Below are 72,089 nucleotides of genomic sequence, written 5' to 3'. Positions count from 1 at the left end.
GCAGGACTAAAACCAGGTCCTCCTGAAAAAACAAGTCCACCCTGATGGGCTGTAAGTATAAATAAGATATGTAACAAAAGAAAGACATTGATATCTAAGAACAAGAGGGAACTCACTGAACAGAGGAAAATACACTCCACAGCTTGGACAAGTGAATCAAATATCTTGCTAGGTCCTCTATGGCTAGTTACAATACTAAATTAGGATCCCTAGCTAAAGGCAACCATAAGACATTCTTTAGCTATGTCCAAAACCTAAAAGGGAATGCCCAGCTGTGTGACGAACTTATAGTGGATGTACTCACACTGAACCTGAGGAAACTGCCAACCTATTAGCAGACAGATTTGGCAATAACTTCACTCCCCTATCCCTACCAGCCATACCCCAAAGCATTCCTGACTCCAGTTCTCTACTGAGTATCTCCAAAAAACAGGTCATACAAGCACTCTCCAAGGCCAAAAACACAGCCTCTATGGGACCATATAGCATCCCAGGTTGCATACTAAACAATATAAAACAAGACCTGGTGGAACCACTTGTCACTCTCTTTAACCATAACCATAACCTGATCAGTGGCTTGTTCCGGCAGAGTGGAGAACAACAGCAAAATCCCATTGCAGAAAGGGGGTCTACCAACTGACCCAGGAAACTATCAGCCCATAATCCTAACCAGCCTTATCTGCAAGGGCATGGAAAGAATCATCATGGACCTTATCATCAAGGACACAGGTGACCTTCAAACTCTTGACACTACCCAGTTTGATTTTGTCAAGCATAGATATTGCTTATTAAACCTAGTGGACTTCTTTGAGAATGTCACCAAAGCCCTGGATGATTGCAAAGCAGTACATACCACTTATCTTGATTTAGCCAAGGCTTTTGACACACTCACCCACTCAGGGATCATTGAGAAACTGTCCCAGCTGGGAAATAACCCATACATCATTAGATGGTTAGCCAACTGGCTCAGTGCCAAAACACACACTGTAACAGTTGGGGAGTCCACCTCCACCATTAGAACAGTTACCAGTGGGGTACCACAAGTATCTGTGCTGGTCCCTCTACTGTTTGGATACCAGTGGGGTACCACCACACAGATCTGTGCTGGTCTCTCTACTGTTTGTAATCAATTTCCCTGAGGCTCAGGTGAAAGTAGATGTCTTGTGTGGCCCACATAGTTTGCAGATGACTGCAAACTGGATGCAGTCATTGAGTTCCCCAGTGATGTAAAGATATTACATAAAGGGCTGATGCAGACAAATGATTGGTGCCAAAGTCACATACTAAAACTAAAAGCAAAAAATGACTCATTATTCCCTTTGGCAAATAAATAGCCCCTGCTAATTACAATAAAGATAGCAGCCCCCTCTAAGCTTAAACCCAGTGGTACATGACTTGGGAACACAGATTGATAGCAATCTAAACTTTGATCACCATATGTCCATAGTGGTAAGGCAAGCCTTATACATTGCATATCTCATAAATAAGGACATCACATCCAAGACTAAGCAGGTTATAAATCCACAGTCCTAAACCCTTATCAGACCACTAATTCAGTACAATGCTCCCTTCTGTATGTATCTCACCAGATACCTGCAGCAACTATAGAGACCACAGAGGTTTCTAACCAAGGGAGTCCAGGGCCTCCAAAATGTGACTTGCATGAAAAGACTGAAAGCCCTGTCACTGTACTCTGTATCATACAGGCTGCTGAGAGACGATCGGTGCCTGGACTACAGAGCAGTCTCTGACTCTGCCCTAATGGAAATGCTGCACATCTGAAAACCAAATGGGACAAGAGTCACATAATCCAGGGATATCAACCTACCCTGTGACATTAATAAAACATGTTGAGGGGACAGATATATCTCCCAGAGATTTCAACTTCTCTGGAATAAGCTCCAAAGTCACGTGAAGCAGAGCTCCTCAATGACCCTATTTAAGTGTAACCTTAATGATTGGATGGGTGACAGTAAATTCCTCCTAGAGGGTGGCACCTATGTCGCCTCATGGACAGGGGTAGTTGGTGCTGATCATAGAATCACTCTGCTAACAATGACCATCTAACTATAGTTAATTAAGGTTCATGGGTTTCTTATATGAATAGGCTTGTAAAGGCCCTAGGACTATAAGCCTTGTAACCGACAATTAACCTATGAACTTTTATTAATAACTTAATAACCCTAAGTCAGATATCTTTGATTCTGGCCCAGTGAAGAGCAGAGATCTTTGGAATATATTTTTAGACTTATTACAATGGAGTTATCTATTATCAAAATTTAATTTTGCATGCAAACACTATGACAGTTTTCACTTAGTCCAGATATAGAATTATTTTGTTCCATATTCCCTATATTATAGGTTCATAGGTATGTACTAGGCTATTGGCCCAAGGGCCTAAGTAAGCCTAGCCAACAAGGTTCCATGTCTTATGTCACCCAAGAAAGTTATTTTCCTGTGCCCCTGTTGAGCAGAGCCACAGAATTGATCCCTGGGGTGTATTTCCTATTTCCCATCAACTCATCAAGATTTTTCTTGAAGAGTGCTAATGAGGAACTTTGCTTGACATAGATGGGTAGCTTGTTTAGAGTATGGGAAGTCTCTGAGACAGGAATCTATCCCTCCAGCATGTCCTGTTTATTGTGGTGACAAGGTTTAGGTCCCTAGAGCGTGTAGCGCAAAAGGGAATCGGATTTCTTTAGGTATAGCATGTCCAACAGCTCTGGGTTTGACATAGCTTTATATGTTAGGCAGAGATAATCTCAGAGTAGGTGATAGGCTATGGATTAAAGCTGGAGTGTTTTGAGACGGTCAGTGTAGGGCATCTACTTGAGGCCAGTAATCTTCTTTGTGAGGTACTTCTGTGGCTTTCCAGCCGCTGCAGATGTCTTGTAAGGTACATTCCAAAAGGAGCATTGTGTTAAGTACAGGGGAACAATGACCTCATTTATCCTGGATGAGAAGCCTTTTGTGATGAGGTGTGCCACGTAGAAGGATTTCCTGACTACTGCGGCGATGTGATTATCAAAGGAGAGACTACTGTTCACCTGGGTCCCAAGGTCTCTTATCACACATTTGGCGTTAAGTAGACAGCCGCCTATGTTGTAGTTCATGGGTGCAACGTGTTTACCAAAGGGGATGACAATGCACTTTTTGGCATTGAGCTTGAGGCCATGGCTCTGACACCAGGCATCTGTCTCAGTGAGGCCCTTCTATAGGATGTCCACATCATTTGGGGACTCAACTATGGCTCCTAGTTTGCAGTCATCTGTGATCTTCATTAACCAAAGGCCTTCTGTGTTAACCTGTACTTCAGAGAAGTAGATACCAAACAGGAGAGGTCCCAGGACTGAACCCTGCGGTATTCCACTTGTCACTGGTTTGAAGTCAGATTTGGAGTCTGCAACTTTTACAGTGTGGGTTCTGTCAGTTAGCCAGCTGGCAACCCATCTTATGACGTAGGGATTTATACCTAGTTTTACTGAGTTTAGCTATAATTCTAGAATGGGGGATGGTTTTGAAAGGTCAATATAGGCCATGTGAACCACCTTACCCTCGTCTACGGCTTTGGTAACTGCCTCAAAGAAGTCAGTCAGGTTCAAGAGGCATGATCTGCCTTTCACAAACCTGAACTGGGTGGGGTCCAGAGTTTGGAGATTACCAATGTCTTTGTTTATGATTTCCATGATGATACATTCCATGGCCTGATAGACCAGGCTCATCAGGCTAATAGGGCGATAGTTCCCGGGTTTATTGGTGGCTCCCACTTTGTGGACTGGGATAACTGTTGCTGTGCACCATTCAGCGGGCACAAACCTGATGTGAGGTTATGATTGAACATGGTGCTTAGGTGGGGAGCCAGTTCGTTCTGAAGTTCATGTAAAATGCAGCTTGGGATGTTGTCCAGTCCCACAGATGCTGTGTTTTTGGTTTTAGAGAGTGCAACTTTTACCTGGGTAGTTGTGATTACAGGGACTCTGCATTCTTCCTGTATAGCTATGGGCACTTTGGGGGGGGGGGGTAAAATTAGCACTGAACCTATCTGCCAGCTTGTTGGCAATATCAGTTGGTTCTGTAATTTTTGTGCTGTTGTGCTGTAACTCAGAACACATCTGAGTGCTGCCATTGAGATTCTTGACATAGCTATAGAATGCTTTGTGGTTGTCCCTAGAATCAGTGGCAATTTTGTTTTCATAGCTAGCTTTGGAAGATCTTATAAGGGATATCAGCTTCTTACTGAGGCTGACCAGGGAGCTCCTTCACTTATAGGATTTTACTCTCTTTTGCAACAGTTTCTTCCTTCTGTTGTAGAGTTTATTTATGGCAGGGGACCACCAGATTGGCTTCCTTTTTTTGAAGGATAGCACCTTTGTTCTGTTTGGGATAGCACAATCCATGCACTCATGTAAGTGCTTATAGAGTGCATTTGTGTAGGATTCAGCAGTCATAACTGTATTGTCCATCTGCATGGGTGTCATGAAGTTCATCACTTCTGTCTTAAGAAGCATGAAGTTGGCTTTGGAGAATTATTTTACCATGGTTTCCTTAATGGGGGGTGGGGGTGGGATGTGGATATCTAGAGTGATTAGCTTATGGTCGGATCTGACCAATGAGGAGTTGACTTCAGGTGTGGAACACTGATCACTCATGTTGGTAATGACTAGGTCCAGGATATTGTTGCCCCTGATGGGGGCATGGATAAATTGATCCAGGGCATTGGAATTTATGAATTCCAGGAAGTGTTGAGTGAAGGAGTTTGTACATGAGTAGTTTTCCCAGTTAATGGTGGGATAGTTGAAATCACCCCTTATTAGGGAATTTGGTTGAACCCTAATATTTTCCAGTATATCAAGAAAATAGGAGTGGGAATTCTGGGGCATGGTGTGGGATCTATATCAAGCTACAATTTGGATTGCAGTTTTGCCCAGAGTTAGTTGCACTTGGATTACCTCGGATGCATTATGCTGAGCAACTAGCCTGGAGGTATGGATATCCTTAATGAATATGGGCACACCTCTGCCTTTGGTGTTCCGGTCCAGGTTAGGTGGCCGAAAAGTGTGGTATGAGTTATAGCCTGGTAATGCAGGGGTGTTCTCTTGAGCCTTGAACCAGGTCTCAGTCACTGCACAGATATCGATGTCCTCCATTTTAAGGAGTGCCGCAAGGGAGTGCATTTTGAGATTTAGACTTCTAGCATTACCCTCAGTTTTTGCTTGCCTGTTCCTGTTACAGTGCTGAATTTTGAAACCAACTTGTTACTTGTTTTTTGATCAAATACAGTGCTGAATTTGTCATTTGAACCTTGCCTAAAAAAGGCACTATATGGGGCGGCAGGAGCCTTAGCCAGTATCTGGAATCCCAGGGGTGACAGGCGCAGGCCACCTCTGGCAAAGCATCATGGTCTGTCAACCATGTCATTCCAGGCAGACAGATACTGGATCCCCTTAGAGTGACACCAGAAGCTTAGCCAATTGTTGAAGTCAATCATTTTGTCCTTGTACTCCGGTATCATTCTGGGCGATGGCAGGATGCTACTCCGGGCTAGGGTCATACCTGCCTGGGCTACAAGATCGGAGAGCTCTTCCATGTCTCTTTTCATGTAGTCCAGGAAGGCAAGTGTCAGGTCATTCACACCAACATTGGCAATGGCAGAGTCATATTTATACTTGTTGTGGAGTGACCTGAGTGTGTGGGTTATGTGGTGGATCCTGGCACCCAGCAGGCAGCTGTCAGTAACTTTCTCCTTGTTTAGCCTGGTGAGTGGAACATCAGTGTGCCTGACTATAGAGTCACCTATGACTAGAGTGTTGGGTACGTTGTCATGCCTTGTGGGCTGTGGTTGAGTAGCATACTGAGTCTGTGGGCTATGTTGGGGGGGTGGAGGTTGCTTGCGTTTCTGCTTTGGAGGTTTCTGTTTCTTGAGCAGATTATTATTGAGAGCTTCTGCAAATGTTTTTGTGTTTCTATGTGTGGATTTTGGTGGTGTAGTATTAGTGAGACTATGTGATGAGTGTGGTGTGGTGCAAGTGTTTACCTTCTCTTGACTTTCAAGTTCAGTCTTGGTTGGAGAGAGCTTTATCTCCAGTTTGGCTAGATAAGTGCATCTCTCACTGCTTGTAGTGTTGGGTGGTAGGAAGAGAGGTTTGTCTCTGTACATGAGGCAATTGCTACATTGCCCCAAGATGCCCAGATTCATGCGACAGACAGGAGAGAACACTGGGAGTTGACCCTTATACATGCCTGAATAAAAAAATATTTTCCTCTAGACCAGTGAGGAAAGCGAGTACAAGAGCTGTTTTTCTCTAAGCAAGTGAGGAAAGTAAGTACAAAAACTGTTTTCCTCTAGGTAATGAGGAAGGCTGTGTGTTGTAGCAATTTGTAGCTTATTTCGTGCTTACAAGTGCTGAACAAGTGCTGAGCATGAATAAGCAAATTCAAGTGCTAAATATTATTTGGTAAATGTTTCCATGTCAAGTTGTTATTTCCACTGTATCCTATGTCTTAATATGTTCAGTGACAATGATGGAAGTTAAATCATTTAAGTCATTGCCAACACTTATTTTTCCAACAATAGCCCTACTCCACTTTTTTTTTTGATATTACCATTTCATATGGCAGAGGGAACCTATCCACAAGTTGATCATCCCTTTCAAAATATTTTATCTATTTTGTTGTCACTATCACCTCTCTCTGTTTTTGACCTCTGCTTAACCATAATTTTACCATCTCGAACAAAACGAAGTGTCTTTTCTCAAGCACTACCACTTCTCTTGTTAATTTTTGCCCAGTCCTCAATCACAGCCATACCTCTTTCTGGAGATTAATAACATCCTTTGTTTGTCCCATCTCTTCAATCTGTGTTCCTTTGTCAGGGGCCTTAAGCTGCACCCTAATAACTTGCCACTTATTTAAATATTTGCACTTAATGAATGTCCAAATAGTTCCATTATTTACTCTATCCTTAACTCAATACATATTTCAAGGCTTAGAAGTACATAACAAAAAAAAAAAAAAAACTTTCCACCGAATCCGCCAGACAAAATATAACAAACTACTCCATTCGGTTTAAATATCAAAATAAGGGGCAGTGGCAATATCACTGCGAAACAGTAACAGAAAAAAATTCTTGCACTAATTCTGGCTAATCTTGCTTGTTATATGAGTCATGCAGCTATGTGCAATGTTTGTCTTTGTACTTCGCAGTTACAAGACAATGTGCAACCACTCTTACATTGCTGCCACTCACTCCTAGTTCATTTAAAGGAGTAGAGAGAGGGTAAGCAATTCCCCAACTACACTGAAAATGCTGCAGACAGCAAGCGGCTTCTACAGCATTTAAACAAAGACACTAAATAAACTCCTATACTTTGCATGAAAACACACATGCCCCTGCCCCAAAAAATTGTAAATAAATATGTACATAAGAAATAGTAAATAAATAAATAAATACATATATGCATGTATACATGCATACATACATAAACACAGTAAAACATTTAGATTTGAAATTTATCAGAGTATGGCACAGATTGAATGTGGGTGTCACACACTGTATTTGAAACACTGATGCATCTTTCTTGATCATTTATAATGAGCTGAGAGATCATAAGCAATTCCTCCAATGTAGAGAAAATGCTGCAGACAGCAATAGCCTACTGTAGCAGTTCAAGGGCGACATTAAATAAACTCCTGCCTATTGCTAGACCCCCCCTCTATAAATCAAAAATGAAATATGCACAAACTTTTACATTTGAAATTAATCAGTGTCACACAGACTGAATGAGGGCTTCAAGTATAGTATTTTAAAAGATGCCACTTGAACATGAGTTAATTTTCCATGCAAAAAACACATACACCAATACCATGAAATAAAAATAAACAAATAGGTACACTAACATTTCTTAAATCTGAAATTAATAACATTGTGGCACAGACTGAAAGAGGGTTTCACATGATGTATTTTTAATCATGCCCCTTATCCTTAGTTTGTTTATAAGGAATAGAGGGAGTGTAAACAATTTCCCAACTTCTGAGAAAATCCTGCAGACAGCAACAGCCTTCTAGAGTAGGTCAAGGAGTTCACCAAATGAACTCCTGTCCCTTACAAGGACTCCTCCCCCCAGGAAAAAATTATTTGAAATTGACCATATCGTGTCACAAACTGAATGAAGGCTTCACATACAACATTTTAAATGCTGCTACTAATTCCTAATTTATTTTAAGGGGTAGAGGGCGATTAAGCAATTCTCCATTTTGCAGAAAAAATTCTGCAGGCAGTATCAGCCTGTTATTGCAGGTCAAGGAAGACCTAAATGCAATCCCAACCTTTGCAAGAAAGCACACCCCCCCCAGAAACAAATAACAATACATAAATAAATAGATTAATCATTTTAAATTTGAAATTAATCACAGTATGACAGACATTAAATGATGGCTTTATACACAGCATTTTAAATGCTGCTACTCTCTCTTAGCTCATTTAGAAGGAGCAGAAAAAGTATAAGCAATTTCCCAGCTGCAGAGAAAATGCTGCAAACAGCAACAGTTTGCTATATCGGACAGGGGAAAACACTAAATAAACTCCCGTGCCTTGTAAAAAAACATACAGGCTCCTCAGACATAATAAAAAATAAGTACATTCACTTAAACTTTTAAATTTGAAATTTATTTCAATATGGCACTGATTGAATGGGGCTTCATTCACAATATTTTAAGTATTGTTCACTTAAACTTTTAAATTTGAAATTTATTTCAATATGGCACTGATTGAATGGGGCTTCATTCACAATATTTTAAGTATTGTCAGTCACACCTAGTACTTTAATAAAGAGTAGAGGTAGAATACGCAGTTCCTCCACTGCAGAAAAAAAAATTCATACAGCAACTGCTTGCTGTAGCTGGTAAAATGACACTAAATAAGCTCCTGCCCCTTTAAAGAAAACATAAATACACACATACACACACATTTACACACACACACACACACACACACACACACACACACACACACACACACACACACACACACACACATATGAATCAGTATTCTAAAACTTATACATTTGAAATTAATCACAGTGTGAAACAAACTGGATTAGGATTTCATGAACACTTATTCCTAATTCACTGATAAGTAGTGTAGGCAGAGTAAACTATTCCTCAACAAAAGAGAAAATACCGCAAACATGAAAATACCTGCTATAGGTTCATAGATTAGTACTAAGCTAACTGCCCTTGTGGGCCTAGCCAATTATCCTTTCGTGAGACTAAAACCCTGCACCTTGTGTTTATAAAGCAAACATCTTAACCATTAGACCACCCTCCCAACCCAACCCTGCAGGTCAGGAAGACATTCTAGGTCCATTGATAACTACTAGGTAAACTGCCCTCATGGGCTATTTTATGCCTAGCCATTTTCAATTTTGAAAGAGAAAATCAAACCGTATATCTTCTATCTGTAAGGTAAACACCTTAAATATTATACCAACTCCAGCCCGAAAATAGACCCCTCTCCCTTGCAAGAAACAAACACACACAAACACAAACACACTCAAAAAAAAATACAATAAAGCTTAGACCTTTGACATTTGAAATTAACCACAGGGTAACACAGATTCATAGGGTTCATCTGAGATCCTCCAAAACAGGAAAAAATATATGTATATATACAGTATGTATACACACACACACACACACACACACACACACACACACACACACACACACACACACACACACACACACACACACACACACACACACACACGCGCGCACACACGCACGCACACACACACACACACACACACACACACACTCACACACACACACATATATATATAGCAATCCAACAATAATGAAATGAAACAACCACTGAAGATCCACACTGTAGAAAAAACAATATCAAAACTTGAAAAATCAGTATGATCACCACAGAATCAGACATAAGCATCCATTTGTACTAAAAAAAAAAAAAAAAAAAACATAAAAGCACAAATAAAATGAAAGATGAGTGCTTCTGGGTTCTAAGAACCTTCTTCAGATCTACTGTTAAGATATCGCAACCATAAATTTAAAAAAACTTAGCGTGCAATAAAGAACTTCCATTTCAGTGCCAAAAACAAAGCCAATCATCACATATAAAAATCAAATTATTTAAAAAAAAACACCATTTAAAAACTTTCATGGGATCAAGCCACTCTAAAACAATACCAATACCATCATCACTATCACCTTCCATTGATTTTCGAGCAGTCAAACTTCTAGCCAATGAAAAACTTGAATATTTAATATATCGGGAAGTTGACATTCAGAATATCATTGGAACTGAGGCATACCATCAACCAAGAACAGCACTGCTAGCAACTACCAATTGTCAGCAAGCTGCTGCATATTTCAACAAATCAAAATCCCAAATCTCTTAGCGAATAAAAAGACAGTATGCTAATAGTGGGAAGAAACCAGCACTCAAGAAATCACTGGGGCCGAAATATTTCATCAGCCAATAATATAATTTCATCTATCTGCCAGTCATCAGCAGGCCATTGCATATTCCAACATTTCAGAGTACCAAACCTCTCAGCCAGTAGAACGCAATCATCATTACCCAATGCTATCAACTCCCAATCATCTTCAAGCCAACTTAAAATATGAATATTTAATGAATCAGGAAATTGACATTCAAATACTCAGACATGCTGTCAACTAATTACCACACTACTTCTAACTACCAATCATCAGCAAGCTGCTGTATGTTTCAACAAGTCAAATATCACAGATCTCTCAGCAAATAAAAAAGCAATATGGTTAGAGTGCCGAGAAACTGCATTCAAAAAATCATTGTGCTGAAAAATTTATTGGCTACTAACAGCATTTTTCCAGCTATTAATCTTCAACAAACTGTTAAATATGCCAACATATTAAAATCCCAGACCTCTCAGCAAATAAGCAGTAATGAAACAAGTAGCTTATTATTTCATTACATAAAAATATCCAATCACTTTGGCATCAAATGGCAAACAATATCATTCTATTAGACAAAAAAACAAAATATCAAATACTGATTAATAAATATACATATCAAATAACTTTTAGCAATCCACATAATGCATATCCTTAAAATGTTAAATAAAAGTCCATGGTAAATACAAAAGCCCATAATATCTCTCACGGATGCATTCTTCAACAACATTATTCAATGACAATTGGTCTAAAGTTATCTAGCCTCATCTTATGAGATTGCTGATTGAAACATCCAATCAAAGCACACAATAACCAATACCAACCAATAAGAAACCTGTTGTAAATGGAATATGCATCCCTTCATGAGCAAAAAACAATATATAATAATCAATATATACATACATCCTTTATGATTATTTTTGTAATCTGCACCCTTTTAGTGCCGGTTTAACAGACACATTTCTATTCAGACCAGGAGATTTCTCTGCCTGAGGTTCAAAACTCCATTTCATTTCCTTTCATTCCATCCTGGCAGAGACATCATCACCTCAGATGTTAACTTGAACCACTTGAATCACAACAAAACAAAAGTTATGACCATTATTCAGATTAATGTCTCTTGTTAGAGGGCTCTTAGCATCATTAAGATGGATATCACTCATATGCTTAGATATCCGTTCTTTCAGTTGTCTGTCAGTCTTCCCAACATAAAAACAATCACATCAAATACAGCAAGCAATATATACCGCATGTTTATTTTTACAATATGCATATGTTATAGCAAAGTATCTTCTGACAGAAACTGGATGTAGAAAGAAGTTCTTAATGGAAATATATTTACACGATGAACATGACCAACATGGAAAAGTACCTATCCTCATAGCTTTAAGTTTCTCATTTAATTCTGTCTTGTAGCATAAATGTTGCTTGATGTTACAATTACTCCGAAATGTGAAGCCAGGTATATCTCCCACTATATTTTTAAGATCAGCGTCTGTCTTCAAGATTTTCCAATTTTCTTTAATCGCATCACAGATATAACAAATTTTACTGGCATAAGTGAGAGTGATCCCATTCTTATTATTCAAATGCTGTTCAGCTCTTGCAGTTACAGTTCATTCAAAGAGAATTGGTCTACCTGCATCAGCTCTGGCCACCTCTAAATCAAACTTCATTCTCTCAACTTCTAATCTATATCCTCTATGTTCAAAATTATGTATAATTTTAAACAAAGCATTCTTATATTGTGCATCATCAGTATGTGGCCTGGATGCATGAATAATCTGATTTTTAACAACATTCGTAAACATGTGTAGGGGATCTGTGTAGGAGGTTGTTCCTCCAACAATCTTTCTTATAAAGATATGTATTATTCTTCCCTTTTGAATCAATAAATAATTTCACATCTAAGAACTCAATGGAAAATTCTGAGTGGTGCACAGTAAATCTCAAAAACTTTGTAGTTGTTTCTAAATATTCAACAAATAATAGGTTCATAGGTTGGTACTAGGCTATCAGCCCTAGGGCCTATACAAGCCTAGCCATAACAATTCCCTGGCTATTTCTTCTCACACTATTTACTTCCCTGGACCCCTGTCTGGCAGGGCGACTGAATTGATCCCCGGGGTGAATTTCCTTTCTCCCATCCAATCATCAAGGTTCCTTTTGAAGAGGGCCAAAGAGGCACTCTGCTTGACATGTATCGGCAATCTATTCCACAGTCTGGGGAGTCTCTGGGTCAGGAACCTATCCCTCCAGCATGTTTTGTTTATTGTGATGACAAGGTTTAGATCCCTGGAGCGTGTGGCTCTGAGGGATTGGGATTTCTTTAAGTGTAGCATGTCCAACAGCTCTGGGTTTGACATGGCCTTGTATGTTAAGCAGAGATCGCCTCTGAGTAGACGATATGTGACAGAGTATAGCTGGAGTTTTTTAAGGTGGTCAGCGTAGGGCATCTGCTTTAGGCCTGTAACTCAAGCTGCTCTTTCATATCACCCCATAAAAACATTTCTTCAAGAAATCTTCTATAAAACTTTAAGGCTGAAGTTATTATTCTCATGTATATATATATATATATATATATACATATATATATATATATATATATATATATATATATATATATATATATATATATATATATATGTATATATACCTTGATTCTCAATGGCCCAAAACAATATTTGCATAGCTGTTTGTGCAGGGGGTTTCCATGGCTACCCCCCCCACTTCTGCCAATATATATGTTTGTCAAAGATGAAAATATTATTCTCCATGTCTAATTTCAGTAAAATACTTACAAGATATATCTTGTTGATATCAAAATTGCTATTTTCTTCCAGGAAGCTTTTAATTGCTGTTATACCATAACTATTGGGAATGACTGTAAACAAGCTCTGAATCTAATGTAACCATTATAAATTATTCCATTTCCATTTCAGCATTCAGATATTCTGACAACATATATAAAAAGTCCCTTGTATCTTTTATCACAGAAGGTGCCTTAGTTAAAACTTGCTTAAGTTGATGTTTGATATGTATAGACAAGGGTTCAGTCATCCACCCATTGCCTGATACAATGGGGCACATCAGTCAATTGTCCATGGGCTTATGTATTTTTGGAAGTTTATTCAAACTAAATTCAATGATAAAGTCAATAAAGAAATAATTAAAAAAATATTGAGTGGTCTTATCCAAACTTAAAAACTTGAAAATTTTTAATATCTTTCAAAAGAAATTTATTTGTCCTCGTGTAGGTATTGTCATCAGTCAATAATAATCCCATTTTCTCAAGATAATAATCATGATTCGTAAGGATGATAACACCCCTTTATCTGCTAGTCTGATAATGATATTTTTATCAGTTTTAAGTTGTAAAGCAGCCCAGCCATCTCATCCTTATTTAAATTATGAAAACAATGTTTAACTTCATTCATCTTCTTCACAATCTCTGCTTCACAAACTTGAAGAAATGTCTCTAAAGTTGCATTATTCTGTAAAACAAAAGAGCTAAGATTATTAAATATATTGGAGTCAATGCATTTATTACTGTTGAGCATCGAAGTCAACATTACATTTTAACCAAAAAGTCCCAAATTTATATTACATCACTTAAATTTGATATCATTGCTGGAGCCTTCCTGTGTCCTGACAGAGTGCTCTTCAAACTATCTGGAGATATACAGAGCTAGGTATATTTTTCTGACACTTCAGAGTTGTGTACTGTTAATTGCTGCTTGACTAATCTTATATCATTGCTGGCTGACTTCAGAGTTGTGCACTGTTACTTTTGCTTCACTGTACAGTTTTTCAGATCTCTGCTAAAGGTGTTGTTTTTCCCCTACCCACCCTCCATATTCCTGTCTTGTTGTTTAAATTCGGAGGCTTTTGCAGTTGCCCGTCCCACTGTAGATTTGATCTGGGACACTCCCCCCATCCCATCTCTTTACCTCATTCTACCTAATAGACTCCTTCTGCACTTGTTTTTAATCATTTTTAATTTAATTGCATTTTTTTAACTGTTTGGTCTAACATTGCTACATACTCAAGTGTGCTAGCTTGCACTGCCTTTGAATTGTTTTACTGCTGTTTTAGCTACTTTTCTGTATATAAACAAAATCTAAGCCCGTTTCCTACCTTTCCTGTAACTAGTGTAGCCTGGATTCAGATTTGCTGTATCCAGGACTGTATGTAAGCTTCTGAGCCCCCCCTCCAAGCTTTCTGTGTTGGAGGGGAGCCTTCTAGCTTATCAGTGGGAGGGGTAAGCACTAGGTAACCTATCTACCACAAAGGGAGTGGTTCTGGCCCAGAAATTGTAGTTATTGGCCTTTTGGGCAGTTTTTCCATCTCTCTCAACTTTCTGATTTAAAAACCCACATTTGCACTTGTTTCCCCCTTTCCTGTAACTAGTTTAGTCCAGATACAGATTCTTAGTTTTAGCACTAGAATTTGTTTATTCGTGATCAGTACTTGTTCAGAACTTGCTGTAAGCACTAAATAAGCTACTAATTGCTACAACACTCAACCTTCCTCATTACCTAGAGGAAAACAGTTTTGGTACTTTCTTTCCTCACTTGCTTACAGAAAACCAGCTCTTGTACTCAATTTCCTCACTTATCTAGAGGAAAATAGTTTTTTATTCAGTCATGTCCAAGGGTCAGCTCCCAGTATTCTCTCCTGTCTATTTGATGAATCTGGGCATCTTGGGGCAATGTATAAATTGCCTCATGTACACAGACAACCCTCTCCTCCTACCACCGAACACTACAACCTGTGAGAGATGCAGTTATCTAGCCAAACTGGAGGTAAAGCTCTCTACAACCAAGACTGAACTTGACAGTCAAGAGGAGAAGGTAAACACTTGCACCACACCACACGTATCACTTAGTCTCACTAAATCTACACCATGAAAATCCACACATAGAAACACAAAAACATTTATGGAGGCTCTCAATAATAACCTGCTCAAGCAACAGAGACCTCCAAAGCAGAAATGCAAGCAAGCTCCACCCCCCAACGCAACCCAAATGACACATAGCCCGCAGACTCAGTGTGCCACTCGACCACAGCCAATAAGGTAAAACAATGTACCCAACACACTAGTCATAGGTGACTCTATAGTCAGGCACACTGATGTCCCACTCACCAGGCCAGGTGCCAGGATCCGCCACATAACCCATGCAATCAGGTCACTCCACAACAAGTACAGATATGACTCTGTCATTGTCCATGTTGATGTGAACAACCTGAGATGTACCTCCCTGAACTACATGAAAAGAGACATGGAAAAGCTCTCCGATCTTGTAGCGCCGGCAGGTATGACCCTAGCCCTGAGTAGCATTCTGCCATCACCAAGAATGATACCGCAGTACAAGGACAAAACTATTGACTTCAACAATTGGCTAAGCTTCTGGTGTCATTCTAAAGGGATTCAGTATCTGTATGCCTGGGATGACATGGTCGACAGACCACATTGCTTTGCCAGAGATGGCCTGCACCTGTCACCCCTGGGATTCCGGATACTGGTTAAGCTTCTTGCCGCCCCTATAGTGCCTTTTTTAGGCAAGGTTCAAATGACATATTCACCACTGTAACAGGAACAGGCAAGCAAAAACTGAGGGTAATGCTACTCAATGCTAGAAGTCTAAATCTCAAAATGCACTCACTCGAGGCACTCCTTAAAATGGAGAACATCGTTATCTGTGCAGTAACTGAGACCTGGTTCAAGGCTCCAGAGAGTTCCCCTGCACTACCAGGCTATAACTCATACCACACTTTTTGGCCATGTAACCTGAACCGAAACACTAAAGGCTAGTTGCTCAGCATAATGCATCTGAGGTTATCCAAGTGCAACTAACTCTGGGCAAAACTGTAATCCAAATTGTAGCTTGCTACAGATCCCCCACCATGCCCCATGATTCCCACTCCTCTTGTCTTTATGTACTGGAAAATATCAGGGTTCAACCAAACACCCTAATAATGGGCGATTTCAACTACCCCACCATTAACTGGGAAAACTACTCATGTACCAACTCCTTCGCTCAATGCTTTCTGGAATTCATAAACTCTAGTGCCCTGGATCAGCTTATCCACACCCCCACCAGGGGCAACAATATCCTAGATCTAGTCATTACCAACATGAGTGACTGGTGTTTTACACCTGAAGTCAACGCCTCATTGGCCAGATCCGACCATAAGCTAATCACCCTAGATATCCACATTCTGCCCTCACCCCCCATTAAGGAAACCACGGTAAAAAAATTTCTCCAAAGCCAACTTCATGCTTCTTAAGACAGAAGTGCTGAACTTCATGATACCCATGCAGATGGACAATACAGTTACGACTACTGAATCCTACACAATTACACTTTATAAGCACTTACACGAGTGCATGGATCGTGCTATCCCAAACAGAACCAAGACACTATCCTCCAAAAAAAGGAAGCCAATCTGGTGGTTCCCCTGCCATAAACAAACTGTACAACAGAAGAAAAAAACTGTTGCAAAAGAGAGTAAAATCCCATAAGTGGCGGAGCTCCCTGGTCAGCCTCAGTAAGAAGCTGCGATCCCTGATAAAATCCTCCAAAGCTAGTTATGAAAACAAAATCACCACTGATTCTAAAGGCAACCAAAAAGTATTCTATAGCTATGTCAAGAATCTCAATGGCAACACTCGGATCTGCTCTGAGTTACAGCACAATGGCACTAAATATACAGACCCAACTGATATTGCCAACATCCTGGCAGATAGGTTCACTGCTAACTTTACCCCCCTCACCACCTAAAGGGCCCATCTCTATACCGGAAGAATGTAAAGTTCCTGTAATCACGGCTGCACAGGTAAAAACCACACTCTCCAAAGCCAAGGACACAGCATCCATGGGACCAGATAACATCCCAGGCTGCATTCTACATGAACTACAGAATGCACTGGCACCCCACCTAAGTACCATGTTCAATCATAGCCTCACCTCAGGCTTTGTGCCCGCTGAATGGCGCACAGCAACGGTTATCCCAATCCACAATGGGGGAGCCACCACGGACCCCGGGAACTACTGCCCCATTAGCCTGACGAGCCTGTTCTGCAAGGCCATGGAACATATCATCATGGAACTTATAAACAAAAACATTGGTAATCTCCAAACTCTGGACCCCACCCAGTTTGGGTTTGTAAAAGGCATATCATGTCTCCTAAACCTGATAGACCTCTTTGAAGCAGTCACCAAAGCCATAGACGAGGGTAAGGTTGTTCACATAGTCTATCTAGATCTTGCCAAGGATTTCGTCATCATCCCCTACTCTAGAATTATAGATAAACTCACTATACTAGGTATAAATCCCTATGTCACAAGATGGGTTGCAAACTGGCTCACTGACAGAACCCACAGTGTAAAAGACCAGACTCCAAATCCAACTTCAGACCAGTAACACGTGGAGTACCACAGGGTTCAGTCCTGGGTCCTCTCCTGTTTGGTATCTACTTCTCTGAAGTACAGGCCAACACAGAAGGTCTTTGGCTAATGAAGTTTGCAGATGACTGCAAACTAGGAGCCATAATCGAGACTCCTAACAATGTGGACATCCTACAAAAAGGCCTCACTGAGACAGATGCCTGATGTCAAAGCCATGGCCTCAAGCTCAATGCCAAAAAGTGCATTGTCATCTCTTTTGGTAAAAACTCTGTACCCATGAACTACAACATAGGCAGTAGTATACTTAACACCGAAAGTGTGATAAGAGACCCTGGGACACAGGTGGACAGTAGTCTCTCCTTTGATAATCACATTGCCACAGTAGTCAGGAAATCCTTCTAAGTGGCACACCTCATCACAAAAGGTTTCTCATCCAGAAAAAAAGAGGTCATTGTTCCCCTCTACTCATCATTCATTAGAACCATTATAGAGTACAACGCCCCTTTTGGTATGTATCTCAAAAGACATCTACAACAACTGGAAAGGCCGCAGAAATACCTCACAAACAGATTCCCTATGCAGACCATCTCAAAAACTCCAGCTTTACTCCGTCGCATATCGTCTACTTAGAGGTGTTCTCTGCCTAACATACAAAGCTATGTCAAACTCAGACCTGTTGGACATGCTCCACTTAAAGAAATACCATTCCCTCCTGATCTACAAGCTCTAAGGACCTAAACTTTGTCACCACAATAAACAGAACATGGCGAAGGTATAGATTCCTGTCCCAGAGACTTCCCATACTCTGGAATAAACTACCTATCTATATCAAACAAAGCTCCTCATTGGCACTCTTCAAGAAAAATCTTGATGATTGGATGGGAAATAGGAAATTAACCCTGGGGATCACTTCTGTGGCTCTGCTCAACAATGGCACAGGAAAATAATTTTCTTGGGTGGCAAAAGCCAGGGTACCTTTTTTGTTGGGCTTGTATAGGCCCTAGGGCCAATAGCCTAGTACCTACCTATGAACCTATGAACCTATGTCAAAGCAGGTACAGAATTCAGACCTTTATTGAGTAATGAAAATTGTGCTTCAGTCAGATCTAAATCAGATAAATTCACCACTAAATGTATATCATTCTCAATTTGGTCTGTCCATATTGTTCTTTCCAATCACTGGCAAACTTCCTGTATCTTCTCCCCCTGCTTACTGATCTCATCCTTCCTTTGTTCCATGTTGTAACTATTTGCAATGGAAGGGCAGGAAAAACCTGTGGTGGAACCAAGGTATCCTTAAATCTAGTACCCAAATCTCTTGTATTACTAACACCTACTGTAGTAGCTTGGGCATTCACATTAGTGATGCTGGAGTGCATTGTCTCTTGTAAAGAAGATGGTGCACTGGTACTTTCATCTGAATCTTTATTAGTAGATATGCTCTTAGAGATTGCACATGGCCAAATAAAAAATACAGCTATTTCTAAAATCTTTATAATTACACCTTCATTTTTTAGACTTAAACTGTTCCAGTTTCATATAAGAAGGAACATTGCCATACATTTCATCAAGCTTACTATTAAAAAATGCCTCCAAAAAATTCGGTCTCAATCTCCTGTTGTAATTTCTCAACACTTGATGCAAACCTCACTCGATCGGTTAAAATATTCCAATAAAAGTGTAATATAATTAAATTCTTGTTCTACATTAAGGGCCTGCTACTTCCTGAGGAGTTCAGGGTGTATGTCCCCATACGTCAGCCTCACAAGGACACGCATACACCTTGGAATAATTCTATAAAGTAAACGTACTTCTCAGTGAAGGCATTGCCATTTCTGTCTTTTTAGATTATCGTTTTAGAGTGGCTTGATCCAATGAAAGTTTTCAAATGCTTTTTTTTTTTTTTATACAATAATTTGATTTTTATATGTGATGATTGGCTATGTTTTTGGCACTGAAATGGAAGGAAGTTCTTTATAGGATGCTTAGGGATTTAAATGTATGTTTCTGACATCTTAACAGCAGATCTGAAGAAGGATTTTAGAACACAAAAGTGCTCATCTTTTATTTTATTATTTCTGCTTTTATGTGTTTTTTAATTTCAGAATAAATAGGTTCATAGGTTCATAGGTAGGTACTAGGCTATCTGCCCGAAGGCATTTATAAGCCTAGCCAGAATGTGTTGGCTTTTGCCGCCCCCTTAGATTAGTTCCCTGTGTCTCTGTCCAGCAGAGCCATTGAAGTGATCCCTGGGGTAAACTTTCTGTTTCCCATCCACTCGTTAAGGTTTCTCTTGAAGAGGGTTAGCAAGGAGCACTGCCTAATGTAGATTGGAATTTTGTTCCAGAGCATGGGAAGTCTCTGGGACAGGAATGTATCCCTCCAGCACGTCCTATTTATTCTTGTGGTGAGGTTTAGATCTCTGGAGCGTGTGGTTTGAGAGGATATGGTTTTCTTTTGGTGGAGCATGTCCATCAATTCTGAGTTGGACATGGCCTTGTATGTCAGGCAGAGATCACCTCTGAGTAGGCGGTATGCAACCGAGTGCAGCTGGAGTTTCCTCAGTCGAGTTACATAGGGCATCTTCTTGAGGCCAGTGATCTTCTTGGTGAGGTACTTCTGTGGTCTTTCCAGTTGTTTCAGGTGTCTTGTAAGGTACATCCCAAATGGGGCATTGTACTCTATGATGGGTCTGATGAGTGATGCATAGAAGGGCCCAAAGACCTCTTTCGATCTGGATGCAAACCCTTTTGTGATTAGGTGGGCCACATAGAAGGATTTTCTTACCACTTTGGCAATGTGATTATCAAAGGAGAGTTCTATCTACTTGGGTCCCCAGATTCCTTATGTCTTCCGTACTTAGGGGGCTACCACCTATGTTGTAGTTTTTGGATACTTTTATTTTCTCAAAAAGGGATGACTATGCACTTTTTAGGCATTTAGCTTAAGGCCATGGTTTTGACACCAGGTATCTGTCTCAGTGAGACCCTTTTGGAGGATGTCTGTGTCAGCTGGAGAGTCAGTTATAACCCCTAGTTTGCAGTCATTTGTGAACTTGGTCAGCCATAGTCCTCCTGTGCTTGCCTGTACCTCTGAGAAGTATATGCCAAACAGGAGGGGTCCTAGGACTGAGCCCTGGGGAATGCCACTTGTAACCAGTTTAGAGTCAGACCTAGCTCCCGCAACTCTTACCATGTGGGTTCTGTCCGTGAGCCAGTTGGCAACCCATCTCGTGACATAGGGGTTTATGTTCAGGCTGGTGAGCTTGTCTATAATACCTGAGTGGGGAATGGTATTGAAGGCATTTGCAAGGTCTACGTAGGCTGTGTGGACCACCTTTCCCTCATCTATAGCCTTGGTAACTGTCTCAAAGAGGTCCACCAAGTTTAGGAGGCATGATCTGCCCTTAACAAAGCCGAACTGGGTAGGGTCCAGTGTTTGGAGTTTCCAATGTCTCTGTTAACGAGATCCATGATGATGTGCTTTATAGCTTTCAGACCAAGCTAGTCAGGCTTATAGGGCGATAGTTCCCAGGGTCCATTGTAGCTCCACTTTGCAGAGTGGAATAACCGTTGCTGTGCACTACTCTGTGGGCACGTAGCCTGTGGAGAGGCTGAGTTTAAACAGTGTGTTTAGGTGAGGGGTTAGTTCATCTTTGAGCTCGTGTAGGACACAGCCTGGGACACCATCAGGTCCCATTGATGCTGTGTTTTTGGATTTGGAAAGGGCTGTTTTAACCTGAGTGTCTGTGATTTCAAGGGGCACTACATTCTTCTGGTATAGTTATGGGCCCTTTTGGGGAGTGAGAGGGGGGTAAAGGCTGCACTGAACCTGTCTGCCAGGATGTTGCCTATATCGGTCAGTTCAGTGTATTTTGTGCCATTCTGCACTAACTCCGAGCAGATCTGAGAATTGCCACTTAGATTCTTGACATAGCTAAAGAATGCCTTGTGGTTATCTTTGGAGTCCATGGCAATTTTTTTTTTCGAAGCTAGCCTTGGATGGTTTTATGAGGGAATGTAGTTTCTTGCTGATACTGATCAGGGATGTCTTCCCTTCTTGGCATTTTACTCTTTTCTGTACTAGTTTCCTCCTTTTATTGTATAGCTTGTTTATGGCAGGGGTCCAACAGATTGGTTTCCTTTTCTTGGAGGAGTGAGTCTTGGTTTTGTTTGGGATAGCCCGATCCATGCATTCTTGTAGGTGCCCATAGAGTGCATTAGTAAAGGATTTTGCAGCTTGGACAACGTTATCCTTTAGCATGGGGGCTTTGAAACTTCCCACCTCAGTCTTTAGTAATGTGAAGTTTGCTTTTGAAAAGTTTTTCACGGTGGTTTCTTTGACTGGGGGTGGTGGTGGAATGTGGATATCCAGAGTGATTAGTTTATGGTCAGATCTAGCCAGTGAGGGGTTGACCTTTGGTGTGGAACACCGGTCGCACTTGTTGGTGAAGACCAGGTCCAATATGTTGTACCCTCTGGTGGGGGTGTTGACCAGTTGATCCAGGGCATTTGAGTTTATAAGTTCTAGGAAATGTGGGGCAAGGGAGTTTGTACTTGAGTAGTTCTCCCATTTATTGTTTGGGTAATTGAAATCACTCAATATCAGGGTGTTTGGTAGGACCTTTATGTTTCCCAGTGTTTCCAGGAATGCAGAGTGGGGGTCCTGGGACATGGTGGGTAACCTGTAGCAAGCTATAATTTGAATAGCAGTTTTGCCCATTGTTATTTGCACGTGGATGATCTCTGAAGCATCGTGCTGTGCCACTAACCTGGAGGTGTGGGTATCCTTGATGAATATGGATACTCCCACGCCTTTTGTATTTTGGTCTGGGTTTTGTGGCCAAAATGTATGGTATGAGTTGTAGCCTGGTAGTGCTGGGGTGCTCCCTGGAGCCTTAAATCAGGTTTCTGTTACTGCACATATAGCAATTTTCCCCATAATGAGGAGTGCCTCGAGTGCGTGCATTTTGAGGTTTAGACTTCTGGCATTGAGTAGCATTACCCTCAGTTTTTTGTTACTTGTGCTAGTTACGGTGGTGGGTTTGTCTTTTAAGCCTTGCCTAAAAAAGGCACTATGGGGGTGGCAAGAGCCTTGGCCAGTATTCAAAAGCCTAAGCGTGACAGGTGCAAGCCGTCTCTAGCAAAGCAGCGTGGCTTGTTGAGCATGTCATCCCAGGCTGACAGACACTGGATCCCCTTTGAATGACACCAGAAGCTCAGCCAATTGTTGAAATTGATAATTTTTTCTCTATACCATGGTATGGACATTTTTGCATGATCCCATGATGATCTTACTGGTTTTTCAAGGTTTACTATCAAAATGCAGAATGATACAATGATTTTATTTAAAAGATGAACTATAATGTCAATTTTTGGAAGTTCATTTAAAACAAATGTTGATAGTGTTAAACATGACGATCAAAATATGAACTCCGGAACTTTCGGATTTGAAAGTCTGTGTTTCCATTTACTTTTTGCAGGGGGCAAGCCCCACTGCACCCCCATATGGGGGGGGCTGCACCACCACACCCCTTGCTAATTATATGTACCAAAACCAAGATCGCACCTCAGTGAGGAAAATGTTAAATTTTATATTCTGCACTGTACTGCTATCGCCATTCAGAAAGTCAACTTCATATTAGCAAATGTATACTCACATTCGCTAATATAACTTTGACCACATCCAGTTCAATGTTACATTTTGAAAACAAGTACTCAACCAGCTTGTATTTGACTGCGTGCCATTCCGTATTTTAATAGTAAACTTTTATATATATATATATATATATATATATATATATATATATATATATATATAGATCTACATCAGTAGATCGAACTTTTACAAGTTCGAACTACATATGGCTGAGACCATATGTTCGAACTCGTAAAAGTTCGAACACTGAAATAAAAACACATAAAACAAAAAAACACAAAACTAAATGTCTATAGCAGGGGCTTTATGCCCCCCTTCACCACCCACACCCTCCTTACTTAAATATACCAATTCTGAGATCGCACTACATTGTGGAAATGGGAAATCTTCCCTTTCCGCTCTGTATAGAGATTTCCATTCAGTCCAATCGAACTTTTAAAAGTTCAATCATATGGTCTTGGCCACATGTGGTTCGAACTTGTAAACGTTCAATCGACTGAAGGGGACTCCATACATATATATATATATATATATATATATATATATATATATATATATGTATATATATGTAGCTAGATAGATATATATGTGTGTGTGTGTGTGTGTGTGTGTGTGTGTGTGTGTGTGTGTGTGTGTGTGTGTGTGTGTGTGTGTGTGTGTGAGAGAGTGTGTGTGTGTGTGTGTGTGTGTGTGTGTGTGTGTGTGTGTGTGTGTGTGTGTGAGTGTTTGTGTGTGTTTATATAAAACAACATACCTTCTTACTACCTGCTGTATTAATTTAGAAATGTACATCTACAGATGGTTGACATTAGATTCTCTTCCAAGTACCCGAATCATGAGTTACTGAAAAACAGAGCACAGATTACTGTTTATTTCATAGGACGTCACTGTTAGTGGAGTTTCTTTGTCATACTCATGTTTGTATGTCAATGGAGATGGAATATGTGTGTTCAGTGCTGTAGGGGCTTGGTCCCCACAGATGTGTAGAGAGAGGCAAAAATTGCTAGCAGTTGTAGATTTCTGCTTTTTGCTAGAACTGGCATTTGTTTTTATCACTGTGGCTCCTCAGCATCTTGTTTGTGGGGGTTCTTTTGTGGAGCTCTTAAAAAACATTGATAAGATCAACACCTACTCCTAACAGTACTGTATTAATTATATAGACCTTTTACCTAAATGACATAACATATGATGTCCATGCCATAATGATTTTTCTTTTTCTAAATCTCTTCAACTAACCTCCTAATTGCCAAACAAAATACCCAGCAACTCAATGTGTTTCTTTGCAAAATAAACATCTCTTGCTCTATATCACAAACTATCACAGCTGTTTGTATTCATATGCAACTCCAACAACCATAATATTGCTAAAAGCACCAGAAAAACATACTTCAGCTGCCATTTTGAACCACTACTACCATATCAACATTGTAAATAAAATTAATTATTTTCCCTTACATCTTATAACTCACGTTTACTAATGCAGCATTAATAATTATGCCAAGGCCAAGGACAACAAGGTTCATTATTGCATAACACTACGAAGATTTGATGGATGATGATACAGTGCACTTCTATTTGCTAAGTTTCATTGATTATTAACAGTATTTGGCCTGATTGCATTTTCACTGTTTCAGCATATAGATCTCAGCATATGTAACTCAGTCTTGTGTTGTTGAGATCTATGCTGATGTTTTTTGTTAAGGTGACTACAAGCTGGTGTTTTGGAAATGAGTTTTTCCCTTGAGCAGTTTGTTCCTGCATATCACGATGCTGAGAGTCCCCAATGAATCTGCTGCTTATTTGTGGTTATTGTATTGACTGAAGTATGTTTTTTTTTTGTTATGTACAGTGGTGTGTGTGTGTGTGTTTTTTTGCAGGCCACTTAGGTACATCTTCGATGGCTTTTGGATATAGTCTATAAATGTAATGGTACTGGTACAGCCTTATGCTGACTGGGTGATGTTCTGTAACTTGGATCCCTATAGGTATGTTTCTGTTGAAGTCTGATAGGTGGCAGATTTGGAGTTCTAAACCAATAAAAGAAGAGATGTGATGACTGCTCTTCATTGGCTGTTTTTGCCTTTGTCATTTTTTATTGGTTACCAAAGTTCAATGCATTAGAGTGAAAGTTTCTCTTGCTGTGATTGTAAGTCCTCAATTTCTAGATTAGCTACTCTTTGTGTTGAACAATATGATATTGAGAGCCGCTGTTGTAGCAGTTGTTGTTGTTATATCACCTGTAGAGTGTATTTTTGTTATTCAGTCTTTGAGGGCTGATGATGATTTGACATTGTCTACGCATGCCATGATATTGGTTTTGTAAGTTGTTAGGGCAAAGTTTGGCAGTCAGAAATACTTTTGTGCTGGAGTCTTTAAACCATATGAAAACAGATGAGATTGTTGCTATTGATTGGTTATTCTTGCCATCCCTTAAGGAGGTTGAGAGTTGTCTCTGTATTTATGGATAGATATTTGTGAGTCAAACAAATATTTTTCTGAGAAAAATCAGATTGAGTTGTTAGTGTTGGCATTGTTGATATCTGTTCATGGTTCGTGTTTACCCCATTTTGATAGGGTGTTTACGATGAGCTTACATCTTTATTGGTTAAGTGTGCCACACTTTGAAAGGATGCTTAGTGCAGCCTCACCAATGGGAAGGCAGTTGAAATGAGTGACCCATTGGCTACTATTTATGTTTGTTACTGCTTTTTAGCTGTATTAGCTATAGATGGTATTTGTAGCATGATTCCATGCCATTAAATGTATGATTTAGTATAAATCAGAGAATTCTGATAATTTCCAAGCTGACAATACTTCATATCTTTTAGAAAAGTTATTCAATAACATAAAAGTGATTTTATCATTTTTTAATTAATGTTATGTGATTATCTAAGTTACTACTTGCTTTGTTGTTTAATTCAAACATTCCTCTTAGAATGTTTTGATAGGTAGTTTGTACTTTAAGATTTATTTTATTTGGTCAAAATGCTGAATTGTTTTATGATTAGTTAGGGAGGTTAGCCAGAATTATTAATTATGCAAACTCAATGCCTATGGTTTAATTGTTTGCTGTCTTTGATTGGATTATTATCCAATCATTTTTACTATATAATCATTGTGCTTGGCTGTATTTTTGAATGGTCTGAAGAAGCAACTTTTTGTTGTGAAAGCACTTGCCTCTGTTTTTAATATTTTTTTTTATTTTATTAAAATTTTTTGTCTCCTCACAGTGTGGTGTTGGATGCTATTGGCGTTCACTATTATATATTGCATTATACTTCTCTATCTATCTATCTATCTATCTATCTATCTATCTATCTATCTATCTATCTATCTATCTATCTACCTATCCATCCATCCATCCACAAAAGAATATATATATATATATATATATATATATATATATATATATATATATATATATATATATATATATATATACTGATTCTATCAAATAAAAGAATCTCCTCCCCCACCTTTAACTTGCCAGTATACTGTACATTTGTTCCCAACTCATATTGTCAAAGGTCTTGCTTACCTCAAAGGCAAATAAAAGATATCAGTGCCTTGGAAATACTGTTGACTTCTTAATAGTTGACAAAAAGTTTGGAAAATATTTACTACTCCCATAACAGAAACACATTCTCCAAAATACCTTCAAGTACTCCATGTAATCCTGCTTGTAAAATGTTTATTGGTAACTTCTAATCGCAAATACAAGAGGATGTCAATTATTTAAACAATTCTTTTTTTTCTTCCCCGGGATTCATGAAGCTCGGCGAAAGGCCGGCATAAGGGCTGCACCGGCGGTGCAGTGAATAGCCGGCGTAGTTGCGCCATATGCATATTAATGAGAGTGCGCCGCAACCACAGACACGTGCGTAGTGTACGTGAGCGAGCCCAAGTAGGATGCGTCCGAGGTGTCTAAGCCGGCATGCGGTGAGCAACCTAATGTGCTGACTGCCACGGTCCGCCCATAATAGTAATGGCAGCAGCCAGGGCCCGTGCAGAATGAAACGCACGTAGAGTATGCAACATAGTACCCGTCCCAACTAAACGGAGAAGCAAATACAACCCACGAAGGCTTAAGTGTACCCGTCCAAGGAGCAAAGGACACGCATAAGACCGCGTTTGTCCCGCAATGCACCGTCAGTGGTTATACTCAGAGAAGGTGTACCGCATGTCAGCGCGCCGCACCGACATAGGAGTAGCGACTAAGGTTACCACCTGTCCCACTTTGCGAGGGGCAGTCCCTCTATGGGCAGTTGTGTCCCAAAAAAAAATATTAAAAATGGCAAATGTGCTAAGATTGTAGGACATAATGATATCCCGTATTTAATGTAATGGTTGCATGAATTGGTTATTTCTGTAACTGAAATACCTAAATGTCACAAGAAACAGAATAAGCAACCAAACTGCCACAACAATAAGCTTTTATTTAGGCAAACAAGTGAAGTTCTATGCTATATAGTGACCGTGTGTATGTGTCGGCCTGTAAAATCAGATGTGAGTCCCGGAAATATCCCACCTTGGCAACTGGAAAAGGTGGCAACCCCAGTAGCGACATGGGCATGGTCACCAGGGTTACCAGCTGTCCCAATGTGCCATGGACAGTCCCTCATTGGACAGTTGTGTCCCTGCAAAAATCGAAAAATGGAAAATGACCTGAGATTCCCTGCCAAAAATATTCCCACAATATACATGTAATAGTAGCATAAAACATATAATTTGTATATGAAACACATACATGGCATAAGAAACTGAATAAGGAACCCAAATGCTAACAGAATAAGCGTATAGTATGGCAAACAAGTGAAGTTCTGTCAACTCCACTTGCCGTGGGTATGTGTTGTCCTGCAAAATCCGGTTTCCACAAAACATGTCCCACTATGGGCATTGGAAAAGGTGCCAACCATAATGGTCACAAGCAGTAGTGAGAGTACATAGCCAGGTAGCTGTGTTGACATAACAACAGGAAGGAACCAAGATACCTTAAACACAGGCAAACATGTGCATAGCAACATATCCCACACCCAGCAACGCCTCTGTCGCATTCACTGGATGGCGATGTTGAAGTGTAATATCCAGAAGCAGAACCCATGCATTCAGATGTAATACACAATAGCCTCATTGTAGCATGTAAGTCCCACCCATGTACACCTGTGCACCCAAACCTGCTAGCATCCGTGCAGCTATACACCTACACACAATGTGCATACCTGAAATGTGGTAAGATGTTTGTGTTAGGCAGTGCCACGCTGGCAAATACGCACATGTCACCAACCCACCTCAGGTACAGATATGGAAATGGCTGCATGTGAATGTGTCTGCAGAATGTGTACATCCCGCATGTGGTATGTACCCAAACCATATAGGTTTGCATACGACACGGTGCACATAACTGTACACATGTGGACAAGTCGGGTTGTTGAACCACTGCATCGATGATTAGCTATGCAGAGAAGTCGAACACATATAGCGGAACACGTGCCTACCAAACAGGACGTCCTAACAGGGTGCTACAGGCAAAGAAGGGGAAGGTGGGACATCACATGTGGAGAGTAGCGTTGCCGGACGGCCAAATACACACGGTCAAGGTAAAGGACGGAACAACATGCATATGGCCGGATGGATGTTGTTCGAAAAATATATATAGAAACACATATGAAGTGCCAGTTTAGACTCGAAATACTATATAATGCATTGAATTGTACCGCATATGGCAGTAGAACTGATCATGCATGTAATTGGTGAAGCTAAGCTGTAGTGTGATGGAATTCTGACCCTGGCAGTAACCAGTACAGCAGGCTTATGTCTCTCAGCATTAATTATCTGCTGGGTTACAGAAAAATAAATGTATGTACATGCATAACATCACCCTTCCCCTGAGGAGGATGGCCTTGTGAGCTCTATCAAAGATAAGAGTACAACTCCTTACCAGAGAGACAAAGCAATGTATTAAGAAATGAACTGACTACTGTATCGAACAGTCCAGGGTCCTTGAAACAGCTACAATCACAGAAGGACACTGTAATTGACCAGGTGCCTTGCAAGGCTGTGTTATTCTCATGGGAAAACATTTTAAAAGCACGACCTCAGCACCCACGTATGTATAGACTATTGCGGACCATAGTGATGGAAATGCCCTGTGACCGACCACGCCAGTAAGGTGGGCAAAAGCTGATTGTAAACACTATATAAAGAAATTGCTTACTGTATAGAGTCAGACAAAACTCTCATACTTGGACTGTATATTATTTTGCCTGCCTGTGTACACTACTAAAACGTTGTGAACCCGAGCCTCCTGTGTTATTGACTGTCACTTAGAAAAGCCTACTGATAACTACAGTCTGGTTTTAACAACTTATTTGACATTGTGATCCTTCTTAGCCGGAATTCCTTTGGTAAGCTACAGGTCAGAGTGCATGGGTGGTTAGACATCTCAAGAGGAGAATTTGCCTAAATGGTTCTTCTTGAATGAAAAGACCTCCGACTGAATTGTTGTGTGTAAAGAGGCTGTCTACTGTCTGATCTGTGGCTGAAAAGCAGAAAACTGGATCCCAAGAAGAAAACGTGCACTCATAAACAGGAGGCTCAGGTAAGGAGGGTTTGCCTCTTTGTGTCTATTGTAGATCAGGGACCAGACTACATTGTATTTCTGTTAACAGCTGTGATAGCAGGTCGAAGACCAATCCAAATAGTGTTAAATCTGGACATAGATCAGGGGAACACAGAGTAGAGTAAATAGTCATTGTAGACACTACAGTGGATACAGGGAAGGAGATACCACGTGGTACGAGAGAAGGGTACGAACAGTCGTGTAGAGGATATGGGAGATTAGTGAACAAACACATCATGTGATCCGCATTTGACGGGTGACGTGAAGTATATGCAATCGCAGAGAGCACATAATGTGAGATATTCTGCAAAATGGGGTAATAAATATGACATTGATGGTATATTAGACAAAATATCGTTACTGAAACATTGTAATCTCTGAAAATGTGATGCACATGTTCTAGGGTAACCACCTGTCCCACCCTGTGAGGGACAGTCCCTCTTTGGCCAGTTGTGTCCTGCAAACAAACCAAACAAATGGCAAATGTCCTGATATCTCAGGACAAAGATTTCCCAGATATCTTTTCAAATGGTAGCATAAAACAGTAATTTTGTATCTGGAACAACAAAATATCATAATAAACAGAATAAGCAACTGAAATGCTACAAGAATTGGTAGCTCTCCTGGCAAAAAGTGAAATCCTGTCCTATGTACTGGCCGTGGGTATGTTTTTTCCTGGCAAATTACACGTTCCAAACACTAATGTCCCACATTGTGCATTTGAAAAGGTGGCAGCCCTAAGATGTGCAGGCGACAAAACAGCGACAATTGGGTATCCGTCAAGCACATAGGTGGATTGAGGTAGTGAACCGAAGGAACAGAACACTACAAATGCGAAAGCATCATACGTACACAGAGAAGATCATAATACAGTAGTAGCGACAGCCCCCCCCCCCTACCACCTCCGATACCACATCCAGGATATGAAGCGGGAGGGCAGGCTAGTCCCCACATGTTATCCTGTGGCAACAGAGGTATCACAACGACCAAATGTAACAGAAGCTATTGAAACCACATCCCGAACTCGTAACATACCTAGGGACACTCGAGTAAGAAGACAGTCACTAGGACAGAGTGAGGATATCTGTCAATTAATTGAAGTACCGAACCCTCATGCAGGACAGGAAGGCCAGGACCCAACCCCCATAGTGTATAGACCGTGGACACCAGAAGATATCTGTAAAGTCACAGAGGGAATTCCCCATCTACAAAGTAATCGCTATTCACCATGAAATACCCCTGTATCTTCTGATCGGAAAACAAAGGGGGAATGGCGGATGGTACAGGATTTACAAGCTGTAAATCATGTAATAATACCTAGGGTACCGATGGTGCCAGACCCACACACAATATTGAATGCTATGAACACGCCACAGAAGTATCTTACCGTGGTACATATAAGCTATGCTTCCTTTGCAATACCTATACATCCAGATAGTCCGTATTGCTTTGCATTTACATTCAGGGTAACAGATACAGCCATACCCGCTATCGAGGGATACTGTGAAAGTACAACGATATTCCCACAGGAGATGGCTAGCTACATTCCGTGGTTACTCCACCCGGGCCAGTCAAGTTCTACTTTATGTGGATGATATTCTGCTTGCGGCCCCTACCCAGCAGCAATGTATGGAAGATACAATAGCATTATTGAGATATTCAGCAGAACAGGGACATAAATTAAGCAAGCATAAATTGCAACTACAGAGAATACAGGTCAAGTACCTAGGATATGTGGTATCCAAGTAGGGTAGAACATTACATGACGATAGGAAGGTAGCAATTTCACAAGCACCCAAGCCAACTACCAAGAAGGGAATGAAGTCCTTTCTGGGCCGACTAACATTTGTCAAAGCTGGTTACCAAACAATGCTTTGGAATCCGCTGTATTGTCTGCCTTAATCTTTAATACACCTATGGCAGCACAACACATACTACACTGGATTACAGTAGCAGAAACAACTTTCTGCAGACTAAAACGATTGATAGCTTCAACATCTGTATTAGGTCTCCAGAATTATCATAACACATGTTGTCAGACTGTAGATTGTAAGCGGAGATATATGACGCCAGTCTTGATGCAACAGCATGGAACTAAGCAACGCCCGATAGCTTACTACTCATTGCAGTTGGACACTGTGGCATGGTCAGTGCCACATTGTGTACAGGCAGTTGTTGTAGCACCCATGGCAGTACAGGCCCTGGCCTTAATGTTATTATACCACCCTCTCACTGTGAGAATGTCTCATGCAGTTGCGATCATTCTGCTGCAAGAGAAGATAGCATTCCTGACCCGTGCTAGACATTTGTCTTGTTTGACCATACCACTGAGTCAACCTCATATGGTGATTGAACGTTGTACAATATTAAACCTATCAACGTCACGTCCGACACCTGTGTATGGCACACCACACAGTTGCCTATACGAAATGGATGAAATAACTACACACAGACATGATATCACTGATTTACCCTTAGATGATGCAGAGGTGACAGTTAATGTGTACGGATCATGTAGACAGAGTCCTACAGGAATGAATCAAGTAGGTTATGCAGTAGTTATTGGTAATGAGATTGTAGACGCCCAACCCCTGCAGCATAACGTGTCTGCTCAAGCAGCAGAATAGATAGCTTTAACACGTGCTTGTACTGTAGCGAAAAACTGATGTGTGGACATTTATCCCGATAGTCAGTATGTTGTCTGTACAGTGCATGTTTATGAGCAGCAGTGGAAGAATAGGGGAATGATAACATCCACCGGTAAACCGATTAATCATGCGAATTGATCTTGAATGCATTAGATTCCATTCAGTTACCCACTAAAGTAGCTAATTGTAAATGTGCAGGTCATAGAAAGCAACAGGATAACAGTAGGAAAGGTAAGGCATGAGCTCATGCAGCTGCAAAACAAGCAGCCTCACAGTTGGAAAGTGTTTGTTTGAATGAGGAATGACAATCCTCAGACATTCTAGATGTAGAAATGTTACAAACAATGCAAACATCAACTACGAAAGCAGAAAAGCCGACGTGGGTATGACGAGGAGCAATCCTTGAAGACGGACTGCACATATCCACAGTGAGAAAGCCAATATTAACGTCTAATGTAGTCAGATATGCGGCTTTGTGGAGCCATGGGTAGAGCCATGTCTCAACAGTGGGGAATGGTACATTTGGTTAACAGAATACCCCTAACATACGGAATTAGGAACCACATACAAACATCATGAGCAGCGTGTCACATTTGCAGTAGATATCATGCACAGGGAGCATTTAAACCGAAGGGAGTGAGTTTACCTACACCACCATAACCGTTCATTACTATTTGTATGGAGTTCATACATCTGAATAAATGTGAAGGGAAGAAATACTGTTTAGTGATTACACATATATATAATCAAAATTGGTAGAAGCATTCCCAACCATGAATCCGGATGCAGCAGCAGTGGCAAAGGTGCCAGTAAAATAAAGTATCCCTAGATCTGGCATACTGTAAAGAAGCTACAGTGACAATAGAACACATTTAGTGAACCAGACAATCACGCAACCTGGGGATTATTTTGTATTTCCATGAATGTAAATTGCATGTACAACCCACAGTCAGCATGACTGCTGGCGCGGTACAATGGGATCCCGAGAAATAAGTAGAGGAGGTTGGTGGGTGACACCCAGATGAGTTACATTTGCTGTCTACCTCTAGCATTGCTGAGCATGACAACAGTTCCAAATGTAAAGTGTTGCACCCACTTCGAAGTAGTATGTGGAATGGCATATCATGTGCCAGAGTGGAAAGCTGTCATGCCTGCAGAGCCGGAGGTTGATGGCTCATTAGCAGGTGACATGAGAGGATTGTTAACCAATAACACTGTTTTGCAGTTAAAGTCTTTTACAGATAAAGAGCAAGCGAAGCCGGACGCATAGCTGACACCAGTATCCTGTGTGTATGTCACTGTTATCCAAAGAAGATAATTGGCAAGTGGAAAGTGTGAAGGTCTGTACCAGGTACTGTTGGCAACGCCTACTGCAGTAAAGTTTGCAGAGAGGTCGTCCTGGGTTCACCTCACAGTTTTCAAACCGGTAAAGGATATCAAGTCTGATTTACATCTTGTAGCTGATATACCATAGAGCCTGAATCACCCGCCCAGACTGTATAACAATACAAAGCAACCCCAAAGACATTTGGTTTACTGTCCTAATGATTATACACCTATTAACCATGTTTGTGTTTACTTTACATTTGCTGGGACCTTACCTGCATATAACTACACGGATACAAATAGTGATACGTGATGAACTGGCCACAGAGTGTCTTCCACACTTCAACAAATACCTAGGCATGACGCGTGTTCATGTACAGACTATGAACATTTTAAATTGCTGTGTTTGTACTGCCATACCTACATCATATGGAGGACTTCCGATGTATGGTGTCCCCTTGGGGATAGATTGAGACTTGTGAATATTTACACTTTGATACAGGTTCTGTGAGATCACAGGACAAAGTGGCACTGTACTTACCTGTTACACAAAAAGTAATTGTATGTTGTCATAAACATGATACAGTTCAAGTTGGTGGGAGTATTTGTAACATAACTGTGTCTTACAAATGTCAGATAACAGCCAAAGATCACAGTACTACTTGTAGCACCATTCATTATCTGTATTGAAGCTTCATGAGAACAACGTGGAAGGATGTGCAGAAACATCCTGAATTGTATAAACAGTCCTCTGTTATAGACAGGAAAATGTTACATGCAGAGGTAACCCGCATCAGTAGTAAAGTAGAATATTGTTATGTTGTTTGTGGGAAAAAGCATGTCAATGGTTACCTGAGAATTGGTCCGCAGTTGTTATTTGGGTTATCTGGCTCCAGTCACATGACATACTGCACAATTGCCTCTGGGTGCAAAACGAACTATAACACATATAGCTCGAAGAACTGGGAACACAGTCGAGAAACCTACTAATCCAGTGGGTGAAATGGAAGCTGTTCTGACATTCCAGTCTTCTGCAAGAGATAAAGGAATATCGATTCATATGGACTTGAGTGACAGCGTCATAACCTGGGCTGGAACACTCCCAGCTTGTGGAGTAGTGAAATCAATCAGGGAACAGAGGAAGTTGTCAAAACCTGTCGGAGGAATGATGAATGTGACTTTCCGCTCTTGAACTTGTGACTGATGAACTGGATGCAATGAGAACTGTTGTGTCACAAAATGTAATAGCGCACGACTGCACCCTGCCGGCGAGAATTGGTACGTGCGCGCTTATTAAAGAAGATCGCTGTGTCCAAGTACCACATAAAAAGACCAAAATCAATGCCCACCTAGAGGTAATACAGCAGGTGTCATCCATGGCGGAACCAGGCCCAAACCCACTGACGAACCATTTCCACAAACCATTTGGTGGATGGGGTTCAGTCATACTGAATATCATGATTGCCATATGTGTTGTTCTGCTCATATTGGGAGCATGTGTCTATTGTGGGATACTTTGCATGTAAGTATTAGTCAGGGACTCTGTCGACGTATCTGTACCCGAGACTATGTATCAAGACCTGTAGTGGTATTTGTCAATACAAAATGCAATCCTTCTTGAAATGTACAACAAATTACTTGCCTAGTTAAACGTTCCAGAGAGGAAGAGGCTAGGGAATGAAATAATGTTGTATATGTTTCTGGATAGAATAGAAGCAATCAAAGGAGGGAGAATGTTAGCAAAATACATATTTAAACATATATATGACGTGCTACTTTAGAAGCAAATAGTGTATAATGCATATTATTCTATCATACAATATGGCAGTAGAGCTTATCATGCATGTAATTGCCTGTAGTGTAGCTGCAGTGTGATTTAACCCTGACCCTGGCAGTAACCAGTGCAGCAGGTGTATGTCATTCAGCATTAGTCATCTGCTCGGTTAGAGAATAATAAATGTATGTACAGGTATATCTGTCATCCTTCCACTGAGGAGGATGGGCTTGTGAGCTCTATCTAACACAGAGTACAGCTGCTCACCAGAGAGACAAAGGAACCTAGTAGGAAATGGAGTGACGAATCGATCTGAACAGTGTTGGAACCGTGACAGAGCAGAATTTACGAAGTACATTCTAATTGACTATGTGGCTCGCAAGGCTGTGCTATCCTCATGGGAAAACATTTAATAAGCATTACCTTAGCACTGTTGTAGGAATACAATATTGTGGACTATAGTGATGTAAATGCCCTGTGACTGACCACATCATTAATGTGTGCAAAAGATGATAGTAAACACAATGCTCATACAGCTGTAACATGTATAGAGTAAAACAAAAGTCTAAACTTGTACTGCATAGTTCTTTGCCTCCTGCTGCACAGTAGTAAAATGTTATTAATCTCAGCTTCCTGTGTTATTGACTGTCAGTTTGAAAAGACGAATGAGTGTTACAGTTTGATTTAAACAACGTAATTGACAGATGTGTATGTTCTAGCATGGGAATAGGTCAAGCCAACCATCACAATGTCCATGTGTACCACATACAAACAGCCAGTAACACGCAGTAGTAGTGCATGAAGGCATACACGACTGTGGGAATAGTACAGGACATATGGCACATGCCAAGTGCAGATGCATGACACAAACCCCAGGATGGGTGTCCCTGCAAAGAGGAACATGTGCCAACCACACCTCCCACAGATGTACCGGCAATAAAAACACATGGCAAACACACAGAAACACTACCGTCCAACACACGACTGCAACGGAGCCTGGTCAGACACCAACATGAAGCATGCACAAACAGGGACTTGTGTAATGTTTGCCTTAACACCCCCCCATAGGCCAAAGAAGAATAGAATGGACATATGCATGTAATGTTGTGAAGGATGTGTGGTAGTCCTCAGTATCACAGTGTTAGGGACACAGATACACTGTCATCAACTGTGACGTATGTGCACTGTACACAGCATACCTGCAAGTAATACAGAGGACAATCATGTGCCACAGAAATATACACTGGAGAAAGAGGATAGGGGATAGACAAGTGTAAATGTGACAAACTATGAATATAGGTTCATACGTCCATAGGTACAGGGTAGGCCATCGTCCCAGGTTCAGCCATAACACTACACCATAGTTAGGATGACTTTGCCAACCTTCTGTGCTTCAGATAAAATACTCATGATATTGCTGTACCTCCGTCAAGCAGTGATAATGATGTAATCCCTGGCCTATACCTGCAATTCTCCATCCAATGGACAACATACCCGCGAACAAGGCTAGGAAGGATCTCTGTGTCACATGTACTGTGATGTAGATCCACAGCATTGTGAGTGTCTGGGTGATATATGTGTCACTCAAACACATCCCATTAATGACTGTGACAAGGTTCAAGTCACCTGCCCTTGTGGTTCTGAGGGATGCAGATACAGTAGGTGAAGCATACACATGACATATGGGTTGACATGGCCTCGTATGTCAGGCACAGGTCAACACTAAACAGCAGGTATGTGACTTAATGGGGCAGGGGTCCTACAAGTGGGGCAGCATTACACAAAATGATGTCATCCTGCATCTGTACGACAATTAACCTATGAGGGCTTCCCAGCTGCTGTAGGTGTATGGTCAGATACAGTCTGAATGGGGCAATGTAGTAAATCATAGGTGTAACACGTAATGGGTACAAGGAGACAATGACCTAGCCTGATGTAGATGTGAATCCCTGCACAAACAGGTGGGCAATGTAGAAGTCCCACAGAACCACGATAGCAACGTGTGTGTTGAATGAATGGTGACCGACAAACTCTGTCCCCTGATCCCTGGTAATCACCCTGTGCTCAGTGGACAGCCACCTATATGCTGGACAGGGGTGACCTAGTACTTCGACAGGTATGATGTTGCATTACTTAGCATTTAGCTGTGGGACATGTCCCTGACAGCAGATATGCATATCTGGGAGGCCCCTTTGAAGGATATCTGTGTCAGATGTCCGTCCCACTATGGCACCTGTTTTGCAGTCATCTACAAACAATGCTGCCCATAACACCCCTGTGTGTGCCTGTACCGTGGAAATGTAGATGTATGACAGGAGTGGACCCACGGAAGGGCCCCATGGGACACCACTTGTGACAGGCAGTAGGTCTGACATGCTGCCAGCAACTATGACCGTGTGGGTTGTGTCACATAGACAGTTTACAACACATTCTGTGATGTACGTGTTCACATCCCAGCCAATGGGTTTATCAACGATACCTGAGGGCGGTAATGTGATGAAGGCCTTTGCCAGGTCGAGGTAGGCTGTATGGACTGCCCCCATCAATGGCCTCAGTGACTGTCCCGAAAATGTCAACCATGCTTTAAAGGCATGAACGGCCCCTGAACAAGACAAACTGTGTTGGATGCAAAGTATGTATGTCCCCTATGCGTTCATGTACGAGCCGCAGTATGATCCCTCCCCATGTCTTTGCAGATAGGTCTCCTCATGGTAATGGGACAGTAATAACCAGGCTCAGTGGAGGCATTGGCCCTGTGACGTAGGACTACAGTTGCCATGTGACACAACCTGGGTACGTTAGCTGAGGTGAGGCTACAAAGAAATAGCTGTCCTAACTGTGGGTCTAATTCCTCAATGAGATAGTGGAGTACACAGTCGGGTCACCAGCTGGTCTCATGGATGCTATGTCCACTACCCTGGAGAGAGCATGTCCCACCCGTGTGTCACAGAACATTTGGTGACCACAAACCGCTGGTACAGACATCTCCACATGTGTGTGGGAGGGTGTGGAGATGTCCTCACTGGACTTGTCAGCCCGTATGTTGGCAATGTGTGTATGTTGAGTAAACTCCACCTCTTTGTGAACCCAGTCAGAGCATATGTGGGAGTGACCTCCCAGGTGTTGAGCATAGCAACTGAAGGTGGTATGATTGTCAGCCAGGTCCATGTAGGTATATCTGTGGAATGTGCCCTGGACCATGGCATGACAGTGTGTAACTCTACACATATGATGACCAAGGGTGTCATACCTCACAAGGTGTCTGCTCCACCTTGTAGTAGCCACCTCCTCATGTTGTACAGCCTGTGTATGGCTGGGGTACACCACACTGGATGCTTGGCATTGGTACAATGAACCACAGTTGGGTAAGTGAATGCCTGGTTCATGCAGTCCTGTAGGTACTGGTAGATGGCAAATGTGATTGATGCAGTGGCTGCAGTACTGTCGACCACTGGCTCAGGGTCCTTAAAGGAGACCACAGTAGTGTGCAGAATTGTGAAGTCTGCCTCTGAGCAAGCAATGTGTATGGTAACTGGCAACACTCACAGCAACGGATGCCAATAGCAGAAGCCAATGTCCAAATAACATAGATTAACTTCTGCATGACAATATGTCTTATCATACATGTATTGACACGTGTCTGCTAATTACAATTGCAAATGGCCGGTAAGACTGGCCTAAAGTTCCCGTGATTTACACAGTCTGGAGGTGTTGTTCCGATAATAAAGTGGCAATACCTCCCAATCGGGACCTCTGGTTATTAAAGTGGTTGTTAACCTGCAACATTGGATGTACACCATTGGGTTCTGGTGTCGGAAAACATGGTTCCTGTAGCACTACACAGTATGGGTAGTCAAGCAGACATCCACGATTGTTGAACACACAGCATCAGTGAAACCCACTGCTCACAAGGACACAGTCCGACAAGCTCTACACTTTACATATGCACAGTGGTGTCCATTGTAGGACCCAAAAATTGTCTAAAGGACAGCGTGCCGGCTTATTTCATCACCTACGTGAACTCATTGTCGTCACCACGTCACAGGTACACATATGCACCGCAAGCGTGTTTAATGTTGATGATAGCTGTCCATGAAAAGCAGCACATATGCACAGAAATACCCAGGGTACCGGGTCCATAGAACTGCGTCCACATCACAGTCCCGCACATGAAGGATGTGTAATGGGTACTGTCGATTGTTGCAGTCAAGGGATTCTGGGTATGTAGACTCTGGGCTCGGTGTTGTTTCCCAGGCAATCCTTTGTCCCACCCCGTGGGAGGGATGTGTGCGTAGCACCTGCCTTACTCTCCGCTAATAATGCAAACCATCCACCGGAGAATGCTAAATGCAGGTGTGAAATGTGTACAGCCCTATACTAGTGTCCAGTAGGCAATTCTCATGGATGGACAACCGTACGGCCAAGATGGCACCCACAACTGCAAACCCGGGGAAATTACATAGCCGCGGTAAGGCATAACACAGGAAATACACATAGGGACTACAGTTGACATTCCACATACAAAGTTTGACCGCCGTGCCAACACCGGCGTACACAGCACTCAATCTGCCAGCAACAGAATGAGGAGCACCCGCTACCATACAGCGGAACAGATGTGCGACCTGTGGAACACATACCAATGGCACACCCACTACATCAAGTAGGATATGTAAACTATGGCGTTCCCACCTATGAAGACAACATGGTTAAATGAATACATAGGTGATCAACATGTTTCGGTGGTGTTATGTTGAAAATACAGTGACGGATATGTCCTATTGGGATGTCTGAGGTTTATATGAAGCAGTTGCTAACCAGCATCTTTGGATGTATGACATTTGTTCACAGTACTAAATCACCTGGTTACGTAGCACCATGTAGAATGGGTAGTCAAACAGACATCCGCGATTGGAGAACATACAGCAGCAGTGAAAAGCACTGGCCAGTTGGACACAGTCCAACAACATCTAACTTTACATATGCACATTGGCGTCCATTGAAGGACCCAAAATACATTGTCACAGAACCCACTCCTGCCGTGTCCGAACAACACACGATGATATAGCCGTGACTACGCACAGTTAGACATATGCACCACCAGCATGTTAAGGTTGCTGACAAGAGTCCATGAAATGCAGGACATCTGAACATAAATACCCAGATCGACGTGTCCATACATGTGAGTCCACATCCCAATCCCGCATGAAGGATGTGTAATGGGTACTGTCGAGGGTTGCAGCCATGGGATTTTGGGTATGCATACATGGGGCTCTGTGTTGTGTGGCAGATAATCCGTTGTCCCGCCCCGTGGGAGGGAAGTACCTGCCTTACTCCATACGAATAATGCAAAGCATCCACCGGAGAATGCTAAATGCAGGCGTGAAAAGTGTACAGCCCTATACCACTGTCCAGTAGGCAATTCACATGGATGGACAAGCGTATGAACAAGAATGCGCCCGTAACTGCAAACCCGGTGGAATTACACAGCCGCAGTAAGGCATTACACAGGTAATACACATAGGGACTACACTTGGAATTCCCCATACAAATAACACAGAGACCCAGATGAGAAGGTCCAAAGCAAAACTGAGGTACTGTAGAAATGGCCGGTGACCACTCAGAGCCCACCAGGAATTAAATGCAGTCACCATAGTTTATTGCAGCACTTTTCGTCTGCTTCATAAGCAGACTTCTTCAGAATACATACAATGCAGTTAAATGTACTACATTTAAAACCCGTAATTGGCCAGTAAATAAGATGTGCTAAGTATTCATTAAATGCCTTAAAGGCGAACAAGCTAAAAAGTCTACTCGGGTCACAGATTGCACACAGTGAGTAAATCAGACATTGCTTCAACATGTACAGTCTTCCGTGAAAATAATACTATATGTATTAATATGACAGAAGACCCAACATAATGTTTACCAAGTGTCTGAGTGTATACGTTACATATATATGTTCTAGGGATTGTGCCAATACATTAATAGAAGTAGAGACACCTAGTAATCTAAATGAACCCTAATATATAGAGATAAACACTATGAGTATGACTAGTGTAAAATATATCAATGGAATGTAAAGATTACAAACGTGGTAATGTAAATATTCATTCACAAGTTTAGTTGAATAAAGCAATTCAGACATCCTTGTCAAAATACTACAACAAGGCCAGCCAGGTGCTCTGTGTCACATGTACTGGGATGTTGTTCCACAGCATAGTGAGTGTCTGGGTGATGAATGTGTCCCACCAGCACATTCTATTAATGACAGTGCCAAGGTGTACGTCACCTGCCCTTGTGATTCTGAGGGATCTAGATTCTTTAGGTGAAGCATAGTCATCAAATCCGGGTTCGAACTGGCCTTGGATGCCAGGCACAGGTCACCTCTGGGCAAGTGGTATGCGATGGAATAGGGATGGAACCCTTTCAGTTGGTCAGCATAACACATATTCCTGAGACCCTGCATCCGTTTGTGGATGAACTGTCGGGGCCTTTCCAGCTGCTGCAGGTGTTGGGTCACAGACATTCTGAACGGGGCATTGTACTCAATCATAGGTGTAACACGTAATGAGTACAAGGAGACAATGACCTACCCTGATCTACATGTGAATCCCTGCACAAACAGGTGGGCAATGTAGAAGTCCCAACGAACCACGATAGCAACGTGTGTGTTGAACGAATGGTGACCGACAACTGCTGTCCCCTGATCCCTGGTAATCACCCCTGCGCTCAGTGGACTGCCACCCATATGCTGGACAGGGGTGTCCTAGTACTCCTCGACAGGTATGATGTTGCATTACCTTGCAGTTCGCTGTAGGCCATGTCCTGACAGCAGATATGCATATCTGGGAGGCCCCTTTGAAGGATATCTGTGTCAGATGTCCGTCCCACTATGGCACCCGTTTTGCAGTCATCTACAAACAATGTCGCCCATAACACCCCTGTGTGCCTGTACTGTGGAAATGTAGTTGTATAAGAGGAGTGGACCCAGGGAAGAGCCCTGTGGGACACCGCCTGCGACAGGCAGTAGGTCCGACATGCTGCCAGTAACTATGACCACGTGGGCCGTGTCACATAGCCAGTTTACAACCCATCCTGCAATGTACGTGTTCACATCCAAGACGATGGGTTTATCAATGATACCTGAGGGGGGTGGTGTGTTGAAGGCCTTTGCTAGGTCGAGGTAGGCTGTATGGACTGCAGGACCCCCATCAATGGCTTTGGTGACTGTCGCAAAAACGTCAACCATGCTTTAAATGCATGAACCGCCCCTGACCAAGCCAAACCGTGTTGGATGCAAAGTATGCATGTCCCCTATGCCTTCATCTATGAACCGCAGTATGATCCCTTCCCATGTCTTTGCAGATAGGTCTCCTCATGGTAATGGGACAGTAATAACCAGGGTCAGTGGAGGCATTGGCCCTGTGACGTGGAACCACAGTCGCCGTGCGACACAACCCGGGTACATTACCTGAGGTGAGGCTACAAAGAAACAGCTGTCCTAACTGTGGGTGTAATCCGTCAATGAGATCGTGGAGTAAACAGTCGGGTCACCAGCTGGTCCCATGGATGCTATGTTCACTACCCTGGAGAGAGCATGTCCCACCCGTGCGTCACAGAACATTTGGGGACCACAAACCACCAGTACAGACATCTCGTCATGTGGGGGGTAGGGTGAGTAGATGTCCTCACCGAACCTGTCAGCCCGTATTTTGGAAATGTGTGTATGTTGAGTAAACTCCACATCATCGTGAACCCAGTCAGAGCATATGTGGGAGTGACCTGGCAGGTGTCCAGCATAGCAAGTGAAGGCTGTATGATTGTCAGTCAGGTTCATGTAGATATATCTGTGGAACGTGCCCTGGACCATGTCATGACAGCCTGTAGCTCTACACATATAATGACCAAGGGTGTCATACCTCACAAGGTGTCTGCTCCGCCTTGTAGTAGCCACCTCCTCTCGCTGTACAGCTTGTGTATGGCTGGGGTACACCACACTGGATGCTTGGCATTGGTACAATGAACCACAGTTGGGTAAGGGAATGCCTGATCCATGCAGTCCTGTAGGTACCGGTAGATGGCATATGTAAGTGATGCAGTGGCTGCAGTACTGTTGACCACTGGCTCAGGGTCCTTAAAGGAGACCACAGTAGTGTTCAGAATTGTGAATTCTGCCTTTGCGAAAGCCATGTGTATGGTAACCGGCAACACCCACAGCAATGGATGTCAATAGCAGAAGCCATTGTCCAAATAACATAGATTAACTTCGGCATGACAATATGTATTATCATACATGTATTGACACGTGTCTGCTAATCACACTTGCAAATGGCTGGTAAGACCGGGCTAAAGTGCCCATGATTTACCTAGTCTGGAGGTGTCGTTCTGACAATAAAGTGGCGATACTTCCCAACCGACCTCTGGGGATTAATTAAAGCGGTTGTTAACCTGCAACATTGGATGTACAACATTTGGTTCCGGTCTCGGAAAACATGGTTTCCGTAGCACTACACACTATGGGTAGTCAAGCAGACATCCGCGATTGTTGAACACACAGCAGCAGTCAAACCCACTGGCCACAAGGACACAGTCCGACAGGCTCTACACTTTACATATGCATAGTGGTGTCCATTGTAGGACCCAAAAATTCCATTCATTGAATGCCTGCTAGCTTCCTGCATCACCCACGTGAACTCATTGTCGTCACCACGTCACAGGTACACATATGCACCACAAGCGTGTTCAATGTTGATGATAGCTGTCCATGAAATGCGGGACATATGCACAGAAATCCACAGATTGTCGAGTCCACAGATGTGCGTCCACATCCCATTCCAGCACACATGGAGGATTTGCAATGGGTACTGTCGAGGGTTGCAGCCATGGGATCGTGGGTATGCAGAAATGGGTGTTGGAGATGATTGGCAGATGATCCATTGTCCCGCCCCGTGGGAGGGATGTGGGTACAGAACATGCCTTACCACCCACCAATACTGACAATCATCCACCGGAGAATGCTACATGCAGCTGTGAAATGGGTACAGCCGTACACCAGTGTCCAGTAGGCATTTCCCAAGGATGGACAAGCGACGGACAAGATGGCACCCATAATAGCGAACCTGGTGGAATCACACAGCCGTAGTAAGGCATAACACAGGAAATACAGATGGAAACAACAGTAGACACACCCCATAGAAATCTATCCTGCCGTGCGAATCCCGGCATACAGCAACCAAGGTGCTAGCAAGTATGTGGGGATCACCCGCTTCCACTCCGCGGAACATACAGGCGACCTGTGGAACACATATTAATGGCACACCAACAACGTCAACTAGGAAGGTCATACTATGGTTAAACTATGGTGTTCCCACACATAAATAACATCCTTTCATGAATAAATAGGTTCTACATGTACCGGCTGTGTTATAATGACAATACAGTGGCGGATAGTTCACAATGGTACCTCTGAGGATTACTTAAAGCAGTTGCCAACCTGCAGTACTACAGTAACACCATATGGGTTAATTGTGGAAGGACACGGGTTCCGTAGCACTACATAATATGGGTAGGCAAACAGACATCCGCGACTGGGGAACATACGGTGGCAGTCAAACCCACTGGCCAAATGGACACAGTCCAACATGTTCTACACTTTACATATGCACATCGGTGTCCATTGCAGGACCCAAAAATTTCTCCTTAAGTGTTGGCAACAGGCTGCGATCGTGTGACCCAGAAGAGGTGACAGCCGTGACTACGGCACAGGTAGATATATGCACCACAAGCGTCTTCAAGGGTGATGACAACTGTCCATGAAATGCAGGACATATGAATAGGACTCCCCAGGTTGCTGCGTCCATACACGTTCACATCCCATTTCCGCACACATGAAGGGTGTGCAATGGGTACTGTCGAGGGTTGCAGACATGGGATCGTGGGTATGCAAAAATGGGTCTCGGTGTGGATTGGCAGATGATTCGTTGTCCCGCCCCGTGTGCGGGACGTGGCCATGGCATATGCGTTACTCTGCACTAATAATGCCAATCATCCATCGGAAAATGCAGAATGCAGCTGTGAAATGTGTACAGCCCTATACTAGTGTCCAGTAGGCAGTTCCCATGGATGGACAAACGTACGGCCAAGATGGCACCCATAGCTGCAAACCTGGGGGAATCCCACAGCTGTTGCAAGGCATAACCCAGGAAATACAGATAGGGACTACAGTAGACACTCCCCATACAAAGCCAGACCGCTGGGCAGATACCGGTGTACACAGCACTCAATCTGCCAGCACATAAATGGGGATCACACGCTTCCATACAGTGGAACAGATGGGTGACCTGTGGAAACATACCAATGGCACAATATCAACGTCGGCTGGGAAAGACATACGATGGCCAAACTATGGCGTTCCCACCAATGAAAGACATCCTTCAGTGAATTAATAGGATTGATGTCAATTGACCATGGAAAACACCCAATGAACAAGAAAGACTCGCTGGCACCCTATGGCCACAAACCATGTCACACATAGGTAGATGGAACAGTCAACTTAAACATTTCGTCCACGACAGGTCACATATGGTATCCAAAGGTTCTTCATAGACATGTATGCGCTATCACCCGTAGGCTCTGTGAGACATACACATAACATGGAAGCATCCAGGCTTTAAATATCCACCCTTACACTTCCATTTGTCACTTTCTATGCGAACAATGAACATGTAGCCACAGCATAGAAAGCACAGACGCACTGCTAACGACACACACACACACATGTCAACATCTCAGAAAGCATCCTATGAACACACGTATTACATGATATTGTACTATGAAAAACAAACAAACCAGCAACCTGCGGCAAGAATAGTCCCCGTAGTTCGACACAACACAAGTCTTCTTAACATTTAAACAGTTTATTAAAACATGCAACGTTTTCGTTGTTTCCACAACTTCTTCAGAAAAAAGCAAATTCTAAAAATGTTCACAATCAACAATGTGAGTCTTAACGAGTTCTTAAATCTCACATTGTTGATTGTGAACAGTTTAAGAATTTGCTTTTCAAGAAGTTGTGAAAGCACAACGTTGCATGTTTTAATAAACTGTTTAAACGCTTAAGACTTGTGTTGTGTCGAACTGGGGAGTAATCTTGCAGGTTGCTGGTTTGTTTGTTTTTTACGGTTTTGCAGTATTTCCGTGAGTATGATATTGTACTATGTCGAATCCTCAAAACCAAGACCTAACAATGTCTATGGAAGATATGCATAGCATATCACTGTAATACAACGGTACAGAACCGACAGAGTGGACAAATGTATGTTAACCCTACATCTGTATCTACACTACATTCCCGCTACGGTGTTTGCTCCACCTGCCTCTCAAAAGATGCCTCAGCAGTTATCCATCGGTCAGCCCTGGTGTGTGGCCAACCCTCCACCTACTAATCTATCCACATCCGCATTCTTCAGCATAGCTGAGGAGGTCCCTCCTGTGGTGTTATAATCTAGACGTCGTAAACATCGAATGTAGACGTTTGCCTTGTGATGTGCCCAACACCGCCGGTAGGCAAACGCCAATCCTGCGGCTGCCCAGGGCGCCGCTCTAGTAGGGCCACCTGTCTAGTAGGCGTGTCACGAGGTATACCAAGATGGGTGCACCATGTGTTGTGTTGGCGTCGCCATGTAGCCCCACAGCCTAGGGCACCGGACGATCTAAGGCCGCTGCCGTCGGAGGGGTAGTACAGTCTGCAGGTCTGTTCAGACGTGCCCATATAACAGCAGTCCACGAGGATACCCATAGTGGCGACAGCTGCACACATGGCTATAGCGGACACACACACGCCATGCATACAGCACAGTTAGACATACACACACCATAGATAGGCAACTACACACAAGGTGTATGTCGTCTATGGGTACAGTGTCAGGACAGCAAGGATAGCTGTCTGCCATGTAATCCAGCAGATGTCTATGAGGTGTTCTGGAATACGGACGGTGCATGGACAATGTGTGGATATGCAACGTACCACAGTTATATGTGTCAGCCGTGACAATATGCGATACATGGGGAAGACAGCTGTCCATGGTAGAGCAGTGGTACGTCCACAACATAGGTACATAGATATACAAAGAAAGAGATACAGACGGACACATCCGGCAGGCCCGTGAGTGTAATGTACACAGCGGCACCCCACAACACCATAGTAGGGTGCACGTGGGGAACACGCTACGGAGGTCACCGACCAGAACAAGCACACAAGTAGTACACGAGCTGCGTCCCGCCATCCACAAACAGAAGGATGGCGCCAGGTTATGGGTGTTCCGCGTAAAACTCAGAGCCATACCGTATGAACCCATGCAGCTGGGAGCCTGGACACACACACATGTGGCACATGATGATTGACCACACCCCACATACTCAACCGCACAAGCATACACAGGTATGGTATGCGCTACGTGGACCACCGAGTACAGCACCAGCAGAGGCACATGTACAGGTGGGTGGCAACAACCGTACAGGAATGGCTGCTGGTAGGCAAGGTATGTGTTGCGAAGCGTCTAAAAGCATGTTCATCCGCAGAGGCAGCTGGAAACACACACACACGGAAGGGCCGGGAGACGAACCTACGCCTATCTACATGAACTCACTACAGCATGAAGCATTTACAGAACGTGCTACCGAGTTTACTGAGCAGAGCGCTGTCAGAGGCATACTTGTAGGCTGGTGACATCACCCGCAAGACAATAGCTGGCAATAGCCAAGGTATGTGTTGCGAAGCGTCTAAAAGCATGTTCATCCGCAGAGGCAGCTGGAAACACACACACACACACGGAAGGGCCGGGAGATGAACCTACGCCTATCTACATGAACTCACTACAGCATGAAGCATTTACAGAACGCGCTACCGAGTTTACTGAGCACAGCGCTGTCAGAGGCATACTTCTAGGCTGGTGACATCACCAAGACAATAGCTGGCAATAGCCAAGGTATGTGTTGCGAAGCGTCTAAAAGCATGTTCATCCGCAGAGGCAGCTGGAAACACACACACACACACACACACGGAAGGGCGGGGAACCTACGCCTATCTACATGAACTCACTACAGCATAAAGCATTTACAGAACGCTACCGAGTTTACTGAGCACAGCGCTGTCAGAGGCATACTTCTAGGCTGGTGACATCACCCGCAAGACAATAGCTGGCAATAGCCAAGGTATGTGTTGCGAAGCGTCTAAAAGCATGTTCATCCGCAGAGGCAGCTGGAAACACACACACACGGAAGGGCCGGGAGATGAACCTACGCCTATCTACATGAACTCACTACAGCATGAAGCATTTACAGAACGCGCTACCGGGTTTACTGAGCACAGCGCTGTCAGAGGCATACTTCTAGGCTGGTGACATCACCCGCAAGACAATAGCTGGCAATAGCCAAGGTATGTGTTGCGAAACGTCTAAAAGCATTTTCATCCGCAGAGGCAGCTGGAAACACACACACACACACACACACGGAAGGGCCGGGAGACGAACCTACGCCTATCTACATGAACTCACTACAGCATGAAGCATTTACAGAACGCGCTACCGAGTTTACTGAGCACAGCGCTGTCAGAGGCATACTTCTAGGCTGGTGACATCACCCGCAAGACAATAGCTGGCAATAGCCAAGGTATGTGTTGCGAAGCGTCTAAAAGCATGTTTATCCGCAGAGGCAGCTGGAAACACACACACACACACACACACACACACGGAAGGGCCGGGAGACGAACCTACGCCTATCTACATGAACTCACTACAGCATGAAGCATTTACAGAACGCGTTACTGAGTTTACTGAGCACAGCGCTGTCAGAGGCATACTTCTAGGCTGGTGACATCACCCGCAAGACAATAGCTGGCAATAGCCAAGGTATGTGTATGGTTGCGTCTAAAAGCATGTTCATCCGCAGAAACACACACACACACACACACACACACACACACGGAAGGGCCGGGAGACGAACCTATGCCTATCTACATGAACTCACTACAGCATGAAGCATTTACAGAACGCGCTACTGAGTTTACTGAGCACAGCGCTGTCAGAGGCATACTTGTAGGCTGGTGACATCACCCGCAAGACAATAGCTGGCAATAGCCAAGGTATGTGTTGCGAAGTGTCTAAAAGCATGTTCATCCGCAGAGGCAGCTGGAAACACACACACACACACACACACACACACACGGAAGGGCGGAGGCGAACCTCGCCTATCTACATGAACTCACTACAGCATGAAGCATTTACAGAACGCACTACCGAGTTTACTGAGCACAGCGCTGTCAGAGGCATACTTCTAGGCTGGTGACATCACCCGCAAGACAATAGCTGGCAATAGCCAAGGTATGTGTTGCGAAGCGTCTAAAAGAATGTTCATTCGCAGAGGCAGCTGGAAACACACACACACACACACACACACACATGGAAGGGCCGGGAGACGAACCTACGCCTATCTACATGAACTCACTACAGCATGAAGCATTTACAGAACGCGCTACCGAGTTTACTGAGCACAGTGCTGTCAGAGGCATACTTGTAGGCTGGTGACATCACCCGCAAGACAATAGCTGGCAATAGCCAAGGTATGTGTTGCGAAGCGTCTAAAAGCATGTTCATCCGCAGAGGCAGCTGGAAACACACACACACACACACGGAAGGGCTGGGAGACGAACCTATGCCTATCTACATGAACTCACTACAGCATGAAGCATTTACATAACGCGCCACCGAGTTTACTGAGCAGAGCGCTGTCAGAGGCATACTTGTAGGCTGGTGACATCACCCGCAAGACAATAGCTGGCAATAGCCAAGGTATGTGTTGCGAAGCGTCTAAAAGCATGTTCATCCGCAGAGGCAGCTGGAAACACACACATGGAAGGGCCGGGAGTCGAACCTACGCCTATCTACATGAACTCACTACAGTATGAAGCATTTACAGAACGCGCTACCGAGTTTACTGAGCAGAGCGCTGTCAGAGGCATACTTGTAGGCTGGTGACATCACCCGCAAGACAATAGCTGGCAATAGCCAAGGTATGTGTTGCGAAGCGTCTAAAAGCATGTTCATTCGCAGAGGCAGCTGGAAACACACACACACGGAAGACGAACCTACGCCTATCTACATGAACACACTACAGTATGAAGCATTTACAGAACGCTACCGAGTTTACTGAGCAGAGCGCTGTCAGAGGCATACTTGTAGGCTGGTGACATCACCCGCAAGACAATAGCTGGCAATAGCCAAGGTATGTGTTGGCGCATCTAAAAGCATGTTCATTCGCAGAGGCAGCTGGAAACACACACACACACACACACACACACACACACACACACACACACACACACACACACACACACACACACACGGAAGGGACGGGAGACAAACCTACGCCTATCTACATGAACACACTACAGTATGAAGCATTTACAGAATGCGCTACCGAGTTTACTGAGCAGAGCGCTGTCAGGAGGCATACCCCTACGTGGGTGGTATAATTTGCAGAGGCAATGCGCCCGATCGGGAATTATGTCAGAGTGCGCAGTCACGCAGCCTGTTACCATCCCAAGGTCGCCGTACAGTAACACGTTAGTGCTGCAGTCGGGAATACCAAGTAACTACTGATCAGTACATCACTGCCTACTGGGCATGCTCAGACACTTAGACTCGGCACAGAGCAGACATGCATACACATGGTGCGACGGCATGGGTGGCGGAATGTGGACCGCCGTGTGTGTCCAGCCACACAACAGCAACCTGGCCATGCCACAGGCGTGGCCGCGAAGGGGGATACAGGCATGCACCCGGGGTATAACTGCAGTCGGGCGCGGTGTGCACTGTGCTGTGTGTCTATCTACACAGCTTCCTACTGGGCATGCTCAGACACTTAGACTCGGCACAGAGCAGACATGCATACACATGGTGCAATGGCATGGGTGGCGGAATGTGGACCGTCGTGTGTGTCCAGCCACACAACAGCAACCCGGCCATGCCACAGACATGGCCGTTGCAGCGGGAATATCTAGGTGCAATTAACCATGTGTAGGACTGGCCTACAGTTTGTTGCATGCTACAGACAACCCTCCCAAACACAGGATACCTGCACAGACGTCCTGAGGACACTGGTGAGTGTGCATGCTCTCACAACAGCACCGTATTGGGTGACATGAACCACCCATACATAGACTGGGAACATTACCCATGGCACAACACACTACGCCACCGGTCCCAGGTGTTCTCACACCTGGCCACTGTTAAACAGCCATGCACCATACACACTAGGGGGGATGTCTGACAGTTCTGCCCATCACACATGGTGAGGATATGCCCCACACAGGATGTACAGCCCTCAATGGTGATGCCAGACCATATAGTGGATCCACTGGTCATCCACATCCTGCACCCAACACCGGCATGGGGACCTAAGTGATGACCTCTCCACAACAAACCACACACATCATACGACCGGTGTGGTACCCTACAAGTCCTCCATGCCAGTGTTGAACACAGGCCAGACTGCCAACCGCCTTCGAATGCCTTCTCTGAGCACCCCCATGCATGTCTGCAACAGGCAAACGTGATAACATCAGGACCTTGTCCACCACAGGTAGGCACATGGTGTGGTGGACCCCAGCCACTGACAAGCTGTACATCAACAGTTGGAGCTAATACATGACAGAGCAATGTCAGTACCAGGGAAACCATCTCCCATTCATACCGGCGTCACCATACGGCCACACATACAATCATCCACGGCCGCTTGTGGGAGTGGTACTGCAGAGGGCACATGAGACAACCATAGGGCCTTCCCTAACTGTGGTAAGGACATGGTTGGGGGCACACAGACTTGGCTGGAAATGGTCCAGAATGGTACAACGGTCACTGCACCCACAGACATTGTCTACAAACCAGCGGACATGTTCCATGCATACATCCACCCCCACCCCAAGAGGGGACATATCCATCCCACCAGAATGTAGCCTCCAAAACATCTCATATGGCCTGGAGTGATCTCATAAGGCTATGGCGGTTGACACAGCACCAATGGGCACCGATGGTGTCCCTGGCTGTGTGCTACCCATCCTCATTGAAGCCCTCGACCCACACATGAGGCCACTGTGTCATGTTAGCCTTACTATGGGCTATGTCCCCGATGGATGGCATATGGCATCTGTGGTCCCACTATGCCAGGGTAGTGCTCTTCTGGACTGTAGACAGCCACACCCTATCAGCTTGACAAGCCTTGTCTGCAAAGCTGTGTGGAGGTCCATACAGGTGCCCATGGATACAGACAGCGGTGTACAGCCAATACCGGAACATACCCACAACAACATAGTCAAGGGTGGATCCTGCCTCCCGAACCTGTTCGTCCTGTCTGGAGTGGTCACCAAGGCCATTGATGGGGATACGCGGGTTTGCACACAGTACCATGACCTGGTGGGAGCGTTCAGAGTACACTCCACATGGGACTCATGGAAAGGCTTGCCAGCGTACATGTGGGGACATATGTCACCCGATGGTTCTCAGAAAGGTTGGAGGTCACACCACACAGGGTTGGTGTTCCTGGTGCCATGTCACACTCATATCTGGTCTCCAGTGGAGGCCCAAAGGGCTCAGTCCTGGGCCCCCTGCCATACGGCATTTGACCTTCAAATGTGCATGCAATCATAGGGGGATTATGGCAGACAAGGTATGCAGATGGCTACACACCAGCCACCATACCCAACACCCCATGTGACACGGACATCCACCTAGGGCGTAATAGACATGGATAACTGGTGCCAGAGCCATGGCCTGCTGCTACATGCCAGAGAAGGTGCAGACCTACCCAGTGTGAAGGACATGTTCGGCCCAATGTAACATGTAGGTGGTAGGCCATTCAAAATGGTGGACATGTTCATGGAAATGGGTACCACACCTGTCGGTAACCTCTGTCAACACACACAATGGCAATGTGTGTGTGAAGGCATTCCACTGTGGCCACCTAGTCTGGAAGGAATCGCATCCACATCAGGGGTGTTCATTGTACCCCTGTACACATCACACACCAGAGCAATGACTGCGTACGATGGCACATCTGGCCTGTACCTAAGCTGACACCTGCAGCACTCAGAAGGACCACAAATGTTCCACAATGCAGGGATGACAGTGCTAGGACATGTGTCACAAGCTGCACGACCAAGGGGACTCCAGCTGTATACCTTCCCAGCACATCTGCTCTGTGGTGATCTGTGCCTGGCATACACGGCCATGTCCGACCTGGGTGACATGGGCATATTCCACCTCCTAGGCTCCAGGCAAACACGGGCACAGAAGCGACTGTCAGACACCTCACCACAAAGATGAGTGGGACATGCTGGGGGAACAGGGTCAACGGCCAGAGACCCCTACGACACGGAGAGGAGTGCCAGCCCATGTTAAGGAAAGGCCCTGACTGCCTTCGTCCAGGTGTAATCATGATGTGTGGATGTGTGAACATAGTTATGCGCCAGGCATCATCCGTGTGTCAGTGCTGGACGAGGGACTGGGGACTGATGCATGTGGCATCCCCATCCTAAGGGGTGTTAGCAGCCACACACAGTCATGCGAGGTCTTCACATGTCGTAGGGCACATAGCCTGGTATGTACATGTGCACCTATGTACCTATGTAGGGGTTCATGCCAGTTGCGGGTACCTGTACTATGCTGATGTTGCCAGACATGCCTGTGGGTACCCCATGACTACACGTGGGGAAATAATAACAGTGCTCCCAGTAGGCACATGCAAGCACACCATCATTGTCATACGGGTTAACTGAACCAACATGGTGCTACACATGTAACCACCACGCATACTGTGTACACAGATCAATGAATGCTGCACCTGCCCTACATGGTATGTCTGCTGCATGATGTCAGTGCACAACCCACATCACATACACACCTGTCACCAGCCATACACACACACCACAACATACACATCACGTACTATGCGGACACAGGTATCACATACACCTCTCACTATCTTGTCCACCCTGTGCATCAGAATATGTTTGCATAACCGTGCACCGATGGTGTAGCTCACAGTTCTGTGGCAGAGACTTCATCATATGCACAGGGTGATATGTGTGCCACAGGCATGGGCTGTACCAATGGATGACATCATGTGTGTGTGTAAGGGCCTGTGCATTGACTGGGCATGACTGTGTAGATTGCATGTGGATGTGGTGGAGCCCTACAGTTGTGTTTGCTGTGTGTGGGTATGTGTGTACATGGTTCAGTCATCTGTGATGCCTACACGGGGTATGCTTGACAGCCTCAGACTGTACAGTGCAGGTGTTACGGCTCACTGTGTCCGCCTGCGGCGACGTGACCCGCGCCTGCCTGGGGTCGCACGGGCACTACCGGGTGGAGATACAGACTGTCAACTCTCCAATGTCACATGTCCGCTGGTAACGTGCCCACGCCGGGGCCGTCCAGGGCCACGTCCACGTGGCCTGCTGTGTCCTGGTGTGGTTGGTGTAGTAGCAGCTGCACTGCTGCTGCTACCAGCACTGTGTGGGTGGGCATGGGAGGTGGCACGCACACGCTGACCTGCACCTGTTGGTGTTACTGGCCCACACCCACGTGCAATATGCCTCACCCCTACCATGTGTTCCAGCACAGACAGCTCACGCTCGCGGATGGCCATGCCTCGGTCGAGGATCCCAGCCATCTCACCCAATCTCCTATCCAGAACATCGGCAAGATGCTGTTGGGCATTCGCCAATGACTGGATGTTGTCATTCAAGGAATGGATTGCAGACCTCTGCAGCCTCTGCCCTTCCAGGTTCTGCCGTTCGGCATGTGCCTGTGCCGCCATTACAGTCTGGAACATGCGTCTGGTTATACCAGCTGCTGCACCCTGTACGGCAGGTGTATGTCTAGCGGTGCTCCCCCTACGAGCAGCACCTGCCACATGCCTGTGTGGCACTGCACCAGTCATTGCACTGGCAACATCGTGTGTAGCCACACCTTCTGCAGCCACCGCACATTCCTGCTCGGTGCCAACAGACGCTGACTGACCATCATCTATGGGCAATGGTGTTGGGGTATGTGTCGGCATCTGAACCGTGTGCAGGGATGAATGGGACGTAAGTGTGATGTTCTCCAATGGCACAGTGTCTGCCTCATGCACATGGTCATCACCACTAGTATCTGTGTGGACACTAGCCTCAGATGGCCCGCAGGAGGGGAACTCACCTACAGCACCTGTCAATACAAGGACATACCATCCGTTACAATACAGACATACACACACACACACACACACACACACACACACACACACACACACACACACACACACAGACACATCATGCATGTGATAGTGCAGGTGGCATGCAGCATTCCCACAGCACAGACCAGTGAATGCAGACCAGACATTCATAGTGGCAGTATGCACACTGCCCTGGTGGGTACACTACAACAGGCAGGTGTCTTTTATTAGGCATGCAGTACACACATTCATGGTAGTTTGCATGCATCACCGTGATACACCGTGTGGCCACGGGCGAGTTGACACTACACATGGCTGCCGACACTATGTCATGTACACTGCAAACATGTGCGGTATCATGTGGACATGTGACAATGGTGTCCCACCACATGCACCACATCACAACAGCTGTCACAGTGCAGTGTTATGTGTACAGTCTACAGATACAATGTATGGGTAACAGGGATGTCTGTGCAGGTGCGGTTGGTGTGAGCTGTATACATAGCTGTACAGTGTGGAGTGCAGGCACTGTGCCACTGCACAGTAGCAGGACACAGGTATGTTTCTGTGCGATGCGTGACCTGGACGCATTACATTGCCATGTCTGACAATCAGTTCAGCTGCTCAGCAGCACATATATGGTGGACAATGGTGGCACCTGTAGTAGCTGTGGACAGGCATTCCATGTCACTGGTGTATCACATCGCATGTCCAGGGGGTCCACTACAGTGATGAGGCCACTATGTGTGTACAGGGTGCAACAGTGAATACCCACTGTGGATGTACTGTGTGACAACATGCCTATAGGTATCGGCCATGGCCTTGTCTGTCTGGGTCATTGACAATTGTGTGTGGTGGACATCGTGCACACGGCCCTGTGGTGGCCCATGTCACATACAACCATACTAGTGTAAGGTGTCACATTCCCTACAGATATGCAGACAGTGTGGATGTCTGCCATGTCGTGCATAGGTCATATCATGGTGTGAAAATGTTGCAGACAGACATCCACGTGCATGGGACATGGTATGTGCCATGTCACAACGTGTGCACCCAATGCAGGGGCATAGGTCACATTGGTAACACCTGTGCTCTGGCCAGATCACAGCTCACTATGTGGTACTGTGTGCATACTGCAGAGGCATACCAATGCATACTACACATGCAGCCATTGTGGAACACCGACACCATTGTATGCATAGCTGACTGCACATAACACACCAATAGGTTGTGTGGTGTCATACCACTCTACGCTAATGGTTGTATCTACTGTACATGGGTGCTGTGTGTGTCGGGTGGTGCAGCCTGTATACTGTGACTGGGGCACACACAGGTGTGCATGTCATACCTGGACACATGGGGAATATCAATACACTGTATCATGCCTTTGACTAGCAACAGACTTACCTGCGACAGACCCTTGTCTTTGCGACACGCCAGACGTATCTGTAAAGGAATGACACAAAGGTATACACATTATCCATTACTATCGCCACAGTCAGCACTGTGCATGTCACATCATGCATCTGTGAGTTCGCATCTGCTATGCACATGTCTGGTAACACAACATAGCATACTGTAGTATGCATCTTGTGTGGACATATATCTGGCATGTGTTGCTATATTATGTGTTGTACTATGACACCCACTCCCACGTCGCTTATCATACAAACATGCAACACTGACTTACCAGGCAGCTCCGACCTCATAGTTTGCACGACACCCACCTCCACGATGGACGCATGAGTTTCTGTGTGTTGTTCCGTGGGTGTCCCCAGACTGGCCAGGAGCTCCTCTGTGGCTGTGAGTGGGGGCTGTGTTGGTGGACCACCACCTGTCCCACATTGTTGTCTGGCAATTGCAGCGGCACGCTGTCTTGCATGCCGGATCAGGTCTGTGCAGTTCCTGCGGATCTGCTGATAATTGCGGTTGTATCCGCCCAGGCTGTTCACCCTCCTGCACATCTCCTCCCACATCCCCTGTCGTTCCTGTGCCTGCTGTGGCACATGACTGAATAAGACGTCATGATTTGTATGGAGGTATGGGATGATCACCTCATCCTCCTGATGGCTGAAAGCAGGAAGCCGGGAACGTGGCATTATCTGTAAGACATAATGATGGTGGCAGGTCACATTTACACTGCTGTGCTGGCATACTGTTGGAAATACATTGCTATGACATGTACGACATCTGCACAGTAATCTGGGAAAGGCATCATGGCAGTGACACAGCCGATGTGTTGGCTTCACACCATTGAGCAGTGGGTGTCACATCATATCTGTGTGCCACCCCATCACACTGTACACGCACCATGTAGATGTTAGCCTGCTGTGGACATGTGTAGCTGGCTGCACCTGTGTCCATATCACTTGGCATAGGTCCCCATGTGACGTCGGTGCTACTGTTCACCTGGACGCTGTGTATATGTCAGTAAACATCACGTCTGTAGCCATTGTGAACGTCAGCAGTGGTACTGTACACATACACATGGACACCTGCACATGCATGTGTTGTGCCATGTACATCCACACAGCACTGTACGGGTGTTGGACAACTTGCCACAGCTCACCTGTGTTGCACATGTGATAGACATAGGGCAATGTGTAACCATGACACATTAGCAGGAAAGGCCATGCATAGCATGTACACACACACATTGTCCAGAGCAACACACAGCACCTGTAACACCACAGGGTGCATCACCGCCACATTACTGCTGTGTATGGTTGATAGTGAGAGTGCCGTTTGTCCATTGCACCATGTAGGACTGTGATAGCTCATGCAGCCTTGCTGGGCAGGGCTGCATGGTATGGCAGGGTATGCCACATACATGGCACTGGGTTGTGATCCACCTGGGGTTGACGATATTGGCAGGGTGGCTGTCCATTCCGTATGTCATTGCTATGTGTATATGGACATTCAACATGTCTATCACCATGGTGTGGACACTGGCCTCAAGCGAGGTATGCTGCACACTGCTTGCTGAGGGTGTGTCTGGTGCATGCAGGTATCACACATCCATGCATACACTGTAACCCTGGCAGGTGCTATGTGCTGGGATATTGATCAACACAGTGCTGTATGTGGACACACACCGCTATCCCGTGCACATGGATGGTTGCCTGCACTGATGTGGGTACCACATATGTGTACATCCAGTGCCTGCTGCCACCCCATGTCTGCTGCTGCACTACACACCGCCATCCCTCCCTCTGTGAATGTGGTGTTGGGCACAACATAGGTATCCATGTATGGGGACAGGGATGTTCACATAGCAGGGTCACTGATGGTATCGTCGATCTGACCATACACGTATGACGCACCCCTCACACATACAGCCCATTCATATTGTTGTTCACAATGGTGACACAGCTATATTGCTATGCCGGAGACATTCACAGCCATACATACACAGATGCATGCACGTCCATCTGTGGCATGGCCTGGACTATTGCTGTGGTTCAGCACATAACGTGTTTGACTGCAGCTGGCGCAGACCTACTGTGCACATGTCTACACGGTAAGCCTGTTCTACAGTAGGCATCTGTGATGTGCTGTGCACATCTCATATCTGCACATTTGGTTGGTGTCCATCGGTCCACGGGCCAGTGGTGGGACACACAGGGATGTTGCTGAACATATATGCATGCAACCCTGTACAGCTGTAACGCTAGCCTCTCAGATGCTCATGTGTCGTGGACGTGAACAACGTACACGCACATGTGGTTGTGGGCTGCCATCCGTACCCATCTCCTCCTGTGGTTGCTATCATCCCACACCCTCCTTGTATTGTATGTTCAGGCTATGCACCTATGTGGGGCTTGTGGGCATGCAATACGATATGCCTTTGCACCCATCACAGACAATGTCACACAGGTACACCGGCAGCCATACACGTCACAGCTTGTTGTCGGCACATCACATGTGGTACACACATAACACATCTCCTGTGGGACATGGTCAATTGTACGGGCATGTCCAGCGGTCACATGCCACAGCTACCCTACATGACAGCTATGCAGGACATGTGGCTGTACAGCTACTATCACATGTACACGAGCATTGCCCCCCTACCTACATCACGTGGTACTACCTGTGGGGTATGTGCGTCTGCATCCATGCTATGGCCATAGATGACAATTGTACATCAATATGTGCAACATACCTCATTGGGGGTTGTCATGTGCACATGTTCCACATGTCAATGCATTGTTTGTGTCTGTTGGGCGGTCATTGTTGTGCATGGTTTACATGGCTGCCATAGCGTACTGTGTGTGATTCCAGGTACTTCATTGGGCTACCAGCATTGTACATTTCCACAGCACATTCCAGCCATCATGTAGCCATCTTAGATGACAGTGGGAGGTGTTCCGCCATGTGCACATATGTCACACAGTACGAGGGTGACTGACACACATTGTCAGGACTGGGTTCTGACTGCTGTGGATGTGTGTTATGGTGTTGACAACCATGACTGCGCCAGATGGTGTCATCTGGATGTGTAACATTCACAACACACACCTACCTTCACATAGCAGCACATTGTCCACAACAATGGACATTCCTGCATGAACACTGTGTGCAGTATGGCTGTATGACCACTGCATGTACCACTGGTAGCCACCAGCATGGCTGCCTACAACAGCAGTGTGTATCCTGTGCATACATGGGTTACACCTGTCACAACACACCTGTGTCAGATGGCCCTGTAGTGGGTGACAGTGCAGTCCCACACATCATGTAACAGTATACATCGTGCACCAGTATGTTGCGGACATGTGAACGGCTGTGCTACTCAACATATGCACGCATGACACATCACCTGGTACACCGTGTCTGCCTTGCCACCTGCTATTGTGACCACCCTGTGATGACATTGTACGGGCCACATGGACTGGGACATGTGATGGCTCAATGGTGAATTAACCCTCCGGTGTGTGTCTAGCCAGGTGTCCAGTAGCCAGTGGTCTGCACACAGGGATACTGTACATTGGCCTACTCTGTCACTGGGACTGTTGACTATGGTCATACTGTACTTATGCAGGCATGTGGTGTTTGTCCAGTCTGACAGTCGTGTTCAACCACACTACCGTGGCACACATGACCTGCGGACATCTGCCTAAGGTGTGCAGCCCACATGTACATCTTCACATGCTATGCTGCCTGTGCAGCAGTGTCACATGTCTGTCTCCGGCAGGGCTGTCACAGGCAGGCACAGCATGCAGTGATGTTTGACAATGCTTACAGCCTCCACTGTGCTGTACACAAGCACTGCACACACAGTACGGCACGCATGTCATTTATCTGCAGTGCCTGGGACCTGCCTCCATGCCCTACACAGCACACCTGCCAGTCCAGATTGTACACAGATCATACCTCCCAGGCACATACCTGGACTGCAACACACACGGGTGGGTGGTTCCCACACCACACAGTGATTTACACACATACTGTATATTCCCGAGACACATTGCATCATAGGTAATCCATGTTCAGATACCCATGTTCGGGACCGCTACACACATTGTGACACGCGACGGTGAATACACTGTACACCACAGGTTACATGCTGGCCGTGTTGTCATACTGTACATTGCACCTGGGACAGTTGCTACTGCCATGTACTGACAGCAACACGCACTTCCCTAGTATGGACTCCCATGTACCCACACATGCTTGGCCATGCAGTACGCATAGCTGGGTGACACATTACACGACACATACCATACCTACACTACCCTCGGCATGCACCATAACTCCATGTGTCTGTGTGCTATACCTACAGACATCCCCACTCTGTTTGCTGAACATCCATGCTTCTCAGCCCTGCTAGCCACGCCCTAGACACACGACCATCGCAACATGCATGGTACATACGCTCTACAGCCGGTACTACCGACATCCACTGACAGAGGTAGTTGATGGCATGGCACCCCGTACGATGGACAGTATACGTGACTATGCCAACACATATCACAGTGCACTTCCGCTACATTTACGCACTGGTAGGGACCATGCTATTCCACACAGAGACATGGTGGTACTGGCCTTTTCACAGACGCCACAGTGGTATTCCTGTTCCATGCACATGTGCTGTATGGGCACATGTGCAGGCTGTTGCACAGTAGTTATGTTCACATGTGTGTGGTGCGTCACTTGACAGTCATGGTGGGTCCTCATGGTGCATCACATACTCCACAGCTAGCTACCTACACATGACTGCCATACATTGCAGTGTGGGCCCTCACACAGTGTGGTGGTATGTCTCTGCTGTTTGGCTACATCCACATTCAATGCAGCATACAACACTCATGCAGGCATTGCCAACACAGATGTTGCTGGCATCGTGCCTGCCAATGGGGTACCTACCAACAATACACACTCTCACTCATGACAGGGTTCCACTCCATGGCTGGACATTGTATTAACCCTGTGGACACATACATGGTACTGCCATGCACACGTTATGTCCTAGGACATGGTCCCAATGTCACCTCCGATCTCCGTAGTTGTTGTATCCCGCCAACCTGGCTGTTTTATGTCTCTGCAGCAGCACACTGCATTGACTGCTAGCCCGTTCATGGACATTGTGTACCCTGACCACCACACTACCACATCTAACACACTACACATGGGTGGTACTGCATTGCACATATGGGGCTGCATTTGTACACCCATGACTGGGCCATTCAGTATGGCACTGGGCCACATCCTCACATACATGCTTCACACACTCATTGACGACCTCCATGCCTTTACTGGCACCCTTGTTGGGCTTCTGTGCGCCACAGCACACCACATCCACATGCTGGCCACCTGTCATACCATTGCATGGGTGGTTGGTGTGGTACAGAGGGTAACAAATCACACATTATCCTCTCTTTGCCCTTCAGCGCCATTCCACATTATGGTATTGCCAATGTCCGCATCCAGCATCACATCATACCCTATGTCTCAGGATGTTACGCCATGTGACTCCTGTACAGGTCACACAGTGGTGCAGGCATATCATGCTAACTACAACATGTCAGGTACATGTGACATTGCACAGTCCTCAGTCATGTGGCCCCTCATGCTCACTATTTGCTTACATACACTACATGCTGTCACACAGTACTGTCCATGCCTACATATACCACATGTACATACCTGGCAGCATTCTAGCTCAACCTACTCATACTGCTAACAACCATACAGGTGTCAGTGTGGCAGATATATCATGTGGATGTCATTGCATCAGTTACATCACACATAGTGCATACACATCACCTTTGCATAGTGACAGTCATGCACTGTGTATCACATGGATACTATCCCTATACATGCATATCACATTGTACATGGTTGCTGTACACACACATGCCCCACATGGTGCTGTGGTTGCCATATTCCACTATGGCATGGGTACACATGTGCAGGGCCACACATTTCTGGACTGTATGTCTAGCTGATACTTTGGGTGCCCTTGTACCTGTGTCATACACACATGTACACGCGGGCAATGTTACAATAACACATGTGTGGTGTACCTTACACAATGGATACAACTTTACATGTCACAGTATACTCATGCCGTGATGTCTACCCGGCTCAGACAGTTTACATATGCAAATGACAGTCATGAAACACATCTGTACTCACCTGCATACCACTAACACAGGGGTGTCATCTACTCTGCCATGGGCCATGTTCTCCGCATTACTGATGCATGTAGTACTCCTACATGGCATTTGCAGTGGGCAGGGTGAATGGAGCACTCCTGCATGTGTGCACACATGCCACATTGCCCAGCCTGGGCATCTGTGTGACCTCCGCAGACTGGACACACACCGTGCTGTGGGACATAGGTCCTGTGCACATCCCACAGGGACACACTGTGTCACTGGTCATGTGATAGCTCCCTTGCTGGTAGGGTGACACAGACCCATGATACCACCACAGTGGCAGTACAGTATAGACATACAGTTGACATCCACCTCTGCTGTTCAGTGGACACTACCATGGGGGGGTGACACTACTGTGTACATTGCACATGTGTTTACACACGGCCCTGCCGGACATCATTGTTGCACACATTGCACCTGCTACAGAATGTTTGGACACGGTTACTTGCTGTTCCCTCCATTTCGGGTACCTATTCTGCTACTACTCTGTCCCATATGTGCAGGCCATACATATCCTGTTTATGTACATAACATTAGGCCATCCCTCCATCATGCATGCTATGCCTGTGATACTGTATATGATTTCTGAACATATCCATCATGACAGCTTTGCATTACACATAATTGACACAGTCACCCCTACTGCGAGGCATACGTGCATGTCGTGCGCACATTCCGTATGACATTGACGGTATATGCCCATACACGTGTGCTGTGACACTATACATACATGTCCTATCCCCTGCTGTGGCACTTCATTGTTGGATATCCACTGCCAGCATCAGGGTGGGTGGTGGCATTGTTCTGTGTTTGAAATCCCTATGGCGGACCTGGGGTAGGGTTACCACCTGTCCCACTTTGCAAGGGACAGTCCCTCTTTGGGCAGTTGTGTCCTGACAAAACATATTACAAATGGCAAATGTCCTGAGATTGTAGGACATAATTATGTCCCATATTTTATGTAATAGTTGCATAACATAGTTATTTATGTATGTAAAATACCTAAATGTGACAAGAAACACAATAAGCAACTAAACTGCTACAAGAATACGCTTTTATTTAGGCAAAAGAGTAAAGTTCTACCCTTTGTACTGACCATGGGTATGTGTCCGCCTGTAACATCTGATGTGTGTCCCAAAATGTCCCACTTTGGCCATTTGAAAGGTGGCAAGCCTAACCTGGGGTTATCCGGCTGTGTACATGTTGTCCCACTGCTGTGCACACGTTGTCCACAGTCGTTGGTATGCTGCGGGGCTTAGCATTACATAACCAACTTTCACCACTCTCTGCCTGATGGACAGGTATCTTTACTTACACACACCGTTCACATACTGTACAGATTCGTCATACGTATCATGCGTTACACAACAGTACATCTCGTGGGTTTGACATACCTTTCCGGCCTTTGGTTCTGTATTCGTCAGTACTTGCTTGCTACTCCTTCTTTTGTATTCAGTATTTGTTCGGTATGAACATACGGTTTGAATATCCAGGGAGTCCTCCTTATATTCGTCGTCACCTGAGGCATGTGGGTTCATCACGCCAATAGCTGTTCCTCGGTGTGTACTTATGCGCATATCACCGGTGATCCTCCTCCATTAAATGCGTTACTGGCGTCGGCACTAGGCCATGGTTCATTCCTCGTGTGGGCGTTGGTTATTTGCAATACCTTCATGGGGATGGTATGTATTGTATCATGTTTGTGTGACTGCATCCGCTATGTGTGGTGTCAGGTACATTTCGCTGTGGTGTTAGCCGTGGATTGTGTGTGTTGGGTATGGTATTCTGTTCGACATGTGGGTGTCCATGTCCTGGCGGCGTCTGTCGATGGCGTTGTGCATTCAGATGTGTAACATAGCTGTTATATTCCTGTACACAACGGATGCAAAGATGCATCAGCTGCTGCTAGTGTTTCCCACGCGGCTTGTTGCGGGTATGCCACTGTCATTGACTGCCTGTATGTTTTTGCTACGGTTTTGGCTGTTATCCCTTTGATATGTGCGATGGGGTATATCTGCGGATGTGGGTGACGGGTACGGGTGTGGGTCTTGCATTTATACATACAAGATATGCTTGTGTGTGTGCTCCATCCCTGCTTGGGGAGCTGCAGGTTACCTGTCTGTTGTTCTGGGAATGTTTGTTTTGTTGATGTCGTGTGGTGTCGGTATCGCCTGCATGTTTGATTCCTGCACGTATTCCTCCTTCACATCGGTTATATATCTGCGGATGTTCGTCCGTGCCTACTATCCATTGGCATTTTGTCACTGATAGTTACGGTGATTGTGGTCCTGTACTTGGGACGGCCTGTATGCTACCGGTTGCCTCCTATTCGTGTGGCGCTTGCTTACTTAACGGTCGTGGAACACACAGCGGTATTTACGGGACCGTAGGTGGCCACGATCGGTGCCGGGATAGCACATGCGTATTTTCGCCGTACATGCCTGATGCTGTGTAACGTTGCCGACATATCGTGTTGAGTCTACCATATGGCCGCCATACATACGGTCATGGTTTGTACATGCGTCCTTTGCATCTCCTGTTGGCTATGGTCCTGTGGTACATTCTGGGACATTTCCGCTTTGCATCGTTTTCGTCACCAGCGCCTAGCCACTGAGGAGATGTCAGTACTACTTTGTGGGTACTGCTGTACATACGCCTATGGTTCCTGTACTGTATGCCTACGCATGTTATTACACTCCGCCTGTGACATGTCACCTACATACACATTTTACAGTGGCACACACATTACACACACACAGCGGAACACACGACAACCTCACCTCACACATACACATATTGCCGCCATAGCTCTCAACCTTCCATTTCCAAAACGAGGAACACACACATTCATAATGTGGAACAAATGGGCAAAATGTGGAACACATACTAATGGCTTACTAACAACTTCAGCTAAGAAGGTCATAGGATGGTTAAAATATGCTGATTTACTTACAAAGAAGAACCTTTAATGAATTACTATGATTAATTTCTATTTACCAGGATTTCATTTAAATACATTCCTAACAATGAATGTGTGACAGACTATTTCAATGTGGAACTTTGAGGAACTTCGAGGAACATGAACTGTTTTAGACCCCAAATGAGGTACGTTCCTCATAATGACGTACACTTGACAGGTATGATTGCCGCTTTCGCACCGACGGTTGCACACAGTACCTCGTTGGCGCATCGCCGGTGGCGGTGTGTACCTCCGCACTCATATCCTATGGATATGACACGCACATATCCCGTTACTGTACCGTGGCCTGGCGATCATCCCGACCCACGGATATGTATTGATGCAGGTTGACATTTCCATGGCTGGCGTTTCCTGCTCTGCCCACCCTCCCGGATGATCGGGTTGTCGTTCACTATGTTTACTATGTGGAGATTTCGCGTCTTACTTATCTGTAAACTTGCATCCCTGGGTTCCATATTAACCTGTTGTACTTTATATCTGTGTATGTGTACATATATTTCTACGTGTGTAATGATATCTATTTCCGTATCTGTGTATGCACATAAGTACATATATAGTCGACTTGCGGCGAAAGTGGCAGCATACGGCTACGCCGTCTGCTGTAGAACTGGCGTGCGGTTGAGGTGTTGGCGTTACATGCTCTGCTGGCTATTGGGTGTGCAGTGTTTGGGTGGTGCCTTTGTTGGAGTCACACATAGGTCCGCCCATACGGTACACATTACGGGCGGACATGTTTATGTGGCGTCCATTTCGCTGTGTGTGCAGGTAAGGAGGTGTCAGTCCATGGGGCCTACGCTGTCAAAGTATGTGCTATGCGTTCCCTCTTTGCCAGGGCGTAGGCATATTGGGTAAGCCTCCGTCTACCTACTGGGGCTGGCACAGTGTGTTCATGGCGCTGAACGCCCTGTGCCTGTGCTTGCCTTGGCAGTTGTGGCGGGCTTGGTGGCCCTACACCATTATGTCCCTGCAGCAGCTGTTTCCGCAGAATCATATTGTGTAGCATACAACATACTATGAATATGTGGGCACATGTGCCTGGAGAGTACTGCAAGGCTCCACCGGATGTATCCAAGCACCGGAACCGTGATTTCAACATCCCAAACACACGCTCTATGATTATTCTGGTTTGTGCGTGTGCCTCATTATGGCGTTCTTGCATGTGTGTGTGTGCATTTCTGATGGGTGTCATCATCCACAGCTCCAGTGCATAGCCAGCATCCCCACAAGGTGACCTTGTGTGATGTCCCCTGGCAAATACCTGATACAGCTGTGAGGCATGCCAGATATGGGAGTCGTGGTAGCTTCCAGGGCTGCCAGCACACACATCCATGATAATGCCCTGCGCATTGCACGACCTGGCAATTGATGGAGGAGTATCCCTTGCGGTTTATGTAGCGTCTACCCTGCTCCCCGGGCGGTGACTTGATTTCTATGTGCGTACAGTCTATCGCACCCAGTACCTCCGGCTATTGTGCCACACGGTGGAAGTGGTGCATATTGCTAGCCAACTCCTCCTGAGATCTGGGGAAGTTTATATACTCATGGGCATGTCGTAACATGGCATCCAGGAACTGGTGTAGTACCCTGGATGCTGATGCCTGTGAGATACCCATTATATCCCGGTTGGCCTTTGAAAGGTACCTGTAGCCAGTATTCGCAAGCTCACACATACCTTTGTGTCCACTGGGATGGGCTCCCCTCTGTTGTCTCTTGTTCTCAGGCGTGCCTGGCACAGCTCCACTATTTGCTGTAACGTGTCCCTGTCCACCCTGTAGCGCTCTACTATCTCCAGGTCTTGCAGCCCCTGGTAGGTCACCCTTGGTCTGAACACTCTCCTTCTCCTATGAGGCCTACGGTAGTTGTCGGCACCCTCCTCCGCAACTCCGTCTGTCTCTGACATATACCTATGCATCACGGCCATGGCGGCACCCAACATATACATATTAAAAGTTCCCCGTGTGTTTACACCCTACGGTGCGGCGTTTGGGAAATCGGGCTGTGTGTTGTGTGCATTCACACTTTATACTGTTGTGCTGTATACCCGGTGATGTCATTGGGTGTGTCTGTGCAGCCGTATCTATGGATTATCTTCGGTGTTTTACTGTTGCAACTGCAACGGTATTGCCTTTAGTGTTACATTACAGTTGCCTGCATTGGCTTAGCTTTGCATCTTACATTACTGTTTCTGCACATTGCACCTACTATTGCCTGCAGTGCATCCTGCAGGCACATGGCATATGATGCATTTTGTCTGCCGCCGCCGTTATGCTACCTCTGTACTTGGCTGTGCTATTTCGGTTCTTTGCTCTTTGCATTTCTACTACATCCCCTACTATCTTTGCATTCCTATGCCTCCCCTCTCCGTTTTGGGGAGTCTGCATGCAGAGTTGTCAGCTGCCGCCGTTTGCCCTTCCTGGATTGATTGGTGTTGATTGCTCATTACGGCTCCAATTACACTGCTTCCGCATTTCCTCATATTCTCCGCATTACCTTCCTATATCCGTGGTTGTTGACAGGGAGGCCGTCACATGACTGGGTTGGGGAACGTAGTCATCCTCGTGCACATGCATCTGTGCACGCATTATGTACTCTCAGCGCATCTATTTCCTCACACGCCGGTCCTACTGCTGTGATGTGCATTGTACAGCCCATGTTTGCTGGCCTCCAATGTGCTTCCTCCTACAGTGGCACACCCTTCTGCGATTGACATGTATTCCGTGTAGGCCACTCCTCGGTATACTACTGCTGCGCCGTTTGCTCCATCCTTACACCGGCGCCGGTTTTGCGATTCACTATTATCTGCCTCATTTGCATGGCATTGACTGCTAATACATGGTTACGGCGCCGAACACTGCCGCCACTCCTTGACAACCCTTGCGCTGGGGTTGAGGCTTTCCATACATACTATGGTGTGTGGTGGCTGTGCATCTGATGTGTATTATACTGCTCTTTTAGGACATCCTCATATTATTTCATTGTTTTGCACCTTCTGTGCACATATCCGGGGGTTCTGCTGTGGTTTCTGCGTACATAACATTTATGTCATTATTTACAGTTTGTGCATGTTTTCTTTGGACATTCTCGGTGCCTTCGCCATTGGCATATTGCACCTGTATGATACCTGACGTTGACAGCCTTCCATTACTCCTTGGTCATGTTTGGGTAAATGTAAACCGTGTTTTATGGTTTACATTGCCGTCTACGCTACGCCTGCCCAACTTCGTGGATCACTATTTGCCTTCATTTGCATGGTGCAATACCGCACACAGTGTGTTTAGCATACCTACGCCGGGGGCGGCGCAGGTCTGGCGCACGCCGGTAGTGCACGTGGGATTGGTTCATACCTGAATCGCTCGGTGGCCATATTTGGCTTTATAACGCCGACGCAATGCGGGCGCCTGGCGCAAGGTTCATGAATCCCGGGGATTGTCTTTTTTTCTTTTTTTTTTTTTTTTTACAAATGCAGATACCACACTTTCATGGATTTCCTAATCCTGAATACCAAATAGTGACTGCTAATTTTAAGCATTTATGACTAACTGTGACTTGTCTTTTATAAAGCTAATAAAAATAAAAGTACAACCCTTCTCTACATGGTTCAATAGCTTTCCTAACCATTTTGAAAGCATTAATATCTTCATCTATTTCAATGTCCATCTACATTCTTTATATTTGATATTCCTTCAGTTTCTTCGTACTCTATTTTACCTCACCAATTTCTCTGTAACAAATCATACCTAACATTCTCTAGATTTTCAATTTTCTCTGAGGAGACTGAAAAAGGCGACTGACTAATCGTCAGCTCTTGACTAGCCCAAGGAACTAAAACACTGCAGTATTGAAAAAATTTGACTTAAACACAACATAAAGGAAGAACATGATATAGATATCGGGCAGTAAGACAAAGACTTTTCCAATGGGAGTATTGATAGACACTTTATTGAAACACATATATTGTAATGTCGACCACATGGTCAAGGACTCATGGGAGTTTCTAAAAAAATTACCCAGTGACATTAAAATCCAAACAGTTTATTTTTGCTTCTATCGATGTGGTGGACCTATTCATGTGCATTCCTAAAGAAGAAGGTTTGGAGGCATTTTATAACAGCATACATAGACATAGTAATCTTACAAGAGAGAAAATCCATTTAGTTTACGACCTAATGTCTATAGTATTAGAGAATAATTTTATATATTACGAAGGAGAGACATTCAAACAAACTAGAGGGGTAGCGATGGGGGCAGCATGTGCCCCCATTTATGCTAATATGGTCATGTTAGAATGGGAGGAGGAGGTTGTATTCAAAAGTGAATTTATGGGAAATATCAAGTACTACTCACGATTCCTGGACGACATATACATAATATGGGATGGTAGTCAGGAAGATTTTAGCAGTTTTTTGAATTATATAAATCAGAGTAGTAACTTTTTGAAATTCACAGCTAACAATAACCATTATGGGGTGCCGTACTTGGATACACTGGTAACTAAAAGAGGCGACAACTTCCATTCTAACATTTACAGGAAAGACACTTTCACTAACTCTTATTTAGATTTTGAGAGTTACCATCCTGTTAAAACTAAAATCAATATTTTCAAAGGTCAATGCATCAGGGCATTGAGAATGACCACCTCTAAAGAGGAAGTTAAGGAAGAAATAGAATTTATTATTACTCTATTTACGGACAGGGGTTACAGTCAAAGTATGATGAAGAAAATAAGCCTTGAATTATTGAATAGATGGGGTGACAATATTTTTCCACTATTAGGAAATAAATACAATGAAGAGGCTAATTTGACGGTAGAGAAAGAAAAAATTGATAGGGATTTTGGGAGAGCATGTATAGTAGAATACAATACATACAACAATAAAGTGAAAGATATTTTAAATAAACATTGGCATACCATGTTAACTAATCAGGAGATGGAAGGTATTTTGGGCAGCAAACCAATATTTGTATACAAAATGGCATTGAACCTAAAGAATATATTGGAGAAGGTTAAAAGAGACGATAAGAATGTCAATAGAGATGATAGTCAGCGTACGAGAAGGTGTGGGTGTTGTAAACAGTGTAGTTTTATTTTGGAAGAACCAAGTATCAAATTAGCAAACTACAATAGCACCAAAATCTTTTTTCAAAAAAGGGAATTGTAACAGCAACTTTATAGTATACATGGCAAAATGCACCAGGTGTCCGTCATATTATATAGGCAAAACGGAGCAGAAATTCAAAAAAAGAATTTATGCACATAATTATTGTATTAAGAGAAGAGATGA

Source organism: Protopterus annectens, chromosome 7.part0 (assembly GCF_019279795.1).
Source record: "Protopterus annectens isolate FY-2018-M chromosome 7.part0, PAN1.0, whole genome shotgun sequence".
In the NCBI taxonomy this organism is placed as follows: Eukaryota; Metazoa; Chordata; order Ceratodontiformes; family Protopteridae; genus Protopterus; species Protopterus annectens.
This window is presented reverse-complemented; position numbering follows the sequence as displayed.